Raw genomic sequence first — 72,089 nt, 5'->3', positions numbered from 1 at the left:
GGCGTGCCTCTTTTCACCTTTTCTTCCCGAGCTTTGGAGGGATCTCGGCGGCCTCCTTGCTCCGGTGGGCGGCCGCCTCCTCGGCGTCCGCATACTGGTTCGCCCGGGACAACAGCTCCGGGAAGCTCCGCGGCAGGCGTTTGTCCAGGGAGAAGGTGAATCTGCCCTTTCGGAAGCCACGCTTCAGGGCTGAAAGTGCCACCTCCTGGCTCAGGTTCCGGACTTCCAGCGTAGCCTTGTTGAAGCGGGTAAGATAATCCCGCAAGCTTTCTCCCTCGTTTTGCCGGACATCAAAGAGGGAGTCGGAGACCAGTCGCCGCCGGCTACTGACGGCAAAATGGGTGATGAAGAGGCGAGTAAACTGGTCGAAGGACTGGATTGAGTTAGCCTCCAAGCCGGCGAACCACGCCCTTGCCGGGCCACGGAGGGTCGCCGGGAAGGCCTTGCAGAGGAGAGGATCTGATGCTCCGTGGAGGAGCATAAGGGTCCTGAAACTCTCGACGTGATCCCGCGGGTCCGCCGCCCCGTCATAGGGCTCGATCGCCGGCATTTTAAACCCCGGCGGATTCGGGGTCCGCAGGATCCTCGAGGCAAGCGCCGGCTGGGAGGAGATCTCCAAGTCGGCGAAGGGATCTTTGGAGTGGCCCTTCAGGACCTGGAGTTGTCGGTGGAGATCGTCCACCCGCCGGTCCAGGGAGCGCGACCGATGGGTGGGAGACAAGGTGCACCGAGAGGGGGACCGACTGGAGCGCGGGTTCCTTGAGGACTGGGGGGTCTGGGAACGCGCCCGGGCCCGCCTCTCGTACCCCGCGCAGCTCCGATGGGAAGGTCCCGGCAGAATGGACCGTGCTCGAGAATCTTCCTCGCGCCGGCGCTCCTCCCCATGGGAGAGGAAGGAGCGCGGGTTGAGGAGGACAGGTGAGCGCTCAGGGAGCAGCGGCTCCTGGGCCCGCTGCGACGCCCGAGACATCACACCCTGCAGGTTCTGCACTGCCTCCGCGAGGGTGCAAACCTGCTAGGCTAACTGGTCGAACTGAGCGGCTTCGACCATCTGAATGGGGGGTGGAACGGTGGAGTGTTGCTGAGAATGTGTTGGAGACGCAGCGGCCTCCCGGCCGAAGGCGCGAGAGGCCCCGCGACCGGAGGCATTGGAAGCTCCACGACCACCTCGCCGTGCCATTACGATCGCTCTGAGATTCGGTGCCCTTCCTCTAGCGCCAACTGTTGCTGGTGGTCCAAACCGAGAACGATTGGTACAGCGGTGTGAACGGAATTCCGTCTGAGTTGCCTTGGTTGGTGTTGATTGCGCTCCACCTTCCACCGGAAAACCTGCAAGCAAGCCTCGCACCACCACTGGGGTAGTGGGGGCCCTCCGACGATCAAGTCAGAGGAGATTGGAGGAGAAGGAGAGATAATAGTAGCAAGTAGGAGAATGCTCTGGAAGTTCTTGCTTACCCCCCCTTCTCCCTCCAGCCGCATATATACCAGGCTGGGGGGTCTTTCAGGGGGGTTCGTCATCGTAGGGCACGATGGAGCTGCCACTGACACGGCCGTTACAGGGCGTCGTGGGGCAGCGCTGGGTACGGCCGTGACAGGGCGTAGTGGAGCTCCGCCTTGTACGGCTGTTACAGGGGATCGTGGAGCAGCGCCAGATACAACCGTTGCAGGAAGTAGTGGAGCAGGAGGCTGCGGCGTGCCTCTGGGGAATAGCCTGTCGTTGTTGAGAGATGTCCGACTCGGGGTCGGGCTGCGGAGACGAAGATGTCCGACTCGGGGTCGGATTGCTGGATCAAGGGGCAGCCGACTCGGGGTCGGGTTGCGGAGGCGAAGATGTCCGACTCGGGGTCGGATTCCTGGATCAAGGGGCAGCCGACTCGGGGTCGGGCTGCGGAGCCGAAGATGTCCGACTCAGGGTCGGATTGCTCGATCAAGGGGCTGCCGTAGTCTTCCTGGGCGCGCGTGCCGGTCACGTGGGGCATGGTGGCTAAGTTCCCCCGTAACAATTGGTATTGGTAAAGTTCAAATCACCCCTTCTACTTTTATAGATAATGTCAGATATGTTGATGGTCTTAAGCATAACTTGTTAAGCATCAGTCAATTATGTGATAAAGGATATGATGTTATGTTTAAACCATCACTATGTATTATAACAAATCCTAATGATAATAGCTTAGTTTTTAAAGGGATTAGACGTGGAAATGTATATGTTATAGACCTAGAAGATCTTGCAAAACATAACCAATGTCTAGTTGTAAGTGAAACTAAAGATAATGATGCTAGTTGGTTATGGCACCGTAAGTTAGGTCATGCAAGCATGGACACAATAACTAAATTAGTTAAAAGAGACTCCGTGATAGGTTTGCCAAAATTAAAATTTGAAAAGAACAAAATATGTGAAGCATGTCAATTTGGTAAACAATCTAGGAACTCCTTTAAATCCATAAAATGTGTCTCTACCTCTAGGTCTCTAGAATTATTACACATGGACCTATTTGGTCCAACTAAAACGACAAGTCTAGGTGGAAATAAATATGGTCTTGTTATAGTAGATGATTACTCTAGGTACACATGGGTCATGTTCCTAGCACATAAGGATCAAGCATTTTCTATGTTTAAAAAATTCCATAAGGAAGTAACAAATGCTAGAGAGTCTTCAGTCATAGCCATTAGAAGTGACCATGGTACCGAATTCGAAAATCAATTATTTGACGAATTTTGTAGTAAAAAGGGGATAACCCATAATTTTTCTGCACCTAGGACACCACAACAAAATGGAGTTGTGGAAAGGAAGAATAGAACTCTAGAGGAAATGGCTAGAACGATGTTATGTGAAAGTAACCTCTCTAAGTACTTTTGGGGAGAAGCCATTAATACTTCTTGCCATATATTAAATAGAGTTTTATTAAGACCCATTATAAAGAAAACACCTTATGAACTGTGGAAAAACAGAAAACCAAAAGTTAACTATTTTCATATTTTTGGATGTAGGTGTTTTGTACATAATAATGGGAAAGATAATCTATGGAAATTTTGTGGAGTGATTGATTAAAACCCCGTTTGATTTTGATGAGCTCAAAGCATTTGAGTATATCGTGTGATTACTAATGAATTCAATTGAGTGTTTCAGTGAAAATCCTGCTCAAGTGTTTCTAGACATGGTTTACAGTATTTTGGATAAGTTAAGAAGTCTGCTGAACCAATGTCTGAGACTCGAGTCGACTCCCGAGTTTCACGAGTCGACTCCAAGCGTATCAAGGTCACTGGCACGAGCTCGAGTCGACTCCTAATCAGTATGAGTCGACTCCGACTGAAAACAGACAGAAGGATAGAAGAGCAGTCTTTCAGATCTGAGATTCGAGTCGACTCCAGTGGAACGCGAGTCGACTCCCAGCGGTGCACAAAGAAAAAGTCAGAGAGTGTTTTATGGACTCTGAGATTCGAGTCGACTCCAGTGGAACGCGAGTCGACTCCCAGCGGTACACAAAGAAAGAGTCAGAGAGTATTTTATGGACTCTGAGATTCGAGTCGACTCCAGTGGAACGCGAGTCGACTCCCACCGGTGCACAAAGAAAAAGTCAGAGAGTGTTTTATGGACTCTGAGATTCGAGTCGACTCCCGCATTACGCGAGTCGACTCCAAGATTGTGCGACCATCAACAGAGAAAACCATGTTACTGCCACTGAGATTCGAGTCGACTCCCAGACAGCTCGAGTCGACACCAAGACAAGCTTCACGTCAAAAGGCAGAAGACCAACTTTCGGAAACTGAGAGCCGAGTCGACTCCAAGGAAGTTCGAGTCGACTCCAAGACTGGATGAGCCAAAAGACAGAGAATCGGGAGTTCGGGCTCTGAGATTCGAGTCGACTCCCAGGACAGTCGAGTCGACTCGAGAGGGCAAAATTCAAATTTGTATCCACGGTCTACAGAGGAAAAGCCGACTCCAAAATTGCCAGGTCAGCGCCAGAAGTTGGCGAGTCGACTCCGGGCCAAGACGAGTCGACTCCCAGTCGTGACGGCAACTTTAATTCAAACTTGGAACAGTTGCCGAGTCGACTCCTGAAAAGCTTGAGTCGACTCCCGCTACAGCCGAGTCGACTCCTGATCGCGCGAGTCGACTCCAACCCACCAACGGTCACATTGTCAGGCTGCGCAGAGTGTGCAGAACGGCCAGAAAAAGTGGAGTAACGGCTAGTTTCCGTGGGGGGTTGGCTTAAATAGCCACAGAAGACTGTAGCAAAATAGAGAACATACATTCCACTCCAAGCATTCAAGTCTTCAAGCTTTGCAAGTGCTCTTCAACGAGAAAAAGGGGAGATCAGCATTTACTGCGCCACCAACTTCTCCCCAGCATTCAAAGCTTCCTCCTCCTACATTCAAGTCGATCACTCATCCAAGAGGAGACCAGAGTCAAGAAGCCATTCCTCTACTTAAGCTTAAAAGCGTTTGAGGGCTTCTAAACTCATCCTTGAATATATTGTTTCATACCTGCTTTTGAGAAGCTTATTTTCTGTTTTCTTTCTACTACGTGTATTTACTTGGTTCAATCGGGGGATTGAATCAAAGGGAAAAAGGTTAGTTGGTGAGCCAGTTTTAAAACCAACGTGTGAAAGGGTTTGATTGTGAGCCCGGGAAAACAATCGGGGTTGGTTCTAGTCGGTGAGCCTGGGAAAACCGACCGAGTTCGTTGTTAGCTCGTAAAACAACAAGTTTGGTTGTGAGCTTGCAAAACAACCGGCTGTAATCCAAGGGGGTTATAGTGTATTCCCAAGAGAAACTTGGGGAGTGGACGTAGGAGCAAGGGATAGCTCCGAACCACTATAAAACTTGTGTTTGTGATTGATTGTCTCTTCCTCTTCTCATTTCATATTGCTCACAGCACATAGTAATTAATTAAATAACTTGGCATAGTTTTTAATTAATCATCCATAACGTTTTAAATTATCCAAATTGTTTTAAAACCCAATTCACCCCCCCCTCTTGGGTTGTCTATCTGGGCAACAGGTGGTATCAGAGCCAAAAACTCTTCCACTCAAGAGTTAAAAGATCAAAATGACAACCCCATTTGGATCTTCTCACATTGAGGGTCAGTCCACCCAAAGACCCCCTTTCTTCAATGGATCCGACTACTCATACTGGAAGGCTAGGATGAAAATATTCATCCAAGCCCAAGACTATGAGATGTGGACCATTGTTGTAAATGGCCCATACATCCCATCCATATATATAGATGGTGTCAAGGTACCCAAACTAGAAACGGATTGGGATGAACATGACATGAGGAAGGCACAATTAAACTCTAAAGCAATGAATGTCTTCTATTGTGCCTTAGACCGTAATGAATTCAATAGGATTTCAACTTGTAATTCAGCAAAAGAAATTTGGGACAGACTTGAAGTGACCCATGAGGGCACGAATCAAGTCAAGGAATCCAAAATAAACATCTTGGTTCATAAATATGAACTATTTAAAATGGATTCAAATGAAACTATCACATCCATGTTCACTAGGTTTACTGATATTGTCAATGGCCTAAAAAGCCTTGGCAAGAACTATACTAACAGTGAGCTTGTCAGGAAAATCCTTCGATGTCTACCGAGGTTGTGGGAAGCTAAAGTGACAGCGATCCAAGAAGCTAAAGACTTGAACAAGCTTCCACTTGAGGAGCTCCTTGGATCCCTGATGACTCACGAACTCACCATGAAACAACACGAGGAAGAGTCTTCCCATAAGAAAAAGGTAATAGCTTTAAAATCTACTTCTTCTAACAAGGACTTATCTTGCAGCAGCAGCAGTGAAGAAGAAGAAGATGAGGAAGATGGTGGTGAGGCTCTTCTTGTGCGCAAATTCAAGAAATTCATCAACCACAAGAAGTCCTATCATCAAAGGAGAGGGCCCTCAAATTTCTACCGGAAGGACAAAGGTAAGGAAAGAGAAAACGAGGGGATTGGATGTTACGAGTGCAAGAAGCCGGGTCACATAAGAGCTGAATGCCCCTTACTGAAGAAGGGGAGTAAGTACAAGAAGAAGAAAGCTCTTGTCACTACACTATCCGACTCCGACTCATCATCCTCCTCTTCTGACGAGGAACAAGAAGAAAAGGCCAATTTCTGCTTCATGGCCAACGAAGACGAGGTAACTTCCGATACGCATCCTGATTTTTCTTTTGATGAACTTTATGATGCGTTCAATGAATTAATGATTGAGTATAAGAATATAAATGTTAAAAACAGAGAACTAAAAGTAACTAATCAAACTTATATTCATAAGCATGATTCATTAATTAAGGATAAAGATAATCTTACCAAAGAAAATCTAGAACTTAAGACAAGCAATCAACTTTTAATTAAGAAGACTAACACCTTAACTAAAGATAATGAAAAACTAACTAAGGAACTTTCAAACCATAAACAAGTCTTAAACAAGGATCTAACAAAAGAACTAAATGATTTAAAAACAGAAAATCAAACATTAACTAAAGAACTTAACAAATACAAACCCTTAGTTGAAAAATTTACATATAGTTCAGAAAAGTTAAACATGATACTAAATAGTCAACGTGCAGTATTTAATAAAGCAGGCTTAGGGTACAAACCAAGGAATAAGCAAAAACTTCTTAGTAATTTCTTTGTTAAAGCTGGGGAAACAAAAACTAAGAAAATCACCTGTTTCTGTTGTGGAAATATAGGACATAAAGCAAATACATGTGACTATAGGAAAAGGAAAACTAAAAGAAAAATTAAAAGGGTATGGGTTCCAAAAGGAACCAACTTGACTAACCATGAAGGACCCAAGAAAACTTGGGTACCTAAGATGACATGATTTGCTTGTGTAGGAGTGTCTTGCAGCCAAGGTCAACAAAAATTGCTGGTATTTGGATAGTGGCTGCTCAAGGCACATGACGGGTGATAAAGACCAATTTTTCACCCTTGAAGCTAAGAAGGGAGGTGTTGTGACGTTTGGAGACAACAACCAAGGTCACATCATTGGCATTGGTAAAGTTCAAATCACCCCTTCTACTTTTATAGATAATGTTAGATATGTTGATGGTCTTAAACATAACTTGTTAAGCATTAGTCAATTATGTGATAAAGGATATGATGTTATGTTTAAACCATCACTATGTATTGTAACAAATCCTAATGATAATAGTTTGGTCTTTAAAGGGATTAGACGTGGAAATGTATATGTTGTAGACCTAGAAGATCTTGCAAAACATAACCAATGTCTAGTTGTAAATGAAACCAAAGAAAATGATGCTAGTTGGTTATGGCACCGTAAGTTAGGTCATGCAAGCATGGACACAATAACTAAACTAGTTAAAAGAGACTCCGTGATAGGTTTGCCAAAATTAAAATTTGAAAAGAACAAAATCTGTGAAGCATGTCAATTTGGCAAACAATCTAGGAATTCTTTTAAATCCATAAAATGTGTCTCTACCTCTAGGCCTCTAGAATTATTACATATGGACTTATTTGGTCCTACTAGAACAACAAGCCTAGGTGGAAATAAATATGGTCTAGTTATAGTAGATGATTACTCTAGGTACACATGGGTCATGTTTCTAGCGCATAAGGATCAAGCATTTTCTATGTTTAAGAAGTTCCACAAGGAAGTAACAAATGCTAGAGAATCCTCAGTTATAGCTATTAGAAGTGACCATGGTACCGAATTCGAAAATCAATTATTTGATGAATTTTGTAGCAAAAAGGGGATAACCCATAATTTCTCAGCACCTAGGACACCACAGCAAAATGGAGTTGTTGAAAGGAAAAATAGAACACTAGAGGAAATGGCTAGAACGATGTTATGTGAAAGTAACCTCCCTAAGTATTTTTGGGGAGAAGCCATTAATACTTCTTGCCATATATTAAATAGAGTTCTATTAAGACCCATCATAAAGAAAACACCATATGAACTGTGGAAAAACAGAAAACCAAAGGTTAACTATTTTCATGTTTTTGGATGTAGGTGTTTTGTACATAATAATGGGAAAGATAATCTAGGGAAATTTGACCCTAAATCTGATGAAGGAATATTCCTAGGTTATTCTACAACTAGTAAAGCCTATAGAATCTTTAATAAAAGAACTCTAGTTATAGAAGAATCCATACATGTTGTTTTTGATGACTCTAGTGACATCTCATCTAGTAAGAAGGTTAATTTTGATGATGATATTGAAATACTTGAAGAAAAGATAGATGAGATGGGATTACGAGATGATAATCAAAAGTTGATTGAAGGAGAATCATCAAACCAAGAGCCTATAGTGGATCATGGGCTAACTAAAGCTTGGAGGTATGCTCACGGGCATCCTAAGGAACTAATTCTAGATGATCCATCACAACCGGTTAGGACTAGAGCATCCCTTAGGAATATGAATAATCATCTAGCCTTTGTTTCACACTTTGAGCCCAAACATATAGAAGAAGCCGAAAATGATGTAAATTGGATAAATGCAATGCAAGAAGAACTAAACCAATTTACTAGAAACAAAGTGTGGGATCTAGTAGAGAGACCTTCTGAATATCCAATTATTGGTACAAAATGGATATATAAAAATAAGCTAGATGAAAATGGAATTGTTATACGGAATAAGGCTAGACTAGTAGCAAAGGGTTATAATCAAGAAGAAGGTATAGACTTTGATGAAACCTTTGCTCCCGTAGCTAGACTTGAGGCTATTAGACTATTATTAGCATATGCATGCTCTAAAGATTTCAAACTATTTCAAATGGATGTAAAGAGTGCATTTTTAAATGGGTATATTAATGAGGAGGTGTATGTAGAACAACCTCCTGGTTTCGAAAATCATCAATACCCTAATCATGTGTATAAACTAAACAAAGCACTTTATGGGTTAAAACAAGCACCTAGAGCATGGTATGAGAGACTTAGTAAATTCCTATTAGAACATGAATTCTCTAGGGGAAATGTAGACACAACATTATTTCTGAAAAGACAAAATAAGGATATGTTGTTAGTACAGATTTATGTTGATGATATCATTTTCGGTGCCACTAACAATCGCCTCTGCGAAGAATTTGCTGATTTGATGCAGAGTGAGTTTGAAATGAGCATGATGGGAGAACTGAACTACTTCCTCGGGCTTCAAATCAAACAATCTGAAGAAGGCATCTTCATCAATCAAGTAAAATATATCAAGGAGATGCTCAAGAAGTTTGATATGGAGGGAAACAAATCAATCAGCACCCCCATGAGCTCATCATGTAAGTTAGACCAAGATGAATCAGGTAAATCCGTCGATCAAAAACTTTATAGAGGTATGATAGGTTCTTTACTGTATCTTACTGCAAGTAGACCTGATATTATGTTTAGTGTGTGCATGTGTGCTAGATATCAGGCTAATCCTAAAGAATCACACCTAGCTGCAGTTAAAAGAATCTTTAAATACTTAATAGGAACTAAGAACATAGGACTGTGGTACTCTAAAGAATCTAGCCTAAACTTAATAGGGTACACAGATTCAGACTTCGCTGGATGTAAACTTGATAGAAAAAGTACCAGCGGGTCTTGTCAATTTCTAGGAGAAAACCTAATCTCATGGTTTAGCAAGAAACAAAACTCGGTTGCATTATCCACTGCAGAAGCTGAATATGTTGCAGCCGGGAGTTGTTGTGCTCAAATCTTATGGATTAAACAACAATTAGAAGATTATGGCATTAAACAAGATGAAATCCCCATTAATTGTGATAACACAAGTGCCATAAATCTAACTAAAAATCCAATTCAACACTCAAGAACTAAACACATTGAGATAAGACATCACTTCATAAGAGATCATGTATTGAATGGTGATGTGTCACTCCACTTTGTGTGTACTGATAATCAATTAGCAGATATTTTCACAAAACCCCTAAGTGAAGAGAGATTTAGTGTGCTTAGAAGGGGATTAGGAGTGATTGATCCATCCTAGTGGGAGTTACCACTAGATTAATTGATTTTGATGATGAGAATGAGGTTAAAAGAGAGTTTCTATTCAATGATCATCATATCAGTCCTTAATTAGGTGATTTTCCCTCATTTGGCGCGATTATAGCAAGAGTTTTAAGTGCGTGCCAAGGTTAGAGACGACTCGAGTAAGTTTCAGAGCCGGCTCCTAAGGGGGAGTCGACTCGCGCATTTGCGGGAGTCGACTCGCAAAGCTGGCAGCAAAAGGGGAGTCGACTCGCGCATATTCTGGAGTCGACTCGAGGTCGAGTCGACTCGCGACTCAGGGGAGTCGACTCGCAGTCGGGATCCGACTTTTTAACCCTAGGTTTGTCGTTTCGCAAACACTTTTCCTCAAGCCGCCACTGTTCACAAAGCCCTAGAGCCGACTCCTAGGTCATCCCCGATCGTCTCCAAGCCTTTTTCCCGTCGATTCTTCGCCGGACATTGAGTTTCCATCCGTTCCTAGGTCATTTCCGGTCCGTCCCGAGCTTCCTCTGTCCGTCCTTCATCGTCCTCAAGGTATTTTTATTCCCGTTTAGGTCAAGATGCCTCGTAAGGCCGTCGTTAGGAAGAGGTCCCGTCCCGCGGCCATTCCCGAGCGGCGCTCCAAGGCGCGGCATGATCCCGCGAGGCAACCACCTCCGGATCGTTCCCCGCCTAGGGAGGTTCATGTTAGGCCATTGGCCGGGAAGGCCGTCTCCACCGGGAGGTATGTCGATTTTGACTTCCTCTCCCGGGAAGGGTTCACCATAGGCGATAGGCTTAGAGCCCAGGGTCTAGAGTACTTCCTCACCTTGGACCTTCCCACCTATCCTGGCCTAGTTCAAGAGTTCTATAGTACCGTCCATCGGGGAGATGGAGGTATTGAGGGCACGGTATTAGGTGTCCCATTACGTGTCACGGAGGATCTCGTTGCCCATATCCTCCACCTCCCACTGGTAGGGGTAGCTCCTGCACATCCTGAGGATAGATTTGAGGCCCTTACGATCGTCTTAGGGCAGCCACCTCAGTCCCCCCTAGATGAGGTATCTGCTAGCTCACTTCCTATTGAAGTGAGAATCCTCTTGAGCATTCTATCCAGGTCCATCTTCCCTAAGACAGGAAGATTTGATTTTGTGAATGAGAGGGACCTAGCTATTATGTCTTACATTCTTCAGGACACCCCGGTCAACTTCCCCAAGCTGATTTATAGGTATATGTGTGAGCCTTTAGATAGACCTAGGCTCTCCCTCCCATACGGGATGATATTCACTCTCCTGTTTAGGCAGTACGAAATTTCCATTCCTGAGAGGGAACCCTCTCGTGCCTTGCGATGGACTGATCGCTTGGGTACGGGGACCATGCACAGGATGGAATTTCGGAAGAAAGACGGGATCTGGGTTAGGAAGTCCACTCTCACTGCTCAGACCACCAGACCATCACCCAGTCCTGAGCCAGACTCTGATTACCCAGACTCTCCACATCATCCAGACCTTCCATCCACTCCTCCTGCTCCTACCACCTCTGCCGGACCTTCCTCCTCAGCTCCACCATCTATGGAGGTCCGTATTGATCCAGAGCAGCTCCGAGAGCTGCGGCAGGAGATCGTCCGAGATTTGAGGGACGAGCTGCTCCGGGAGCTCCGAGGTTCCGTGCCAGCTGCCACTCCTGCACCCACTCCTGCACCCACTCCATCCTCCGCATTGGTGCCATCCTTGACAGCCGTGACAGACATGACGGCTAAAGTGCGGGAAGAGATATATAATATCAGGGATTTGATGCAGGCCCAGTTCCGCAACATGAGGGAGATCAAGAGCACCACTCGACAGTTTCGAGAGGAGATAGGCCGTGACATGCACACCACTACCGAGGGGGCCGAGCGCTTGTCGAATGTGATTGTCGGCAAGCTGGACGCACTTCAGACCTCAGTGACTGGGCTTCAGACGTCGGTGACTGAGCTCTCCACTATGCACAGCAGAGCCACCTCGTCTATCATCACACAGCTTAGCCATGTCACAGAGGCAGTCGCCCTCCTCATGGAGCGGAGCAGATTGGGAGGAGGAGCCACATCCTCCAGAGGAGGAGACGCATCCTCGAGAGGAGGAGCTACATCCTCGAGAGGAGGAGCTACATCCTCGAGAGGGGGAGCTACATCCTCGAGGAGGACATAGATGATTTTGAGTTGTGTTTTATCTTCTTTTGTATTGTTTTTGCCTTACTTATAGTATGCTCAAATGTATTCACCTTCATATCAATACAATGAGTAGACATCTTATCTTTATTTCTGTGCCAATTGACTGTGCCATTTGATGTTTGATTGTGCCATTTGTGCCATTGATTGTGTGTGTGATTACCTCCTTTTTGATATGATGACAAAAAGGGGGAGAAATATGTATAAAATATGTAATAAGGGGAGAAATATGGTTAAAATATGTAAAAGAACTCTTAAAAACACACACAAATTTGTTCTAAGTGGATTCGGTACCTCGAGGCTCATTATCTCTCTTTTGGGGCTCCTAATGGAGTAATCTCCAGAATCTATTCAAGGGATATTCGGAGATTAGCTTAATCGTACTCAAGAACAAATTGACAGATTTTCCCTCTAAAAACAAAAAATTCAGTTCAAAAATTTCAAAGCATTAAAAGGAAATTCAGAAAACTAAAACTAGTTGAATGCATATGTTGAGGGGGAGAATCTGAATTTTAATCAAGATAAATCATTGATAACATATAAGCCAAACAATTGATTGCATAATATGGAGGCTTATATAATTCCAAATGAAAGGGGGAGCTTTAACTCCGAAATTTAAATGTTTCACACCTTTCAAACTTGGATAAATTAAATTTTCAGACATTTGAATTCACTTGTGAATTTTATTTCATTATTTATTGAGCAATTCATTTTACGTATACTCAAAGTTTTGTCATCATCAAAAAGGGGGAGATTGTGGAGTGATTGATTAAAACCCCGTTTGATTTTGATGAGCTCAAAGCATTTGAGTATATCGTGTGATTACTAATGAATTCAATTGAGTGTTTCAGTGAAAATCCTGCTCAAGTATTTCTAGACATGGTTTACAGTATTTTGGATAAGTTAAGAAGTCTGCTGAACCAATGTCTGAGACTCGAGTCGACTCCCGAGTTTCACGAGTCGACTCCAAGCGTATCAAGGTCACTGGCACGAGCTCGAGTCGACTCCTAATCAGTATGAGTCGACTCCGACTGAAAACAGACAGAAGGATAGAAGAGCAGTCTTTCAGATCTGAGATTCGAGTCGACTCCAGTGGAACGCGAGTCGACTCCCAGCGGTGCACAAAGAAAAAGTCAGAGAGTGTTTTATGGACTCTGAGATTCGAGTCGACTCCAGTGGAACGCGAGTCGACTCCCAGCGGTACACAAAGAAAGAGTCAGAGAGTATTTTATGGACTCTGAGATTCGAGTCGACTCCAGTGGAACGCGAGTCGACTCCCACCGGTGCACAAAGAAAAAGTCAGAGAGTGTTTTATGGACTCTGAGATTCGAGTCGACTCCCGCATTACGCGAGTCGACTCCAAGATTGTGCGACCATCAACAGAGAAAACCATGTTACTGCCACTGAGATTCGAGTCGACTCCCAGACAGCTCGAGTCGACACCAAGACAAGCTTCACGTCAAAAGGCAGAAGACCAACTTTCGGAAACTGAGAGCCGAGTCGACTCCAAGGAAGTTCGAGTCGACTCCAAGACTGGATGAGCCAAAAGACAGAGAATCGGGAGTTCGGGCTCTGAGATTCGAGTCGACTCCCAGGACAGTCGAGTCGACTCGAGAGGGCAAAATTCAAATTTGTATCCACGGTCTACAGAGGAAAAGCCGACTCCAAAATTGCCAGGTCAGCGCCAGAAGTTGGCGAGTCGACTCCGGGCCAAGACGAGTCGACTCCCAGTCGTGACGGCAACTTTAATTCAAACTTGGAACAGTTGCCGAGTCGACTCCTGAAAAGCTTGAGTCGACTCCCGCTACAGCCGAGTCGACTCCTGATCGCGCGAGTCGACTCCAACCCACCAACGGTCACATTGTCAGGCTGCGCAGAGTGTGCAGAACGGCCAGAAAAAGTGGAGTAACGGCTAGTTTCCGTGGGGGGTTGGCTTAAATAGCCACAGAAGACTGTAGCAAAATAGAGAACATACATTCCACTCCAAGCATTCAAGTCTTCAAGCTTTGCAAGTGCTCTTCAACGAGAAAAAGGGGAGATCAGCATTTACTGCGCCACCAACTTCTCCCCAGCATTCAAAGCTTCCTCCTCCTACATTCAAGTCGATCACTCATCCAAGAGGAGACCAGAGTCAAGAAGCCATTCCTCTACTTAAGCTTAAAAGCGTTTGAGGGCTTCTAAACTCATCCTTGAATATATTGTTTCATACCTGCTTTTGAGAAGCTTATTTTCTGTTTTCTTTCTACTACGTGTATTTACTTGGTTCAATCGGGGGATTGAATCAAAGGGAAAAAGGTTAGTTGGTGAGCCAGTTTTAAAACCAACGTGTGAAAGGGTTTGATTGTGAGCCCGGGAAAACAATCGGGGTTGGTTCTAGTCGGTGAGCCTGGGAAAACCGACCGAGTTCGTTGTTAGCTCGTAAAACAACAAGTTTGGTTGTGAGCTTGCAAAACAACCGGCTGTAATCCAAGGGGGTTATAGTGTATTCCCAAGAGAAACTTGGGGAGTGGACGTAGGAGCAAGGGATAGCTCCGAACCACTATAAAACTTGTGTTTGTGATTGATTGTCTCTTCCTCTTCTCATTTCATATTGCTCACAGCACATAGTAATTAATTAAATAACTTGGCATAGTTTTTAATTAATCATCCATAACGTTTTAAATTATCCAAATTGTTTTAAAACCCAATTCACCCCCCCCTCTTGGGTTGTCTATCTGGGCAACAAATTTGATCCTAAATCTGATGAAGGAATATTCCTAGGTTATTCTACAACTAGTAAAGCCTATAGAATCTTTAATAAAAGAACCCTAGTTATAGAAGAATCTATACATGTTGTTTTTGATGACTCTAGTGACATCTCATCTAGTAAGAAGGTTAATTTTGATGATGATATTGAAATACTTGAAGAAAAGATAGATGAGATGGGATTACAAGATGATAATCAAAAGTTGATTGAAGGAGAATCGTCAAACCAAGAGCCTATAGTGGATCATGGGCTAGCTAAAGCTTGGAGGTATGCTCACGGGCATCCTAAGGAACTAATTCTAGATGATCCATCACAACCGGTTAGGACTAGAGCATCCCTTAGGAATTTGAATAATCATCTAGCTTTTGTTTCACACTTTGAGCCCAAACATATAGAAGAAGCCGAAAATGATGTAAATTGGATAAATGCAATGCAAGAAGAACTAAATCAATTTACTAGAAACAAGGTTTGGGATCTAGTGGAGAGACCTTCTGAATATCCAATTATAGGTACTAAATGGATATATAAAAATAAGCTAGATGAAAATGGAATTGTTATAAGGAATAAGGCTAGACTAGTAGCAAAGGGTTATAATCAAGAAGAAGGCATAGATTTTGATGAAACCTTTGCTCCCGTAGCTAGACTTGAGGCAATTAGACTTCTATTAGCATATGCATGCTCTAAGGACTTCAAACTATATCAAATGGATGTAAAGAGTGCTTTTCTAAATGGGTTTATTAATGAGGAGGTGTATGTAGAACAACCTCCTGGTTTTGAAAATCATCAATACCCTAATCATGTGTATAAACTGAACAAAGCACTTTATGGACTAAAACAAGCACCTAGAGCATGGTATGAGAGACTTAGTAAATTTCTATTAGAACATGAATTCTCTAGGGGAAATGTAGATACAACATTATTTCTGAAAAAGAAAAATAAGGATATGTTATTAGTACAGATTTATGTTGATGATATCATTTTCGGTGCTACTAACAATCGCCTCTGCGAGGAATTTGCTGATTTGATGCAGAGTGAGTTTGAGATGAGCATGATGGGAGAGCTGAACTACTTCCTCGGGCTTCAAATCAAACAATCTGAAGGAGGCATCTTCATCAATCAAGCAAAATATATCAAGGAGATGCTCAAGAAGTTTGATATGGAGGGAAACAAGTCAATCAGCACCCCCATGAGCTCATCATGCAAGTTAGACCAAGATGAATCAGGTAAATCTGTAGATCAAAAACTTTATAGAGGTATGATAGGTTCTTTACTGTATCTTACTGCAAGTAGGCCTGATATTATGTTTAGTGTGTGCATGTGTGCTAGATATCAGGCTAATCCTAAAGAATCACACCTAGCTGCAGTTAAGAGAATCTTTAAATACTTAATTGGAACTAAGAACATAGGGCTATGGTACTCTAAAGAATCTAGCCTAAACTTAATAGGGTACACAGATTCAGACTTCGCTGGATGTAAGCTGGATAGAAAAAGTACCAGCGGGTCCTGTCAATTTCTTGGAGAAAACCTAATCTCATGGTTTAGCAAGAAACAAAACTCGGTTGCATTATCCACTGCAGAAGCTGAATATGTTGCAGCCGGGAGTTGTTGTGCTCAAATCTTATGGATTAAACAACAATTAGAAGATTATGGCATTAAACAAGATAAAATCCCCATTAATTGTGATAACACAAGTGCCATAAATCTCACTAAAAATCCAATTCAACACTCAAGAACTAAACACATTGAGATAAGACATCACTTCATAAGAGATCATGTATTGAATGGTGATGTGTCACTCCAATTTGTGTGTACTGATAATCAATTAGCAGACATTTTTACAAAACCCCTAAGTGAAGAGAGGTTTAGTGTGCTTAGAAGGGGATTAGGAGTGATTGATCCATCCTAGTGGGAGTTTTTTACTAGATTAATTGATTTTGATGATTAGAATGAGGTTAAAATAGAGTTTCTATACAGTGATCATCAAATCAGTCCTTAATTAGCTAATTTTCCCTCATTTGGCACGATTATGGCATGGTTTTTAGGTGCGTGCCAAGGTTAGAGACGACTTGAGTAAGTTTCAGAGCCGGCTCCTAAGGGGGAGTCGACTCGCACATTTGCGGGAGTCGACTCGCAAAGTTGGCAGCTGAGGGGGAGTCGACTCGCACAATGTCGGGAGTCGACACGAAGTCTACATGCGCTAACAGAGAGTCGACTCGCGCATATTCTGGAGTCGACTCGAGGTCGAGTCGACTCGCGACTCAGGGGAGTCGACTCGCAGTCGGGATCCGACTTTTTAACCCTAGGGTTGTCGTTTCGCAAACACTTTTCCTCAAGCCGCCACTGTTCACAAAGCCCTAGAGCCGACTCCTAGGTCATCCCCGATCGTCTCCAACCCCTTTTCCCGTCGATTCTTCGCCGGACATTGAGTTTCCGTCCGTTCCTAGGTCATTTCGGGTCCGTCCCGAGCTTCCTCTGTCGGTCCTTCACCGTCCTCTAGGTATTTTTTCTTTCCGTTTAGGTCAAGATGCCTCGTAAGACCGTCGTTAGGAAGAGGTCCAGTCCCGAGGCCGGTCTCGAGCGGCGCTCCAAGGCGCGGCACGATCCCGCGAGGCAACCACCTCCGGATCGTTCCCCGCCTAGGGTGGTTCTCGTTAGGCCGTTGGCCGGGAAGGCCGTCACCTCCGGGAGGTTTGTCGATTTCGACTATCTCTCCCGGGAGGGGTTCACCATAGGCGATAGGCTTAGAGCCCAGGGCCTAGAGTACTTCCTCACCTTGGATCTTCCCACCTATCCTGGCCTAGTTCAAGAGTTTTATAGTACCGTCCATCGGGGAGATGGAGGTATCGAGGGCACGGTAGTAGGTGTCCCGTTGCGTGTCACAGAGGACCTCATTGCCCATATCCTTCACCTTCCATTAGTAGGGGTGGCTCCCGCACACCCTGAGGATAGAGTTGCGGCCCTTACGGTCGTCTTAGGGCATCCACCTCAGTCCCCCCTAGATGAGGTATCTGCTAGCTCACTTTCTATTGAAGTGAGAATCCTTTTGAGCATTCTGTCCAGGTCCATCTTCCCTAAGACAGGGAGATTTGATTTTGTGAATGAGAGGGACTTAGCTATTATGTCTTATATCCTTCAGGACACCCCGATCAACTTCCCAAAGCTCATTTATAGGTATATGTGTGAGCCCCTAGATAGACCTAGGCTCTCACTCCCATACGGGATGTTATTCACTCTTCTTTTTAGGCAGTACGAGATTTCCATTTCTGAGAGGGAACCCTCTCGTGCCTTGCGATGGACTGATCGCTTATGTACGGGGACTATGCACAGGATGGGGTTTCGGAAGAGAGAAGGGATCTGGGTTAGGAAGTCCACTCTTACTGCTCAGACCACCAGACCATCACCCAGTCCTGAGCCAGATTCAGACTACCCAGACCTTCCAGACCATCCAGACCTCCCATCCACTCCTCCTGCTCCTACCACCTCTGCCGGACCTTCCTCCTCAGTTCCACCATCTATGGAGGTCCGTATTGATACAGAGCAGCTCCGGGAGCTGCGGCAGGAGATCGTCCGAGATCTGAGGGATGAGCTGCTTCGGGAGCTCCGAGGTGCGGTGCCTGCCCCCACTCCTGCACCCGTATCTTCTCAGTTGGTCCCTTCCTTGACAGCCGTGACTGACATGACGGCTCATGTACGGGAAGAGATCTACAATGTCCGGAGTTTGGTCCAGGCCCAGTTCCACAGCATGAGTGAGGTCACGAGCTCCACTCGACAGATGCGAGAGGAGATAGGTCGTGACATGCACACCACCACCGAGGGGGCCGAGCGCTTGGCGAATGTACTCATCGACAAGCTGGACGCACTTCAGACATCGGTGACTGGGCTTCAGGCGTCGGTGACAGAGCTCTCCAATACACATAGCAGAGCCACCACGTCTATTATCACGCAGCTCGGACATGTGACAGATGCAGTCACCCTCCTCATGGAGCAGAGCCGATTGAGAGGAGGTGCCACATCCTCCAGAGGAGGAGATGCATCCTCGAGAGGGGGATCTTCATCCTCGAGAAGACCATAGATGTTCTTTTTGTTTTGTTTTGTTTTTGCTTTACTTATTGTATGCTCAAATGTATTCACATTCATATCAATACAATGAGTAGACATCTTATCTTCAGTTCTGTGCCATTTGATGATGGGTTGTGCCATTTGTGCCATTGATTGTGTGTGATTACCTCCTTTTTGGTATGATGACAAAAAGGGGGAGAAATACGTATAAAATGTGTAAAAGGGGAGAAATATGGAAAAATATGTAAAAGAAATCAATGGAAATAAATAAAAAGATAAACTCTTAAAAACACACTCAAATTTGTTCTAAGTGGATTCGGTACCTCGAGGCTCATTATCTCTCTTTTGGGGCTCCTAATGGAGTAATCTCCAGAATCTATTCAAGGGATATTCGGAGATTAGCTGAATCCTACTCAAGAACAAATTGACAGATTTTTCCTCTAAAAAGATAAAATTCAGTTCAAAAACTTCAAAGCATTAAAAGGAAATTCAGAGAATCAAAACATAGTTGAATGCATATGTTGAGGGGGAGAATCTGAATCTTAATCAAGCTAAATCATTAATGACATATAAGCCAAACAATTGATTGCATAATATGAAGGCTTATATAATTCCAAATGAAAGGGGGAGCTTTAACTCCGAAATTTAATGTTTCACTCCTTTCAAACTTGGATAAATTAAATTATCAGACATTTGAATTCATTTATGGATTTTACTTCATTGTTTTATGAGCAATTCATTTTACATATACTCAAAGTTTTGTCATCATCAAAAAGGGGGAGATTGTGGAGTGATTGATTAAAACTCCATTTGATTTTGATGAGCTCAAAGCATTTGAGTATATCTTGTGATTACTAATGAATTCAATTGAGTGTTTCAGTGAAAATCCTGTCCAAGTGTCTCTAGATTTGGTTCATAGTATTTTGGATAAGGTAAGAAGTCTGCTGAACCAAAGTCTGAGACTCGAGTCGACTCCCGAGTATCACGAGTCGACTCCAAGCGTATCAAGTTCACTGGCACGAGCTCGAGTCGACTCCAGATCAGTACGAGTCGACTCCGACTGAGAACAGACAGAAGGACAGAAAGCTTCAACTCAGAAACTGTCAACGAGTCGACTCCCGAAGTGCGCGAGTCGACTCCAATGTTCAACGAGTCGACTCCAGGGTAGTAAGAGTCGACTCCAAGAGAAACACAAAGAAAAGTCAGAGAGCAGTTTTCGGGTCTGAGATTCGAGTCGACTCCAGTGGAACGCGAGTCGACTCCAATGGTTGGCAGGTCGACTCCAAAGAAGGTAAGAGTCGACTCTCAGAGGAACACAAGGAAAAAGTCAGAGAACGATTTTCGGACTCTGAGATTCGAGTCGACTCCCGCAGTACACGAGTCGACTCCGAGACTGAGCGACCATCAACAGACAGAAGACCAACTTTCGGAAACTGAGAGCCGAGTCGACTCCAAGGAAGTTCGAGTCGACTCCAAGACTGGATGAGCCAAAAGACAGAGAATCGGGAGTTCGGGCTCTGAGATTCGAGTCGACTCCCAGGACAGTCGAGTCGACTCGAGTGGACAAAATTCAAAATTGGATCCACGGACTTCAGTGGATGAGCCGACTCCAAAATTGCCAGGTCAGCTCCAGAAGTTGGCGAGTCGACTCCAGGTCAAGACGAGTCGACTCCCAGTCTAGACGGCAACTTTAATTCAAATTTGGAACAGTTGCCGAGTCGACTCCGGAAAAGCGTGAGTCGACTCCTGCTACAGCCGAGTCGACTCCTGATCGCGCGAGTCGACTCCAACCCACCAACGGTCATATTGTCAGGTTGCGCAGAGTGTGCAGAGCGGCCAGAAAAAGCAGAGTAACGGCTAGTTTCCGTGGGGGTTGGCTTAAATAGCCACAGAGGACTGTAGCAAGGTAGAAGATAGACATTCCACTCCAAGCATTCAAGTTTTCAAGCTCTCCAAGTGCTCTTAAACGAAAAAGGGGAGATCTGCATTTACTGCTCCAACAACTTCTTCCCAACAATCAAAGCTTCCTCCTCCTGCATTCAAGTCGACCACTCTTTCAAGAGGAGACCGGAGTTCCAGAAGCCATACCTCTTCACCAGCTTAAAAGCGTTTGAGGGCTTCTAACTCCTTTACGATTATATTGTTTTAAATCTGCTTTTTGAGAAGCTATTTTCTGTTTTCTTCTATCTCTTGTATTTACTTGATTCAATCGGGGGATTGAATCAAGGGGTTTAAGGTTGGTTGGTGAGCCAAGTTAAAACCAACGTGTGTAAGGGTTTGATTGTGAGCCCGGGAAAACAATCGGGGTTTGGTTCTAGTCGGTGAGCTTGGGAAAACCGACCGAATTCGTTGTGAGCTCGTAAAACAACAAGTTTGGTTGTGAGCTTGCAAAACAACCGGCTGTAATCCAAGGGGGTTATAGTGAAATTCCCAAGAGACACTTGGGGAGTGGACGTAGGAGCAAGGGTTAGCTCCGAACCACTATAAAACTTTGTGTTTGTAGTGCATTGTCTCTCATCTTCTTCCCCGGACACTACTCACAGCACTTAGCTTTAATTAAACAACTTGCTATAGTTTTAAATTAATCATCCACAAAGTTTTAAATATTCAAGTTAATTTAAAAACCCAATTCACCCCCCCCCCCCTCTTGGGTTGTCTATCTGGGCAACAGGAACATTGTATTTGTTTTTGTTTTTGGGCATGAATGTACTAAAACGTTCCTATTTTGATCAATGAAGTTTGAATGTTTGTTATTTATTGTGTCTTTTCCCATGCATCTATTTGATGATAACAAAAAGGGGGAGAAGTAAAGAAAGAGTAATGTAATAGGGGGAGAAGTAAAGACAGAGTGATAAGAGAAGTAAAAAAAAAAAGGAGAAATAACGAAATAACTTGTAAAACAACTTGAAAATCATATAAGAAAGCATATGCATCCAAGGAGGAGCAATTTGCAACAATGAAAATGATCAAGTCAAAAATTTCTATCAAATTTCAGAATTTGGCACATAGAATTTCAGAATTTGGAACGCACCTTTCACACCTTGATACATAACCTAAAACCCATATTTTATCTCAAATTTTTAGAGTTTCATCTTTAATGAATTATAAATGAAAGGGGGAGTAATTCAAAAAGTCAAATTGGCAACATTTGAATGATATAGGGGGAGACTTCACTCTTATATATGAAAAGCTGAAATTCAGCAAGTTAAGCCCTTTCAAAAACTGATTTTAAAGACAAGTATCAATAGGCTCATACTCTTTATTTTGTAATCATCAAAAAGGGGGAGATTGAGGATGATAGTGTTATTTTGATGATTAACAAGCAATTATCTAGAGTATGTTATAAGTTAAATCGATACTACATTCTTAAGTCTGTTACTCTCAGTATATTTGTTTAAATTGATATAGATACATTTCATTGTTTATTTGAATGAATCTAACCTTGAGATGCAGCAAAGTGTGGATTGAGTCGACCCAAAGGATGATTGGGTCGACCCCGGCACATCAAGAAATCATTTGGCACACTTCTGCAAAAATGGCACAGATGAACAGTGTGTTGGGTCGACCCAAGGAAAGCATGAGTCGACCCAAACATCAAGATCCTCAAAACAACTCAGAAAATGGTTCTCTGGATTTACTGAGAGGGTCGACCCAAGATATAGTTGAGTCGACCCAAGCTTGAGTCGACCCAAACCCTGAGAGGGTCGACCCAAAGGCAAGACAGAACAGAAGACAGAAAAGGTTCTCTGGAAACCCTGTTAGAGTCGATCCAAGAAGAAGTTGAGTCGACCCAACTGAACCTTGAGTCGACCCAAAGAAAAGTTGGGTCGACCCAAGTGAAGGAAGGCTGAATTTCAAAGTTTCTGTGGATTCTGAGAGGGTCGACCCAAGAAATGTTTGAGTCGACCCAAGTGAAAGTTGGGTCGACCCAAGGATAGGTTTAGCCGACCCAAACACGGGCAGAAGCATAACGGCTAGTTCTGCAGATGTACTTTTTGTCCTTCCAACAGTGAGTAACGGCTAGTTTTTGAATTCTAACCATTGGGGCTTGTCCAATGGAGGTAGAAAACTATTTAAAGGGGCACTATTCATCAGATAGAACATCTTTTCCAAAGAATATCAAAGAGTACACAAGAAAGAGAAAGTGCCCTAATCTTCTTCATCCAAGTGCTTCATTCAAGAATCAAAGAAAGGGGTTGAGCAGATTCAAAGAGTCATCAAGAGCTCCATCCACCCTTAAAGAGAGAAGCATCCTTGAAAAAGAAGAGAGAAGTCACTTCAAGCGATAAGTACTTTCTAAACTCTTCTTTGTTGATTATATTGTTTCATATGCTCATCTAGGAGTTTAAATCTTCTTCCATTATTTGTTAAACTACTTGTAAAGGTTGGTTGGTTAGCCCGCAAAACCAACGGAATAGGTTGATTGGTGAACCCGGAAAACCAATTGTAAAGGTTCGTTGGTGAGCCCGAAAAACCAACATAGGTTCGTTGGTGAGCCCGTAAAACCAACATAGGTTTTTGGTGAACCCGGAAAACCAAGGTATAAAGGTTCTTGGATTGTGAGCCCGGAAAACAATCCAACTGTAATCCGCGGGATTATAGTGAATTCCCAAGGGGTCGCTTGGGGAGTGGGCGTAGGTGCTAAGGAGAGCACCGAACCACTATACTTCTTGTTGTTTGCATTGTGATTTGTTTAAGTTCACTAACACATCATTTAACACAAGTAAGATAGTTAAAATTAAAAGAAACCAATTCACCCCCCCTCTTGGCTTGTCACCTTAGGCAACAGAATAGGATTCCTACAATCCTAATGAGATTAGGAGTTTAGAATTAAAATCGGATTCCTACTTGGAGTAGGATTCCTAGAGTCCTAATCAGATTAGGACTTCGGATTCAAATAGAGTCCTAATTAGATTAGGACTAAAATTAAATATGTCCTAATTTGGATTAGGATTTCTTAAGTCACAATTAATTATTAATCTAATGAATCAATAAGACTCCTAATTGGATTAGGATTGAAGAGTTCAATTGAGTCAAAATTGATTTAAGTTCTAATTGGATTAGGACTTAACTAGATTGGATCCAAATTGGTTCACCCTTGGGCTAAGCCTAATTGGATTAGGGCTAAACCATATTAGGGCCTCCCAATCCTCATTAGATGAGGATTAGGGCAACATGAGAGGGAGGGGCTCACGCCCCTCCTCCTTTGATCCCTTGGTGCGGCAACAAGAGGGGCCGGCGCCCCTCTTGGTAATACATCAAGGGCTCCTAACTTGTAGGAGCCCTAGATGTTATAAAAAGAGGAGACTTGGGGGCTGACCTAATAGATGAGAAGCTCCTCCTCTTGCTGCCGTACGCCCTCCCCTCCTCCTCTCCTTGTTTCAGCCGAAAGCAAGAAGAAAGGAAGAAGAAGCCTTGGCGGCCTCCTCCCCTTCCCTTCCTTCATCCAACGCAGGGAAAAGAAAGGCTGCAGTGAAGGCTTTGGTTCTTCTTCAAGATCCCTTCTTCTTCTTCCTCCTCTCAAGCATAATCAAGGGTTGATTAATAGAGAGAAAATCAGCCATCCAAAGTTGTCTCTACAAGGGAGCTAGCACCTCGGGAAGACAAGGAAGCTTTGATCGGTCCTCTACTTCGTGTGGATACCCGTAGAGGCCGGGCACTTGAACGGCTTCAAGCGAACCTTCATCCTAAACCACGAACTTCAGTTTGCGGTGATCATCTACCCGCACAAGGTGAAGATCTGATCTTCCTAAAGTTATTAAAAGTTTTTAATCCTTACCTAACTACGAACGGTTATCAAACGATGTTCATGCGATGAACGTCGATCCCGCACATGCCCCTTCCGCTGCCATCTGATTTTGTTTTGAAATATCAGTGGCATGGGCGGGTTCTAACAGTGGTATCAGAGCCAGGTTTTATAGATTAAGGTAAGAATTAATTATCTAAAGGCTTATTAGATCTAAAAATTGAATAATCATGCATGCTGAAAATTTCTGCATGCAGATTTTTCAGGATTGCTGAATTTTTGCATGCTGATTTTTATGTGATAAGATGATGATTCTAATTACATTGTTAATGAGATTACAAAGTTTAGAATCATGATTAGCATGATCAGCAACCTATGTCATAACATAATCAATTAATTCTCAGATCTGAAAATTATAATTGTTGCATATGGTGATGATCATAGGATTCAAACCCTTTTGGTATCGAATGTAATGACCTGCGATGTGATCTGTAATGTCATGTAATTTTTCAGATGCTTGCATGCATCTTATTTAATGTTTTGAAAGGCCTGCGTGCCTCCTAAAAGGGAGATGTAATTTATTTTTGTTTTTATTTTATATCTGGTTGTATTTCTGTGATGTGATGTACGTCAACGATCAAGTCGCAGATGATGCATGAGATGAGCAGGGTTCTAAGCGGTTGATGGCGATTGGATCAAGAGTTGGTCATGGATCGAATCAAGGAGGCTTGAAACCAATTCAAGAGTTGAAGACCAGTTGATCGATTGACGTGCATGTGCTTGTAATACGACCTAACTAGAATCCATGATCATCACCTATTTAAAGTTTAGCTTTAATTATTGCTGCGATTATAACTGCCTGCAATGTGCCGTTTGCATGTGATGTGAATGAGAGTCGGATAGATAGGTTTACATGTGATGTAGCAAACCCAATTGAGACCTAAATTAAAACCTCCTCAATCAAGTCGAGAGTGAACCGATATGAGCAAGTCATATTAGATTAATTGATCCAATTGGTGTCTAGAAAAGCATGAAAGGTGGTCACTTAATTAGGACCTTACTCTCTGAGTAAGGGGAGCCTCCCACCTGCTTACCTGGCCAATTGTTCGATTACCTCTTATGAAGAGCTCAAGTTGCAAACACTAAGACCTGATTAACCAATATTAAGTCAATAGGTCTTCCACTATAGTAGAGCTGCTAAGGTCTTTCTGATGTTGATTTGTCTCGGCTGGACACAGTGGGCAAGTTGCATCGGGGGGCTGGACCTCTCTATAGACATGAGATGTTGTAGGGTAAAGGTGGGGTTGGGCACCAATAACTGTTAGGTGAGGACCCAATGACGACTTTATTCCTACGGCTATACGGTGGGTCTGACTTAACTAAGAAATGGGACTAATAACTGTTAGGTGAGGTATTTATGGCTTAGAGACCAAGTTACACTGCAACATGCTTGAGAAGCATTGTACAAGAGTTGTACATTCATCAATCTATGTGTCACCAATAACTGTTAGGTGAGGTGGCATGTAAATTGGTGGGACCGCAGTACCCACTAGAAACCCTAGTCGTATGGAATTTCCGTTTTCCTACTAGGGGAGTGTGAGGGATTCGAGAAAATAGTGGGAGTTACATTTGTTCTAAAAGACCTTAAAACAGATTAGGATCAAGTACAAAAGTCTAACTAGAATCTTTACTCTCTGCAGATCATAATGTCAGCCTCAAACCCTTTGACCCGTATTCTTGAGACCAACCAATTGACAGGTACCAATTACAGAGACTGGCTTAGGAATCTCAAAATTGTTCTGAGTTGCGAGAAAATAGGCTATGTGCTCGACAATGACATCCCCGCATTACCAGCACGTCTGACCACTGATCAGCGTACGACGCATGAGAAGTGGACAGACGATGACACTAGGATCAAGTGCTATATCATGGCATCCATGTCCAATGAACTACAATGCCAGCATGAAAATATGAAGACTGCTAGGGACATACTGGCACACCTGCAAGAGTTGTATGGTGAGCAGAGTCGCACAGCTCGTTTTGAAGTGTCCAAGAGGCTCTTCAAAGCAAAAATGCGCGAGGGGCAGTCCGTCCATGATCATGGTCTGACTATGATCAAGGACCTAGAGGAGCTTGAGAAGCTCGGTATGAACATGCACAAGGAATTGCAAGTTGATCTGATCCTTCAATCCCTTCCTAATTCATTTGGTCAGTTTATAGTAAACTACCATATGAATAAGATTGAATGCACTAAGACTGAACTGATAAATATGTTGGTAACTGCTGAGGGAGCCTTGAAAGGTTCAAGGGGTGATGTCCTTGCTGCTGAGTTGACTTCTGGTTCCAAGAGAAAGTCTACTTGGAAGAAAAAGAAGCCTGCTAAGAAGCAGAAGAAAGACAAGAAGCCAAAGAAGGAAGTTCAAAAGAAAAGGGCCAATGACAAAGAAAAATGTTTCCACTGCAATGTCGACGGCCACTGGAAGAGGAATTGTCCTTCATACCTCGAGAGCCTGAAGAACAAGAAAGGTGACACACCTTCAGAAGGTATAGACTTGCTCATAATTGAAACTAATCTAACGGTTTCTTCTACTTCTAGTTGGGTTATAGATTCTGGTTCTAGTGCTCATCTATGCACTACCATGCAGGGTCTAAAGGAAAGTAGAAGGCTGGCGGAAGGTGCAGTAACCCTTCGGGTTGGCAACGGGGCAAAAGTTGCTGCTGTGGCTGTGGGCACCTACCATCTGCGACTACCGTCTGGTTTTAGTTTATTACTTAGAGACTGCTATTATGTACCTGTTGCTAGCAGAAATTTGATTTCTGTTTCATGTCTAGCACAGGAAGGTCATGTTTTTACATTTGACAAAGACTGTTGTTCTATTTATTTAAGAAATAAAATAGTCGCACGTGGTTTTATGATTGACAGTCTCTATCATTTGCATATGCATGTATCTATAAATATGTCTGAGCAAGAAGTGAGTGCCAAAGGATCCAAAAGATCCAGAGATGAGATAAACCAAAAATATTTGAGGCACCTCAGGCTTGGCCATATTGGAGAGGACAGAATGAACAAAATGGATAAAGATGGACTTCTCGGCTCATTGACTTCCGAGTCATATCCAGTTTGCGAATCCTGTCTTCAAGAAAAAATGGCTAGATTGCCCTTTGTAGGATATGGGGAGAGGACCACTGAAATACTTATCCTAGTACATACAGATGTATGTGGCCCATTCGATGTTCTAGCCAGGGGACGTTATTCGTACTTCATTACCTTTACCGATGATTATTCACGGTATGGGTATGTGTATCTTATGAGACACAAATCTGAATCTTTTGAAAAGTTCAAAGAGTTCAGAAATGAAGTAGAAAAACAAACTGGAAAACCCCTTAAGGCTCTTCGATCAGATCGAGGAGGAGAATACCTTAGTGGAGAATTCCGGGACTATCTCAAGGACAATGGCATAGTCTCACATGGACACCTCCTGGTACACCTCAACTCAACGGGGTGTCAGAGAGGAGAAATCGGACCCTATTGGATATGGTCAGGTCCATGATGAGCTTCACTGATCTACCGATGTTTCTTTGGGGAGATGCCTTACTTACCACAGTATATCTACTTAATAGAGTTTCCTCTAAATCCGTTCCTACCACACCGTATGAGATATAGCATGGTAAGAAACCAAGTCTTGGTCATCTCAAGATTTGGGGATGTCCGGCCCACGTCAAGAGACTACAGGCGGACAAACTAGAGGCTAGGACCATAAGTGCTCGTTTTATAGGATATCCTAAAGAGTCATTAGGATACAATTTTTACGTCTCAGAGGATCACAATGTGTTTGTGAGCCGTCATGCCATCTTCTTGGAAAACCAGTTTATCCTTGATAGAGGCAGTGCGAGCAAAATTGAGCTTGAAGAGAAAGTCTCTGAAAAGCAACGAGTCATGGATCCTATCGAACCCATTAATACAGAGCCAGTACACGATGTCCCTCAACCACCTCGCAGATCAAGTAGGGTCTCCCATCCTCCCGATAGATACTTAGGTATACTAGAAGAGGATACCGAGGAAATGTTCCTAGTGGGAGATAGGGATCACATACAGGATCCCAAAACCTATAATGAGGTGATATCTGATGTCGATTCTGAGAAATGGTTGGAAGCTATGAAGTCAGAATTAGACTCCATGCATTCCAACCAAGTCTGGACCTTTGTAAATCCACCAGAAGTTATTGTACCTATTGGATGCAAATGGATCTACAAAAGGAAGATAGGTTCGGATGGAGAGATAGAGACCTATAAGGCAAGGCTTGTGGCGAAAGGGTATAGTCAACGCGAAGGCATTGACTATCAAGAGACCTTTTCACCTGTAGCCATGCTGAAATCCATCCGAACATTGCTTGCCATTGCAGCATTTCATGATTATGAAATCTGGCAGATGGATGTGAAAACTGCTTTCCTAAATGGATATCTTGAAGAAGATATCTATATGGAACAGCCTTTGGGTTTCACTTCCAGTGATAGAGATCACAAGGTCTGCAAGCTGCAAAGGTCCATTTATGGACTAAAGCAAGCATCTCGGAGTTGGAACGCTCGTTTCGATGACGCAATCAAAACGTTTGATTTCATCAAAAACGAGGAGAAACCGTGTGTTTACAAAAAGGTTAGTGGGAGCGCTGTCGTATTTCTCGTACTGTACGTGGACGACATCCTCCTGATAGGGAATGATATTCCCATGCTAACCTCGGTCAAGGTCTGGTTGTCAAAAGAGTTCTCCATGAAAGACCTTGGGGAAGCATCCTATATTTTGGGAATAAAGGTCTATAGAGATAGATCTAAAAGGATGCTTGGCCTATCACAAAAAATGTATATAGAGGAAGTGCTGAAAAGGTTCAGCATGAAAAACTCCAAAAGGGGTCTTTTACCCCTTAGGCATGGAATTCATCTCTCCAAGAAGATGTGCCCCAACACATCTGAAGAGATTCAACGCATGAGCAGGATTCTCTATGCATCAGCAATAGGGAGCCTCATGTATGCCATGCTATGTACACGACCTGATATAGCTCTTGCTGTGAGTGTCACAAGCAGATATCAGTCAAATTCAGGTGAAGAACACTGGACAGCTGTGAAGAATATTCTTAAGTACTTGAGAAGAACTAAAGATTTATTCTTGGTTTTTGGAGGATCATCAGAGTTGAAGGTAGAAGGATACACAGATTCAGACTTCATGACTGATGTCGATGATAGAAAGTCAACATCTGGATATGTGTTCTTGTGCAATGGTGGTACGGTAAATTGGAAGAGTTCCAAACAACCGATCATTGCTGATTCTACTATGGAAGCTGAATATATCGCCGCCTCCGAAGCTGCTAAGGAAGGCTTCTGGTTCAAGAAATTCATTGCGGAATTGGATGTAATGTCATCAGATGCCATAACACTCTACTGCGATAATAACGGCGCCATAGCCATGGTTTAGTCCTAATCTAATTAGGCTTGAATCAATTGGGTTCAATCAATGCTAGTCCTAATCCAATTAGGACTTGAATGAACCATGACTCAATTGAACCCTTCAATCCTAATCCAATTAGGAGTCATATTGATCCATTAGATTAATGATTAATTAGGACTTAAGAAATCCTAATCCAATTAGGACTTATTTAATTTTGGTCCTAATCCAATTAGAACTCTAATTTGAATCCGAAGTCCTAATCCAATTAGGACTTCTACGAATCCTATTCTAAGTAGGAATCCAAACTAAATTCAAAATCATAATCTAATTAGGATTATAGGAATCCCACTCTAAGTAGGACTCCGAGTCCTACTTTGTCAAATGTAAAAATATGACCTTCCTGTGCTAGACATGAAACAGAAATCAAATTTCTGCTAGCAGCAGGTACATAATAGCAGTCTCTAAGTAATAAACTAAAACCAGACGGTAGTCGCAGATGGTAGGTGCCCACAGCCACAGCAGCAACTTTTGCCCCGTTGCCAACCCGAAGGGTTACCGCACCTTCCGCCAGCCTTCTACTTTTCTTTAGACCCTGCATGGTAGTGCACAAATGAGCACTAGAACCAGAATCTATAACCCAACTAGAAGTAGAAGAAACCGTTAGATTAGTTTCAATTATGAGCAAGTCTATACCTTCTGAAGGTGTGTCACCTTTCTTGTTCTTCAGGCTCTCGAGGTATGAAGGACAGTTTTTCTTCCAGTGGCCGTCGACATTACAGTGGAAACATTTTCCTTTGTCATTAGCCTTTTTCTTTTGAACTTCCTTCTTTGGCTTTTTGTCTTTCTTCTGCTTCTTAGCAGGCTTCTTTTTCTTCCAAGTAGACTTTCTCTTGGAACCAGAAGTCAACTCAGCAGCAAGGACATTGCCCCTTGAACCTTTCAAGGCTCCCTCAGCAGTTACCAATATATTTATCTGTTCAGTCTTAGTGCATTCAATCTTATTCATGTGGTAGTTTACTATAAACTGACCAAATGAATCAGGAAGGGATTGAAGGATCAGATCTACTTACAATTCCTTGTGCATGTTCATACCGAGCTTCTCAAGCTCCTCTAGGTCCTTGATCATAGTCAGACCGTGATCATGGACAGACTGCCCCTCGCGCATCTTTGCTTTGAAGAGCCTCTTGGACACTTCAAAACGAGCTGTGCGACTCTGCTCACCATACAACTCTTGCAGCTGTGCTAGTATGTCCCTAGCAGTCTTCATATTCTCATGCTGGCATTGGAGTTCATTAGACATGGATGCCATCATATAGCACTTGACTCTAATGTCATCATCCATCCACTTTTGATGCATCTCACGCTGAACATCAGTAGCACGTGTTGGTAGTGTGGGGATATCTGAATCGAGTATGTAGCCTATTTTCTCACAGTTCAAAACAATTTTGAGGTTTCTAAGCCAGTCCTTGTAATTGGTTCTGGTCAGTCGGTTGGTCTCAAGAATACGGGTCAAAGAATTTGAAGCTAACATTGTATCTGCAGAGAGTAAAGATTCTAGTTAGACTTTTGTACTTGATCCTTAATCTGTTCTAAGGTCTTTTAGAACAAATGTACCTCCCACTATTTTCTCGAATCCCTTACACTCCCCGGGTAAGAAAATGAAAATCCTACGCGACTAGGATTTCTAGTAGGTACTACGGTCTCACCAATCTAAATGACACCTCACCTAACAGTTATTGGTGACACATAGATGGATGAGTGTACAACTCTTGTAATGCTTCTCAAGCATGTTGCTGTGCAACTTGGTCTCTAAGCCATGAAGACCTCACCTAACAGTTATTGGTCCCATTTCTTAGTTAAGTCAGACCCACCGTATAACCGTAGAAATAAAGTCATCATTGGGTCCTCACCTAATAGTTATTGGTGCCCAACCCCACCTTTACCCTACAACATCTCATGTCTATAGAGAGGTCCAGCCCCCCGATGCAACTTGCCCACTGTATCCAGCCGAGACAAATCAACATCAGAAAGACCTTAGCAGCTCTACTACAGTGGAAGACCTATTGACTTAATATTGGTTAATCAGTTCTTAGTGTTTGCAACTTGAGCTCTTTATAAGAGGTAATCGAACAATTGGCCAGGTAAGCAGGTGGGAGGCTCCCCTTACTCAGAGAGTAAGGTCCTAATTAAGTAACCACCTTTCATGCTTTCCTAGACACCAATTAGATCAATTAATCTAATATGACTTGCTCATGTTGGTTCACTCTCGACATGATTGAGAAGGTTTTAATTTAGGTCTCAATTGGGTTTGTTACATCACATGTAAACCTATCTACCCCGCTCTCATTCACATCACATGCAAACGGCACATCACAGGCAGTTATAATCGCAGCACCAAATAAAACCAAATTTTAAATAGTTGATGATCATGGATTCTAATTAGGTCGTATTACAAGCACATGCACGTCAATCGATCAATTGGTCTTCTACTCTTGAATTGGTTCCAAGCCTCCTTGATTCGATCCTTGATCAACTCTTGATCCCATCGCCATCAACCGCTTAGATCGCCATTCATCTCATGCCTTGTCTTCAACTTGATCGTTGACGTACATCACATCACAGAAATACAACCAGATGTAAAATAAAAATAATAATAAATTACATCTCCTTTTAGGAGGCACGCAGGCCTCTCAAAATATCAAATAAGATGCATGCAAGCATCTAAAAAATTACATGACATTACAGATCACATCGCAGGTCATTACATTTGATACCAAAAGGGTTTGAATCCTATGATCATCACCACATGCAGCAATTATAATTTTCAGATCTGAAATCTAATTGATTATCTCATGACATAGGTTGCTGATCATGCTAATCATGATTCTAAACTTTGTAATCCCATTAACAATGCGATTAAAATCATCTTTTTATCCCATAAAAATCAGCATGCAAAAATCAGCACCCTAGAAAAAATCTGCATGCAGAAAATTTTCAGCATGCATAATCATTTAAATTTTAGATCTAATAAGCCTATTAATAATTAATCCTTACCTTAATCTACGATTTCTAGGCTCTGATACCACTATTAGAACCCGCCCATACCGCAGAAAAATTTTAAAAATTTCAGATGCAGCGGAAGAGGCATGCCCCGCCAACCGTTCATCGCATGAATGTTGTTAAAAACCGTTCGTAGATAGATAAGGATTAAAAACTTTTTAAAACATTAGAAGATCAGATCTTCACCTTGTGCGGGTAGATGATCACCACAAACTAATGATCGTGGTTTTGGATGAAGGTTCGCTTGAAGCCGTTCAAGTGCCCGGCCTCTACGGTTATCCACACGAAGCAGGAACCGATCCAAACGCTCCAATCTCCCCGGGGTGCTAGCTCCCTTGCAGAGATATATTTTGATGGCTGATCTCCTCTCTTTCTTTCAACTCTTGAATGTACTTGAGAGGAGGAAGAAGAAGGATGAAGATGGATGAAGATCCAATGCTTGCTTGCAGCCTTTTCCCTTGCTCACGTTGGAAACCAAGAGAGGGAAGAAAGGATGCCGCCAAGCCTCTTCTTTTCTTTCACCTTGCTTGTGGCTGAAACAAAGGGAGGAGAGGGGGCTCACGGCTGGAGGAGGAAGAGGGCTTCACATGCTCTAGGGCGCCAGCCCTTACTCCCCTTTTAAAGCCATCTAGGGCTCCTACAATTTAGGAGCCCTAGACTAACTTCCTAAGAGGGGGCGCCGGCCCCTCTCTTCATGCCGCACCAAGAAAAGGAGAGGGGTTCATGCCCCTCTTATTTGGTTAACCTAATCCTCCTCCAAGGAGGATTAGGTGTCCCTTTCATGATTTAGTCCTAATCTAATTAGGCTTGAATCAATTGGGTTCAATCAATGCTAGTCCTAATCCAATTAGGACTTGAATGAACCATGACTCAATTGAACCCTTCAATCCTAATCCAATTTGGAGTCATGTTGATCCATTAGATTAATGATTAATTAGGACTTAAGAAGCCCTAATCCAATTAGGACTTATTTAATTTTGGTCCTAATCCAATTAGAACTCTAATTTGAATCCGAAGTCCTAATCCAATTAGGACTTCTAGGAATCCTATTCTAAGTAGGAATCCAAATTGAATTCAAAATACAAATCTAATTAGGATTATAGGAATCCCACTCTAAGTAGGACTCCCAGTCCTAGTCCAAGTAGGATTCCTAGTCCTAATCCAATTAGAACTCTAGAAATCCTTCTTCAAGTAGGATTCGTATTTTAAGTCCGACTAATCAATCCCCAGCGTTCCTTCTTCAACTGATTATCAATCGAATTGATTACTCGTGATTCATAATCACATTTCAATCATCGGATCGGTCAATACTTCTAGTGTGTGTGACCCCATAGGTTCTATTCTGACTGGTAGTGAGATATATTTCGATCTCTATCACAATATCATTGAAAACTCCTTTCAATGGGTTGGAACGATTCCAACTCAACTCATTAGGGCTTATCGATCATCGAGATATTCCCTATGAGTCTCACCATCCACCAGTGACACCTAGCAGCATGTAGTGGCTATCCAGCAGAATAGAATGATGAACATCTAGGTGCAGTTATTATGTGATACAGTCCTTCTATCGTGGATCCCTACAGGACGGAGGTCATGGATAACTCGTCAAACCCCTTCGTCTGTCATATGTCAAGATTTATTCGACTTAAGTTCGAGAGCGGAGAACTCTTTCTCCGCTGTGCAATCTGCCCCGGCCGAGGTCTTACGAACTCAGTCTTATAAATCACATAGGATCTCTCCTTATCTATCAAGGTCGATAGATTCCTTATAGGTGCATACCCTACTCCTACAGTGAACCTACTGCAGCCAATCTATACTGCATGGACCCATATGGCTAGAGACCATGTATATGTGCAGTCAAACTACAATAACCTCACTGTGAGTAGCCGAAGCATCGCAGGTCAAAGGACCAGTCACACTACTGCAACATCAAGCAAGTCACTGACGAGTGGATAGACATCCAAGTGACTTCTTGTCTTGATCACGCTCAGTACCCTTGTTCTTAACAAGCACCTGCACTATTACTTCAGTGTCGCCACACTATGGACTCGAGTGTGTGCACTGATCGGATCGATCACCATCCTTGTGATGATCCATTGATCAGGAGCATTCAGAAATTAATCACCAATGATGCATGGCTCAAATTCTTAACTCTTAAGAATACGCATCATCATCCTATTAATTCTTGGACGATTCATAGACACAAACAATATGAATAAAGATGCCTTTTATTTATTCAATAATAAATAGTCAAGTACAAAATTATGTCCCTAGAATTAACAATGTGTCAGCCAGATTGGCTTATAGGGCATACATCTAACAATCTCCCACTTGCACTAAAACCAATTGGTCATATATCTTAGGCCTATCTTCTCAAGGTGGGCTTCAGTCTTTTGCTGACTCAGCTGCTTCGTGAATGGGTCTGCCACGTTGTCCGCGGAGTCTACTCTTTGCACCTGGACATACTTCTTCTCAACATAGTCGCGTATGAGGTAGAAGCGCCGCTCTATGTGCTTGGACTTCTGATGAGACCTTGGCTCCTTAGCAAGAGCTATGGCGCCATTATTATCGCAGTAGAGTGTTATGGCATCTGATGTCATCACGTCCAACTCTGCAATGAATTTCTTGAACCAGAAGCCTTCTTTAGCAGCTTCAGAGGCGGCGAGATATTCAGCTTCCATAGTAGAATCAGCAATGATCGGTTGTTTAGATCTTTTCCAATTCACCGTACCACCATTGCACAAGAACACATATCCAGATGTTGACTTCCTATCATCGACATCAGTCATGAAGTCTGAATCTGTGTACCCTTCTACTTTTAACTCTGATGATCCTCTAAAGACCAAGAATAAATCTTTAGTTCTTCTCAAGTACTTAAGAATATTCTTCACAGCTGTCCAGTGTTCTTCACCTGGATTCGACTGATATCTGCTTGTGACACTCACAGCAAGGGCTATATCAGGTCGTGTACATATCATGGCATACATGAGGCTCCCTATTGCTGATGCATAGGGGATCTTGCTCATGTGTTGAATCTCTTCAGATATGTTGGGGCACATCTTCTTGGAGAGATGAATTCCATGCCTTAGGGGTAAAAGACCCCTTTTAGAGTTTTCCATGCTGAACCTTTTCAGCACTTCCTCTATGTACATCTTTTGTGATAGGCCAAGCATCCTTTTAGATCTATCTCTATAGACCTTTATTCCCAAAATATAGGATGCTTCCCCAAGATCTTTCATGGAGAACTCTTTTGACAACCAGACCTTGACCGAGGTTAGCATGGAAATATCATTTCCTATCAGGAGGATGTCGTCTACGTACAGTACGAAAAATACGACAGCACTCCCACTAACCTTTTTGTAAACATACGGTTCCTCTTCATTTTTGATGAAATTAAACGTTTTGATTACGTCATCGAAACGAGTGTTCCAACTCCGAGATGCTTGCTTTAGTCCATAGATGGACCTTTGCAGCTTGCAGACCTTGTGATCTCCATCACTGGAAGTGAAACCCAAAGACTGTTCCATATTGATATCTTCATCAAGATATCCATTCAGAAAAGCAGTTGATGCAAAAATAAAATTGTTCTCCCAAGTGCAGGAGAATCGCACAAGTAGTAAATTCTCGGGAGTCCGAGGTCGAATCCTCAGGGAACGAAATATATGTGAGATTATTTAGTATAATTTCAGATTAATCAATTCAATAAATTTGTGGATTAAAATGATGTTTTGATTTTCAGAAATTAAATGCAAAGAATAATAAACAAAATTCAATGAAATAAAGATGGTAGGGATCTGAAATCCCCCTTGATGATATTGCATCCAAGGAATAAACTCTATGGTTCTTGATTAAAGATTAAATGTAGGATAGATCTAATCATGGTATATGTTTCATATGTTAGATGTATGCCCTAGAAGCCAATCTGGCTGACACATTATTAATTCTAGGGACATAATTTTGTACTTGACTATTTATTATTAAATAAATAAAAGGCATCTTTTCATTCATATTGTTTATGTGTCTATGAATCGTCCAAAAAATTAATAAGATGATGATACATATTCTCAAGAGTTGAGAATTTGAGCCATGTATCATTGGTGATTAATTTCTAAATGCTCCTGATCAATGGATCATCACGAGGATGGTGATCGATCCGATCAGTGCACAGATCACTTTCCTTCTGGATGGATGAGACTTGAGTCCACAGTGTAGGGACACTGAAGTGATAGTGCAGGTGCTTGTTAGAGAACAAGGGTACTGAGCGTGACCAACACAAAAAGTCACTTGGATGTCTATCCACTCGTCAGTGACTTGCTTGATGTTGCAGTAGTGTGACTGGTCCTTTGACCTGCGGTGCTTCGGCTACTCACAGTGAGGTTATTGTAGTTTGACTGCACACATACATGGTCTCTAGCCATATGGGTCCATGCAGTGTAGATTGGCTGCAGTAAGTTCACTGTAGGAGTAGGGTATGCATCTACAAGGAATCTGTCGACCTTGATAGATAACGAGAGATCCTATGTGATTTATGAGACTGAGTTCGTAAGACCTCGGCCGGGGCGGATTGCATAGTGGAGAAAGAGTTTTCCACTCTCGAACTTAAGTCGAATAAATTTTGACATATGACAGACGAAGGGGTTTGACGTGTTATCCATGACCTCCGTCTTGTAGGGATCCACGATAGAAGGACTGTAACACATGACAACTGCACCTTGAGGTTCATCATTCTATTCTGCTGGGTAGCCACTACATGCTGCTAGGTGTCACTGGTGGATGGTGGGACTCATAGGGATTATCTTGATGATCGATAAACCCTAATGAGTTGAGTTGGAATCGTTCCAACCCATTGAAAGGAGTTTCAATGATACTGAGATGGAGATCTCAATATGTCTCATTACCAGTCAGATTAGAACCTATGAGGTCACACACATTAGAGGTTCTGATTATTAGGATTGTCGATTTGTGATTTGGAATCACAATGTCAATTGTCAATAAGATTGATGTACAAAATAACCCACTAAGAGTTAGTGAGTTAAATGGAAGAATTAAATAATTATAATTAGATTATAATTGAGTTTTTATTGCTGATTAATTGAGTCAAATTATGTTGGATCTGACCCAAAGAAATTTGACTCAAATCCTAGTCAAGAGTTGGCTAGATCGAGTCCCAAAAATTCTACCTAAATTCAGCCTTTTTCCTTATATGAAGCCTCCCTCTTAATGCCCTATTTTGAGGAGTCAAAATAGGTAAGAGGGGGCAGCCAAGAGGGCAAGGAAGAACGTGGCCCCCTCTCCTTCTTTGCTGGGAGCCAGCGCCCCTTGATTCAAGGAATCAAGGGGCCCGCCAATGCAAAAAAAAGGGGGAGGCGCCAAGGAATCCTAGTGGGACTAGGACCCTTGGCGCCTAGGGTTTTGAACCATATAAAAGGGAGCCCCACGTCCCAGATTTTAGAGTAGAACTTCTCCCAGCCGTGGGGCAGCAAGAGGGATTTTTGGGGATTTTTTAAATCAGCAAATAGGGAGAGAAAAGAATAAAAAGGTGAAGGGTTTTCTTCTTCCTTTTGAAGGCTGCACAAGGTGGGATCCTTGTGATTTCTTCTTCCTTCTTCTTCGACATCCAAGAGAGGCTTTTGCAAGGAGCTAGCACCCCGGTGAAGCCCCATCTCTGATCTTCAGCAACCTCGTGTGAATACTTGTAGAGGCCGGACGTTTGTGCGGCTACAAGGAACCAAACCACGATCATCGGTTGCGGTGTTCTTCTACCCGCACAAAGGTGAAGATGAGATCTTCATTTGAAATTTTATATTTCTGATTTTCTAGTAGTTTAACAATTCATAATTAATTATTAGATCTTAGTTTAGTCCCCATCTTAATTCAAAAGAATTCTGAATCGTTTTGATTCAGAAAAATTTTGAAATCTACCCGATCCTGTTCTGGCGTATGCGATGCACCGGGCCCGGCATGCGGATTCCGCCGCGAACGTCGCGCCGCTGTGGGGCAATCCAATAGTGGTATCAGAGCCATGGTTTTGGGGATCCAATTAAGATAATAGTTAATTAATTATGAATTAGTTCTGATTTTTTAATTATTATGCATGCTGAAAAATTCTGCGTGCTGAAATTTCGTGTTGCTGAAAATTTTCAGCATGCTGATTTTGTTAGATCGATCATGCGATGTTAGTTTTTAAAATTATGATATGATTATGATGTTTAAAATTAAGGTATTGCATGATCTGGATCTCAGATGGTTGCATAATAAAATTAAAATCAGATTAGATAAAATCATGCATGAGATGCATGTGGTGATGATCATAGGATTCAAACCCTTTTGGTATCGAATGTAATGACCTGCGATGTGATCTGTAATGTCATGTAATTTTGCAGATGCTTGCATGCATCTTATTTAATATTTTGAGAGGCCTGCGTGCCTCCTAAAAGGGAGATGTAATTTATTTTTATTTTTATTTTATATCTGGTTGTATTTCTGTGATGTGATGTACGTCAACGATCAAATCAAAGATGATGCATGAGATGAGCAGGGGTCTAAGCGGTTGATGGCGATTGGATCAAGAGTTGGTCAAGGATCGAATCAAGGAGGCTTGGAACCAATTCAAGAGTTGAAGACCAGTTGATCGATTGACGTGCATGTGCTTGTAATACGACCTAACTAGAATCCATGATCATCACCTATTTAAAGTTTAGCTTTAATTATTGCTGCGATCATAACTGCCTGCAATGTGCCGTTTGCATGTGATGTGAATGAGAGTCGGGTAGATAGGTTTACATGTGATGTAGCAAACCCAATTGAGACCTAAATTAAAACCTCCTCAATCAAGTCGAGAGTGAACCGACATGAGCAAGTCATATTAGATTAATTGATCTAATTGGTGTCTAGGAAAGCATTAAAGGTGGTTACTTAATTAGGACCTTACTCTCTGAGTAAGGGGAGCCTCCCACCTGCTTACCTGGCCAATTGTTCGATTACCTCTTATGAAGAGCTCAAGTTGCAAACACTAAAGACCTGATTAACCAATATTAAGTCAATAGGTCTTCCACTGTGGTAGAGCTGCTAAGGCCTTTCTGATGTTGATTTGTCTCGGCTGGACACAGTGGTCAAGTTGCATCGGGGGGCTGGACCTCTCTATAGACATGAGATGTTGTAGGGTAAAGGTGGGGTTGGGCACCAATAACTGTTAGGTGAGGACCCAATGACGACTTTATTCCTACGGTTATACGGTGGGTCTGACTTAACTAAGAAATGGGACCAATAACTGTTAGGTGAGGTTTTCATGGCTTAGAGACCAAGTTACACTGCAACATGCTTCAGAAGCATTGTACAAGAGTTGTACATTCATCAATCTATGTGTCACCAATAACTGTTAGGTGAGGTGGCATGTAAATTGATGGGACCGCAGTACCCCCTAGAAACCCTAGTCGTGTGGGATTTCCGTTTCCCTACCAGGGGAGTGTGAGGGATTCGAGAAAATAGTGGGAGTTACATTTGTTCTAAAAGACCTTAGAACAGATTAGGATCAAGTACAAAAGTCTAACTAGAATCTTTACTCTCTGCAGATACAATGTCAGCTTCAAACCCTTTGACCCGTATTCTTGAGACCAACCGACTGACCGGAACCAATTACAAGGACTGGCTTAGAAATCTCAAAATTGTTTTGGACTGTGAGAAAATAGGCTACATACTCGATTCAGATATCCCCACACTACCAACACGTCCTACTGATGTTCAGCGTGAGATGCATAAAAAGTGGTTGGATGATGACATTAGAGTAAAATGCTATATGATGGCATCCATGTCAAATGAACTCCAATGCCAGCATGAAAATATGAAGACTGCTAGAGACATACTGGCACACCTGCAAGAGTTGTATGGTGAGCAGAGTCGCACAGCTCGTTTTGAAGTGTCCAAGAGGCTTTTCAAAGCGAAGATGCGCGAGGGGCAGTCTGTCCATGATCACGGTCTGACTATGATCAAGGATCTAGAGGAGCTTGAGAAGCTCGGTATGGACATGCACAAGGAATTACAAGTGGATTTGATCCTACAGTCACTTCCTGATTCATTTGGTCAGTTTATAGTAAACTACCACATGAATAAGATTGAATGCACTAAGACTGAACTGATAAACATGTTGGTAACTGCTGAGGGAGCCTTGAAAGGTTCAAGGGGCAATGTCCTTGCTGCTGAGTTGACTTCTGGTTCCAGAGAAAGTCTACTTGGAAGAAAAGAAGCCTGCTAAGAAGCAGAAGAAAGACAAGAAGCCAAAGAAGGAAGTTCAAAAGAAAAAGGCTAATGACAAAGGAAAATGTTTCCACTGCAATGTCGACGGCCACTGGAAAAGGAACTGTCCTTCATACCTCGAGAGCCTGAAGAACAAGAAGGCTGACACACCTTCAGAAGGTATAGACTTGCTTATAATTGAAACTAATCTAACGGTTTCTTCTACTTCCAGTTGGGTTATAGATTCTGGTTCTAGTGCTCATTTGTGCACTACCATGCAGGGTCTAAAAGAAAGTAGAAGGCTGGCGGAAGGTGCGGTAACCCTTCGGGTTGGCAACGGGGCAAAAGTTGCTGCTGTGGCTGTGGGCACCTACCATCTGCGACTACCGTCTGGTTTTAGTTTATTACTTAGAGACTGCTATTATGTACCTGTTGCTAGCAGAAATTTGATTTCTGTTTCATGTCTAGCACAGGAAGGTCATGTTTTTATATTTGACAAAGACTGCTGTTCTATTTATTTAAGAAATAAAATAGTCGCACGTGGTTTCATGATCGACAGTCTCTATCATTTACATATGGATGTATCTGTGAATGTTACCGAGCAAGAAGTGAGTGCCAAAGGATCCAAGAGATCCAGGGATGAGATAAACCAAAGATATTTGTGGCACCTCAGGCTTGGCCATATTGGAGAAGACAGAATGAACAAAATGGATAAAGATGGGCTTTTAGGCTCATTGACTTCCGAGTCATATCCAGTTTGCAAGTCCTGTCTTCAAGAAAAAATGGCTAGACTGCCCTTTGTAGGACATGGGGAGAGGACCACTGAAATACTTACCCTAGTACATACAGATGTATGTGGCCCATTCGATGTGCTAGCCAGGGAACGTTATTCTTACTTCATTACCTTTACCGATGATTATTCACGGTATGGGTATGTGTATCTTATGAGACACAAGTCTGAATCTTTTAAAAAGTTCAAAGAGTTCAAGAATGAAGTAGAAAAACAAACTGGAAAACCTCTTAAGGCTCTTCGATCAGATCGAGGGAGGAGAATACCTTAGTGGGGAATTCCGGGGACTATCTCAAAGAAAACGGCATAGTCTCACAATGGACACCTCCGGGAACACCTCAACTCAACGGGGTGTCAGAGAGGAGGAATTGGACCCTATTAGATATGGTCAGGTCCATGATGAGCTTCACTGATTTACCTATGTTCCTTTGGGGAGATGCCTTACTCACAGCGATTTATTTATTGAATAAAGTTCCCTCTAAATCCGTTCCTACCACACCATATGAGATATGGCATGGTAAGAAACCAAGTCTTGGTCATCTCAAGATTTGGGGATGTCCGGCCCACGTCAAAAGACTACAGGCAGACAAGCTAGAGGCTAGGACCATAAGTGCTCGTTTTATAGGATATCCTAAAGAGTCATTAGGATACAATTTTTACGTCTCAGAGGATCACAATGTGATTGTGAGCCGTCATGCCCATCTTCTTGGAAAACCAGTTTATCCTTGATAGAGGCAGTGGGAGGAAAATTGAGCTTGAAGAGAAAGTCTCTGAAAAGCAACGAGTCATGAATCCTATTGAACCCATTCATACAGAGCCAGTACACGATGTCCCTCGACTACCTCGTAGATCTAGTAGGGTCTTCCATCCTCCCGATAGATACTTAGGTATACTAGAAGAGGATACCGAGGAAATGTTCCTAGTGGGAGATAGGGATCACATACAGGATCCCAAAACCTACAACGAGGCGATATCTGATGTTGATTCTGAGAAATGGTTGGAAAGCTATGAAGTCAGAGTTAGACTCCATGCATTCCAACCAAGTCTGGACCTTAGTAGACCCACCAGAAGGTATTGTACCTATTGGATGCAAATGGATCTACAAAAGGAAGATAGGTTCGAATGGAGAGGTAGAGACCTATAAGGCAAGGCTTGTGGCGAAAGGCTATAGTCAGCGCGAAGGCATTGACTATCAGGAGACCTTTTCACCTGTAGCCATGTTAAAATCCATCCGAACATTGCTTGCCATTGCAGCATTTCATGATTATGAAATCTGGCAGATGGATGTGAAAACTGCTTTCCTGAATGGATATCTTGATGAAGATATCTATATGGAACAGCCTTTGGGTTTCACTTCCAGTGATGGGAGATCACAAGGTCTGCAAGCTGCAAAGGTCCATCTATGGACTAAAGCAAGCATCTCGGAGTTGGAACACTCGTTTCGATGACGCAATCAAAACGTTTGATTTCATCAAAAACGAAGAGGAACCGTGTGTTTACAAAAATGTTAGTGGGAGCGCTGTCGTATTTCTCGTACTGTACGGTGGACGACATCCTTACTGATAGGGAATGATATTTCCATGCTAACCTCGGTCAAGGTCTGGTTGTCAAAAGAATTCTCCATGAAAGACCTTGGGGAAGCATCCTATATTTTGGGAATAAAGGTCTATAGAGATAGATCTAAAAGGATGCTTGGCCTTTCACAGAAGATGTACATTGAGGAGGTGCTGAAGAGGTTCAGCATGGAAAACTCCAAGAGGGGTCTCTTACCCCTTAGGCATGGAATTCATCTCTCCAAAAAGATGTGCCCCAACACATCTGAAGAGATTCAACGCATGAGCAAGATTCCCTATGCATCGGGCAATAGGAAGCCTCATGCATGCCATGCTGTGTACACGACCTGATATAGCTCTTGCTGTGAGTGTCACAAGCAGATATCAGTCGAATCCAGGTGAAGAACACTGGACAGCTGTGAAGAATATTCTTAAGTACTTGAGAAGAACTAAAGATTTATTCTTGGTTTTTGGAGGATCATCAGAGTTAAAGATAGAAGGGTACACAGATTCAGACTTCATGACTGATGTCGATGACAGGAAGTCAACATCTGGATATGTGTTCTTGTGCAATGGTGGTACGGTAAATTGGAAGAGTTCTAAAACAACCGATCATTGCTGATTCTACTATGGAAGCTGAATACATCGCCGCCTCTGAAGCTGCTAAGGAAGGCTTCTGGTTCAAGAAATTCATTGCAGAGTTGGACGTGATGACATCAGATGCCATAACACTCTACTGCGATAATAATGCGCCATAGCCCTTGCTAAGGAGCCAAGGTCTCATCAGAAGTCTAAGCATATAGAGCGGCGCTTCCATCTCATACGCGACTATGTTGAGAAGAAATAAGTAGAGGTGCATAGAGTAGACTCCGCGGATAACGTGGCAGACCCGTTCACTAAGCAGCTAAGTCAGCAAAAGACTGAAGCCCATCTTGAGAAGATGGGGCTTAGATATATGACTGATTGGCTTTAGTGCAAGTGGGAGATTGTTAGATGTATGCCCTAGAAGCCAATCTGGCTGACACATTATTAATGTCTAGGGACATAATTTTGTACTTGACTATTTATTATTAAATAAATAAAAGGCATCTTTTCATTCATATTGTTTATGTGTCTATGAATCGTCCAATAAATTAATAAGATGATGATACATATTCTCAAGAGTTGAGAATTTGAGCCATATATCATTGGTTGATTCAATTTCTAAATGCTCCTGATCAATGGATCATCACGAGGTGGTTGATCGAATGCCGATCAGTGCACGAGATCACTTTTCGCTTCTGGAATGGATGAGACTTGAGTCCTAACAGTGTAGGGACACTGAAGTGAGCCTAGTGCCAGGTGGCTTGTTAGAGAACACAAGGTACTGAGCGTGGACCAACACAAGAAGTCACTTGATGGTCTATCCCACTCGTCAGGGACTTGCTTGATGTTCCCAGTAGTGTGACTGGGTCCTTTTGATCCTGCGGCGTGCTTCGGGGCTACTCACAGTGAGGTTATTGTAGTTGACTGCACACATACATTGGTCTCTAGCCCATATGGGTCCATGACCAGTGTAGATTGGCTGCAGTAAGTTTCACTGTAGGAGTTAGGGTATGCCATCTACAAGGAATCTATAACGACCTTGATAGATAAGGAGAGATCCTATGTGATTTATTGGACTTTGAGTTCGTAAGGACCTCGGCCGGGCGCCGTATTGCATTAGTGGGAGAAAAGAGTTTTCCACTCTCGAACTAAGTCGAATAATTTTGACATATGACAGACGAAGGGGTTTGACGTGTTATCCATGACCTCCGTCTTGTAGAGATCCACGATAGAAGGACTGTAACACATGACAACTGCACCTAGAGGTTCATCATTCTATTCTGCTGGGTAGCCACTACATGCTGCTAGGTGTCACTGGTGGATGGTGGGACTCATAGGGATTATCTTGATGATCGATAAACCCTAATGAGTTGAGTTGGAATCATTCCAACCCATTGAAAGGAGTTTCAATGATACTGAGATGGAGATTCAATATGTCTCATTACCAGTCAGATTAGAACCTATGAGGTCACACACATTAGAGGTTCTGATTATTAGGATTGTCGATTTGTGATTTGGAATCACAATGTCAATTGTCAATAAGATTGATGTACAAAATAACCCACTAAGAGTTAGTGAGTTAAATGGAAGAATTAAATAATTATAATTAGATTATAATTGAGTCTTTTATTGCTGATTAATTGAGTTAAATTATGTTGGATCTGACCCAAAGAAATTTGACTCAAATCCTAGTCAAGAGTTGGCTAGATCGAGTCCCAAAAATTCTACCTAAATTCAGCCTTTTTCCTTATATGAAGCCTCCCTCTTAATGCCCTATTTTGAGGAGTCAAAATAGGTAAGAGGGGGCAGCCAAGAGGGCAAGGAAGAACGTGGCCCCCTCTCCTTCTTTGCTGGGAGCCAGCGCCCCTTGATTCAAGGAATCAAGGGGCCCGCCAATGCAAAAAAAGGGGGAGGCGCCAAGGAATCCTAGTGGACTAGGACCCTTGGCGCCTAGGGTTTTGAACCATATAAAAGGGAGCCCCACGTCCCAGATTTTAGAGTAGAACTTCTCCCAGCCGTGGGGCAGCAAGAGGGATTTTTGGGGATTTTTTAAATCAGCAAATAGGGAGAGAAAAGAATAAAAGGTGAAGGGTTTTCTTCTTCCTTTTGAAGGCTGCACAAGGTGGGATCCTTGTGATTTCTTCTTCCTTCTTCTTCGACATCCAAGAGAGGCTTTTGCAAGGAGCTAGCACCCCGGTGAAGCCCCATCTCTGATCTTCAGCAACCTCGTGTGAATACTTGTAGAGGCTGGACGTTTGTGCGGCTACAAGGAACCAAACCACGATCATCGGTTGCGGTGTTCTTCTACCCGCACAAAGGTGAGATGAGATCTTCATTTGAAATTTTATATTTCTGATTTTCTAGTAGTTTAACAATTCATAATTAATTATTAGATCTTAGTTTAGTCCCCATCTTAATTCAAAAGAATTCTGAATCGTTTTGATTCAGAAAAATTTTGAAATCTACCCGATCCTGTTCCGGCGTATGCGATGCACCGGGCCCGGCATGCGGATTCCGCCGCGAACGTCGCGCCGCTGTGGGGCAATCCAATATCATAAACATATGAACTCAATTTCTAAGCATTCATCGTGCTTTCTACGTCTACGACGAATCAAATACTAAAGCAATCCATATATCAATAATCATAATCCATTAAAGATCTATCTACGAAATAACTACGCATGGATCAAGAACAGTCAATAAATATAAATCATTGAAAGCAAAGTTTTAGAGTTTTACTTCAAAGAGCAATACATCAAAGGTTCCTCCATCACCCTTCCTAGGACTTTAGCCACTCATTGAAAACTTTAATCCCTTTTTCATTTTCTTTCTTTCCCCTTTTTTTTTCTTTTCTTTTCGGAAACAGGGCCTCCCTTGTTTCCTTTTTCTTTTTCGGATGGCAGAGGCCCTCCTCTATTTTTTTTTCAATGGGAAAGAATGAGCCCCCCTCCCCCACCGAGAGAGACCTTATATATCCCCCTTGATGGATCTCTCATGCCAGCTGCAGGATACCTGGATGCGGAAGAGGAAGCTCGGACGTGGACGGCTGGATGAGGGGATCGACGCATCGGATGAAGAGCTGATCGCGGAAATCCCGGGATGCTGATCATCTTCGGACGCAGAGGACGGCTGGAAATGCGGAGATGCTCACGCGGGAAGCTTGGTCGTCGATGCTGAAATCACGGGATGCCGACCTACACGTGGACGGATGAGGGAGCTCTCGAACGGAAGGAGGTTTGGAGCTGGGATCACGGACGCCTACGGGATCTGGGAAGGGCTGAAGCGTGGGAGATGCTGGCGAACGGAAGAGCTGGGAGCTGAACGCGGGAGATTCGCAAACGGACGCGATGGAGAGATTCGCGGATGACTGCTGAATCATATGCAGAGAAGATTGCACGCGGGAGAAGCGGAAGGAAGCTGAGATCTTTGCTGGAATCTTGGATGCGGACGGCTGGTCGCAGGAGGATCGGACTGTTGGCGCTTGGATGGACGGGATGCGGACGTGGAAGCTTCACGGGTGGATCACGATTACGGAGCTGGGAGGCAGACGTGTGGACGGGAGGTTGCTTGGGAGATATGATCGCACGAACACGGGATGGGAGCTGGAGCTCGGGAGAAACTGGAGGAAGCTTGACTGATCTCGGATGCTGGATGGGGGATTCGCGGATGAGGCAAAACTGGGATGAAGTCGGGACTTGGATGGTGTGCTGGAGCTTGAAGCTTGGATGTGGCTGCACCTAGTCGGCTAATGCTCCTTCTAGTGGTGCAACTGGGACCGACCCCATGTGGTTGACTAATCACCTACTATGATGCATCTTTTTGAACCCAATGTGCATTTTAACTTTGATTTCCGATCATCTGCACCCCACAAAAATATAATATTAATACAGCACTTCTATCATTATTATTAGCAATAATACTAATTTAAGTGATGTGTAGATCGCATTTTTGCGCTCTCATCACACCCCCCAACTAGCTTATTGCTAGTCTCTAGCAATTAATGAGCAAATAATAAAATGGGAGTACAAAAGGTGTGGTTTAACCTTTGACTTTTTATTGAAGCTAAAGACATAAAACTAAGATATGTACTCACTTTCGTAGGAATCACGATTGCACTTAGCACGTGCAACAAGCCGTTAAACCCTAGGTTACCCTAGTGGACGAGTGTTGTCTCGTGAGGGTTTTCAGGGATGTTACCCACAAACATCATGAATTATATAACATGATATTTTAATAAAAATAAACCCCTAAGCTAATACACATGTAATTAATTGACAAATATTTTCAAGTATGGCAACTGTCAAAACAAGAAATATAAAAGTGTAGTGTGCATCAAATCATATGACTTTCTCAGAGTACTAATACCTCCACCACAACAGAGCACCGCCTGAGTTTTAGGTGCACTACTCAAGTCCACAAATGTTTTCTACACTTTATTAGAACCTGATCCATCAAATTTTCAGAATATCACTTGTTGTCTAAATTGTCAAGAATGGTTCGCATATAAAGAAAGAGCTATCAATCCCAAATAAACAACCCGGGTACACAGAGGTCCAATACAATAGAGTCAAGCCAGCCATTACCACATGTCACTAGGTTCAGTCCAACCAACCTTTTCATGCTTATTGTTATTTTTATTTTTAAAACACATATGACGATTACAATAGTCCAACCCCATTAGGCTCTAGTAAGATCCGTGTAGCGAGCTTTCAGCCAATGACCCCCGATCCAGTTGGCTCAAGACATTAGGTGAAACACCCCTCGGGCTTAATTACTCGAATCAGACTACGCCACGAGGCCAGACTTGTCATTATAAGGATTTTTTTTTTTTATCAGTTTTTATCATGCAAGAAAAGAAAAGGTAGACTGAACCATATAGATATTTTTATTATATATGTAACTGCATCGTGACTATAGGTCAACCAAGGTCGGATCATAAGGTACCTAAGTAATCTAGTCGGGATATTCAACCTCTATCTTTATGTGAAAACCAAATTCTGAACCTTATGGTACGAACAAGGATACTCATACTTCTTTTACGGATAAGGATAACAAAAATGCCAGTTAACAAATATAACTCCTGAGGCCTTCCTATTATCATTAAGTACACGTGTGGGGATCTAATAATAGGTCCCTGATCAATCATAGTATGCATGTGTTCCTTGCCTTAATAGTTGCACAAACTCAATATGAAAATACATGTGCATTTGCTCAGAAAAGAAAATACTAGAATAAATCAAATGCAAAAACATTTTTTTTTTTTTTGATCAAAATATTTCCCTCCCTCCAACTTAAATATTGCATTGTCCTCAATGTAAAAGATGCAAGAAAACTATATGTGAGAAACAATAGAGAAAAGAATATTGGAGAGAAGAAGAATACCTTGAGCTGTTGATTTTCGGAAAAGAAGACCTGCAAAATAAGAAGAAAAATAAAAGAAAAAAATAATTCTAACTAATATACACATACCTTGGCCGTCATGCTCAGTCATAAGAAGGCTCCCCCAAGGAAAGGAGTCCTCTTCATCTGCAAAATTTTCAAGAAAAGGTTTTAATCTGTGTCCATTTACCTTAAAAATTTGACCATCCTGTGGATTCTCAATTTCAACTGCCCCGTGTGGAAAAACAGTTTTTACAATGAAAGGACCTGTCCATCTTGATCGTAACTTTTCAGGAAACAGATGTAAGCGAGAGTCATACAAAAGAACTTTTTGTGCAGGTTCAAAAGATTTTCTTAGAATTGATTTATCATGCCTAATTTTCATTCGGTTCTTTGCAAAGTCTAGCATTGTCATACGCATCCCGACGAATTTCATTCAACTCACTTAATTGTAATTTTCGAATTAAACCAGCATCTGACAATTCAAAGTTCATTTTCTAATGGCCCAATATGATTTATGCTCTAATTCAACAGGTAGATGACATGCTTTTCCATAGACTAGCCGATACGGGGACATACCAAGAATAGTTTTATAAGCAGTACGGTAAGCCCACAATGCGTCAGAAAGTTTTAAAGACCAGTCTTTGCGTGATGGCTTCACCGTTTTCTCTAAAATTCTTTTAATCTCCCGATTGGCTAGCTCTACTTGGCCACTAGTCTGTGGGTGATAAGGAGTTGCAATTCTATGAGTGATACCGTACTTTTCGTAATAGGATCTCAAAAGGCTTATTACAGAAATGTTTTCTCCCATCACTAATTATAACCTTGGGCATCCCAAATCGTGAAAAAATATTTTCTTTTAGAAATTTCAAAACAGGTTTGTGATCATTAGTTCTACAGGCAACAGCTTCTACCCATTTTGACACATACTCAACACCAACTAAAATATACTCATGGCCAAAAGATGGTGGAAACGGACCCATGAAATCAATACCCCACATGTCAAAAATTTCAATAGCAGTAATGGGCTGAAGAGGCATCATTTGCCTACGAGTTAGACTTCCAACACGCTGACATGGGTCACATGTCCTACAGAACTCGTGGGCATCTTTAAATAGTGTAGGCCAATAAAAACTACATTGTAACATCTTAGCTGCTGTTTTCTTAGATGCAAAGTGTCCTCCGCAAGCACTGGCATGACAAAAAGAGAGTACACTTTGTATCTCATGATCCGAAATGCATCTTCTAAAGATTTGATCATTGCAATACTTGAACAAATAGGGGGCATCATAATAATAACTTCTTACTTCACGTAAGAAATTATTCTTATCATTCGATCCCCAATGCTCCGGCATCCGGTTCGTGACAAGAAAGTTTACAATATCAGCAAACCATGGCATAGTAGAAAGTGCAAACAATTGCTCTTCAGAGAACGAGTCCTTGATGGGCAACTGTGGCACCGAATCATTAAAAACTAGCCGTGATAAATGGTCAGCAACTACATTTTCTACTCCCTTTTTATCTTTGATAGTGATGTCAAATTCTTGGAGTAGAAGTATCCATCGTATTAAGCGTGGTTTGACATCTTTCTTATCCAATAAATATTTTAGCGCTGCATGATCTGTAAAGATAACAATAGGAGCACCAAGGATATAAGAACGAAATTTGTCTAATGCAAATACTACTGCAAGCAATTCCTTTTCGGTGGTGGTGTAATTCATTTGAGCAACATTTAAGGTTTTGCTTGCATAGTAGATGACATATGGCTTATTATCCTTGCGTTGTCCTAGGACAGCTCCTATCGCATAGTCACTAGCTTCGCACATGATCTCAAAAGGTAATGACCAATCAGGTGGTCGCACGATGGGTGCAGCGCTAAGCATAGACTTCAACTTTTCGAATGCCTCTTGACATATTTCAGTCCAATTGAACGGTGTATCAAGGGATAGGAGGTTACATAATGGTCGAGCTATGACACTAAAGTCTTTGATGAACCTCCTATAAAATCCAGCATGACCCAAAAATGATCTAACATCTCTAACCGTTTTGGGTGCAGGTAGCTTGGCGATTAAGTCAATCTTGGCTCTATCAACTTCCATGCCCTTCGATGAAACAATATGTCCTAGGACAATTCCCTTTGGCACCATGAAGTGGCATTTCTCCCAATTCAGTATCAGGTTCTTTTCTATACACCGAGCTAAGACAGCTTGTAAATGTAGTAAACAATCATCAAAAGAATCGCCAAAAATAGAAAAATCATCCATGAACACTTCCAAAAACTTCTCGTTCATGTCTTCAAAAATACTGAGCATGCATCTTTGAAATGTTGCAGGTGCATTACATAACCCGAACGGCATCCGACGGAAAGCAAATGTACCAAAAGGACAAGTGAAAGTAGTCTTCTCTTGATCTTCTGGTGAAATCTTGATTTGGTAGTATCCGGAATAGCCATCAAGAAAACAATAAAAATTATGTCCTGCAACTCTTTCCAAAACTTGGTTTAGGAAGGGTAAGGGAAAGTGATCTTTTCTAGTGACCAAATTCAATTTTCGATAGTCAACACACATGCGCCAACTCGTGGGGACACGAGTCGGGACTAACTCACCCTGCTCATTTTTGACTACCGTCAGACCTGCTTTTTTGGGCACGACTTGAGTAGGACTTACCCACTTGCTATCGGAAATTGGGTAAATAATACCCACGTCAAGCAACTTGAGGACTTCTGCATTAACCACATCTCTCATCGTAGGATTCAACCTGCGTTGCATTTGCCTTGTGGTTTTGGCATTATCCTCCAAATATATCCGGTGCGTGCAAATTAAAGGGCTAATCCCCTTCAAGTCTGCAATAGACCACTCTAAAGCTCCTCTATGATTCTTTAGAACACCAAGTAATTTTCTTTCTTGGGCATGATCAAGATCAGATGAGATGATTATAGGAAAAGTGTCATCGGATCCAAGAAAGGCATACTTGAGTTCCTTCGGTAAAGGTTTCAACTCGAGCTTAGGTGCTTGTTCATGGGATGGTACTATCTTTGCTCCTCGAGATGGCAAATGTTCAAATTCCTCTATTCTCGGTCTCCACCCATTGACCATCATGACATCCGAGTTATCTAAAATAGGTGGGACCGTATCATCAGCAGTACCTTCAGAACACCAATCTATCAAACCATTGTCGGCCGATTCAGTAAATGTTTCTTTTAACAGATATTCTTCCGCAATGGTTTCAACCCATTCAACTTCTTTACTTTCTTCATGATCACTGGGTTGTTTGCTTATACTAAAAACGTTCAGTTCCAAAAGTCATATTGCCAAAAGAAAGCTTCATGACACCATTCCTACAATTGATCAATGCATTAGAAGTTGCAAGGAATGGGCGTCCTAAGATGACTGGAATCTGAGATGGTGAATTGGAAGCCGAATGTGTGTCCAGTACGATAAAGTCAACAGGAAAATAGAACTTGTCTACTTGGACCAACACATCTTCGATAATTCCTCTAGGGACCTTCACTGACCTGTCAGCTAATTGTAAGGTCACAGTTGTTGGCTTCAACTCGCCCAAACCGAGTTGCTCATATACCGTATATGGCAACAAGTTCACACTTGCTCCTAAATCTAGTAATGCTCGCTCAATCCTAAAATTGCCAATGATGCACGAGATAGTTGGGCAACCTGGATCCTTATATTTAGGAAGAATGTTATGCTGTAAAATTGCACTAACATTTTCAGCCAGAAATGCCTTCTTCTTGACATTTAAACGACGCTTGACAGTGCACAAATCTTTTAAAAATTTTGCATATGAAGGCACTTGTTTGATTGCATCAAGAAGAGGTACATTTATTTTTACTTGCTTAAAAAGCTCAAGAATTTCAGAGTTTGGTTCAAGCTTTTGCAAGGGCTTTAATCTTTGTGGAAATGGTGCAGGAAAAGGACATTCAATTTTTTCAGTAGATGTTGGTGCTTCAGTTTCTTCATTATCCTTTTCTTTTGTCTTGGGAGGGTCAGAATCAGGTATGACTTGTGTTTGTTCTGGGACTGGTCGGTCAATAATCTTTCCACTTCGCAAAGTTATTATACTCTTTGCTTGCTCTTTATGCGAAGTTGAAGATGATGCATTACTACCGCCATAGACTTGAGGATTAGGTTGTGGTTGAGCTGGTAGCTTACCTTTCTCTTGAGCACTTAAAACAGTGGTCAGCGTTGTCAGTTGATTTCTTAATTCATCATTGATTTTGGCTTGACCTTGCATGAAAGATTGCAAAGTTTCTTCGAGACTGGACTTTTGAGGGGGTGGGTGTGCATAATGAGGTTGCGGAGGTGGAGGAGTTGGGTTATATACTTGTTGAGGTTGGTCATTCCTCCACCTGAAATTTGGATGGTTCTTCCATCCAGGGTTGTAAGTACCCAAAAAGGATTATTGAAAGATTTTTGATAGGTATTCATAACATTGGCCTGATCGTGCAAGACTTCCTTGAATGCGGGTATTGTGGGGCAATCAGTGATGAGATGGCCAGGCATCTCGCAAATCCTACAACACTCGTTGTTATGTTCTACGGTCTTGACAGGTTCAATCCTTCTAAGTTCAATTTCCTCTACCTTCCTAGTAAGGGTTGCCATTTTAGCCTGAATATCATCCTGAGTATTAAGGTTGTAAAGGCCCCCATGTCCAATGTTAGTAGGCTTAGGCAAAGGTTTATTCATTCTATCCCCTGTATCCCATAATTGTGCAGTCTCTGCGAGAGAGTCTAAATAGTCCCATGCCTCATCGGGTTGCTTTTCCAAAAATAGACCATTGCACATAGTCTCTATAAATTGTTTCAACTGTGGGGACAACCCTTCGTAAAAGAAACTAATGGTTCTCCATGTTTCAAACCCATGATGAGGACAAGAGAGAAGCAAATCTTTAAATCTCTCCCAGCATTCATAAAAGTCTTTTTGCTGGAAATTACTAATGTGCCTTTTCAAAAAGTTAGTCCTTTGTGCGGAAAAGAATTTTTTCAAGAATTCTCTTTGCATATCATGCCATGTTCCTAACGATCTTGGTCTCAAGGAGTTCAGCCATGTTTTGGCTTTATCCTTCAAGGAAAAAGGAAACAAGGTTAATTTAAGGACATCTTCTGATACATTTGGCACTCTAAATGTGATACTAATTTCCTCAAAATCCTTAAGATGAAGATAAGAGTTCTCGGATTCCATTCCATGATACTTTGGCAGCAATTGAATTACTCCTGGTTTGATTTCAAAGTGTCCTACATTTTCAGGAATAATCATGCATGAAGGTTGACTAGTCCTAGTGGGATGTAAATATTGTCGAAGTGTCATAACTGGGGGTCTACCTTCATCACCATGGTGACTTCCTACATCATCAGGAAAATTTGCCATCTCACAAGGTGTGAGATACTGCAAAGGAATTTCAAGGATGTGTCCTAAGGGATGATCTAAAGTTGTACGACTTAATCGACCGGTGTTGTCCCTATCCCAACCTAGCATACAAAATTTAATTAATTTTTTTTTAATATTTTTTTTTGAAATAAATATAAATATAAGTACCAACTAAAGATACCCTAAAACTACACCCCAAAACAAAAATCTATTCACAATCAAACATGCAACTAAACATTACACCTCAATTTCTAATGTTTTTCCTAAATTTCTAGACAGCTCCTAACTGGTTTGAAGAGGGCACCTAAGCCTCCCAATCCGGTCTAATGAACCGAGTTGACCAGGTAAGCTCCCAGGTAAGTGGAGGGGTCACGATGCGTTCGCAAAGGTCCCACTTAAAATCCACTTGCCTCGAACAGATGAACTGTCTCCCTTATAGGGACAAAGCTTGCCTAGACATCAACTAAGCCATAGAGCGAAATTGGTGCAACTTTCGGTGGTCTTCATCCTATTGAGCTCGAATATCCTTAGGGGCCAACGTCTAGTTGATTTTACTTAAGCTTAGGATATTTATGCAATGGGGTGATTTTTGGGCTAAGGACGAGTGATGAAATCCCGACCTTATCTTTTTAAATGGGTTCAGCCCTTAGAGTATTTTATGCTGATGCCATATACTATATGCAACAATCAAGAGATTTTTTTTAAATATTTTATGACATGACATTAATTTCATTGAATAGGTGATCAAGCAAATTATTTATTTTTTTTTTTAAAATTTCAATTAGAAACAAGGGTTAATGAGATATGATAACAATAAAATTCTGATCTAAAACAATTAAATACAGAAAATTCAAAACAGACCAGCAGCAGATTTTCGTATTAATCTGATAGTCTTAAAAGTTTCAGAATGTCAATCAGACCGTTCAGATGAAAGAAACACAGGTCCTGCACCTGACGACCAAATTTGAGTTCAATCAGACGGTTAATTTCTTTGATATCAGAGTTTGATGCAGACTGTGCAGGGAATAAAAAAAACAGCAATAAAGATTTTTTTTTTTGAAAGAAAAAGACTAAATACTAAGATACTGATTAAATCTAAAATTATACTAATAAATCAGCCGTTCCCCGGCAACGGCGCCAAAAACTTGATGCAAAAATAAAATTGTTCTCCCAAGTGCAGGAGAATCGCACAAGTAGTAAATTCTCGGGAGTCCGAGGTCGAATCCTCAGGGAACGAAATATATGTGAGATTATTTAGTATAATTTCAGATTAATCAATTCAATAATTTATGGATTAAAATGATGTTTTGATTTTCAGAAATTAAATGCAAAGAATAATAAACAAAATTCAATGAAATAAAGATGGTAGGGATCTGGAATCCCCCTTGATGATATTGCATCCAAGGAATAAACTCTATGGTTCTTGATTAAAGATTAAATGTAGGATAGATCTAATCATGGTATATGTTTCATAAACATATGAACTCAATTTCTAAGCATGTCATCGTGCTTTCCTACGTCTACGACGAATCAAATACTAAAGCAATCCCATATATCAATAATCATAATCCATTAAAGATCTATCTACGAAATAACTACGCATGGATCAAGAACATGTCAATAAATATAAATCATTGAAAGCAAAAGTTTAGAGTTTACTTCAAAGAGCAATACATCAAAGGTTCCTCCATCACCCTTCCTAGGACTTTAGCCACTCATTGAAAACTTTAATCCCTCTTTCATTTTCTTTCTTTCCCCTTTTTTTTTTCTTTTCTTTTCGAAAACAGGGCCTCCCCTGTTTCCTTTTTCTTTTCAGATGGCAGAGGCCCTCCTCTGTTTTTTTTTTTCAATGGGAAAGAATGAGCCCCCTCCCCCACCGAGAGAGACCCTTATATATCCCCCTTGATGGATCTCTCATGCCAGCTGCAGGATACCTGGATGCGGAAGAGGAAGCCTCGGACGTGGACGGCTGATGAGGGATCGACGCTCGGATGAGAGCTGATCGCGGAAATCCCGGGATGCTGATCATCTTCGGACGCGAGGGACGGCTGGAATGCGGAGATGCTCGCGCGGAAGCTTGGTCGCCGATGCTGAAATCACGGGATGCCGACCTACACGCGGACGGATGAGGGAGCTCTCGAACGGAAGGAGGTTTGGAGCTGGGATCACGGACGCCTGCGGGATCTGGGAAGGGCTGAAGCGTGGAGATGCTGGCGAACGGAAGAGCTGGGAGCTGAACGCGGGAGATTCGCAAACGGACGCGATGGAGAGATTCGCGGATGACTGCTGAATCATATGCAGAGAAGATTGCACGCGGGAGAAGCGGAAGGAAGCTGAGATCTTTGCTGGAATCTTGGATGCGGACGGCTGTCGCAGGAGGATCGGACTGCTGGCGCTTGGATGGACGGGATGCGGACGTGGAAGCTTCACGAGTGGATCACGATTACGGAGCTGGGAGGGCAGACGTGTGGACGGGAGGTTGCTTGGGAGATATGATCGCACGAACACGGGATGGGAGCTGGAGCTCGGGAGAAACTGGAGGAGCTTGGACTGATCTCAGATGCTGGATGGGGGATTCGCGGATGAGGCAAACTGGGATGAAGTCGGGACTTGGATGGTGTGCTGGAGCTTGAAGCTTGGATGTGGCTGCACCTAGTCGGGCTAATGCTCCTTCTAGTGTGCAACTGGGACCGACCCCATGTGGTTGACTAATCACCTACTATGATGCATCTTTTTGAACCCAATGTGCATTTTAACTTTGATTTCCGATCACCTGCACCCCACAAAAATATAATATTAATACAGCACTTCTATCATTATTTGTTAGCAATAATATTGTAATTAAGTGATGTGTAGATCGCACTTTTGTGCTCTCATCAGCAGTTTTCACATCCCATCCTGCCAGAATTTCATAATCATGAAATGCTGCAATGGCAAGCAATGTTTGGATAGATTTTAGCATGCTACAAGGTGAAAAGGTCTCCTGATAGTCAATGCCTTCGCGTTGACTATACTCCTTTCGCACTAGCCTTGCTTTATAGGTTTCTACCTTTCCATCCGAACCTATCTTCCTTTTGTAAGATCCATTTGTATCCAATAGGTACAATACCCTTTTGGTGGATCTACTAGGGTCCAGACTTGGTTGGAATGCATGAAGTCTAACTCTGATTTCATAGCTTCCAACCATTTTTTCGGATCGATATCTAATATCGCCTCGTTGTAGGTTTGGGATCCTGTATGTGATCCCTATCCCACTAGGGAACATTTCCTCAATATCCTGTTCTAGTATACCTAAGTATCTATCGGGAGGATGGGAGACCCCTATAGATCTGCGAGGTGGTTGAGGGACATCGTGTATGGCTCACTATATGAATGGGTTCGATAGGATCCATGCTCGTTGCTTTTTAGAGACTTTCTCTTCAAGCTCAATTTTCCTCCCACTGCCTCTATCAAGGATAAACTGGTTTTCCAAGAAGATGGCGTGTCGGCTCCACAAACATATTTTGTGATCCTCTGAGACGTAAAATTGTATCCCTAATGACTCTTTAGGATTCCTATAAAACGAGCACTTATGGTCCTAGCCCTCTAGCTTGTCCGCTTATAGTCTTTTGACGTGGGCCGGACATCCCCCAAATCTTGAGATGACCAAGACTTGGTTCTTACCATGCCATATCTCATACGGTGTGGTAGGAACGGATTTAGAGGGAACTCTATTCAGTAGATATACTGCGGTAAGTTAAGGCATCTCCCCAAAGAAACATAGGTAAATCAGTGAAGCTCATCATGGACCGGACCATATCCATAGAGTTCGATTTCTTATCTCTGACACCCCCGTTGAGTTGAGGTGTACCCGGAGGAGTCCCATTGTGAGACTATGCCATTGTCCTTGAGATAGTCCCCGGAATTCTCTACTAAGGTATTCTCCTCCTCGATCTGATCGAAGAGCCTTAAGAGTTTTCCAGTTTGTTTTTCTACTTCATTTTTGAACTCTTTGAACTTTTCAAAAGATTCAGATTTGTGACTCCATAAGATACACATACCCATACCGTAAATAATTCATCGTAAAGGTAATGAAGTATGAATAACGTCCCCTGGCTTGCACATCGAATGGGCCACACACATCTGTGTGTATCCGGGTAAGTATTTCAGTTGGTCCTCTCTCCATGTCCTACAAAGGGGCAATCTAGCCCATTTTTCCTTGAAGACAGGACTCGCAAACTGGATATGACTCGAAAGTCAATAAGCCGAGAAGCCCATCTTTATCCATTTTGTTCTTTTCTGTCTCTCCAATATGGCCAAGCATGAGGTGCCACAAATATTTTTGGTTTATCTCATCCCTATTTCTTTTGGATCCTTTGGCATTCACTTCTTGCTTAGACACATTTATAGATACATCCCATATGCAAATGATAGAGACTGTCAATTCATAAAACCACGTGCGACTATTTTACTTCTGAAATAGAAATAGAACAGCAGTTCTTTGTCAAATGTAAAAACATGACCTTCCTGTGCTAGACATGAAACAGAAATCAAATTTGCTGCTAGCAGTAGTACATAATAGAAGTCTCTAAGTAATAAACTAAAACCAGACAGTAGTCGCAGATGGTAGGCGCCCATAGCCCATAGCAGCAACTTTTGCCCCGTTGCCCAACCGGAAGGGTTTACCCGCACCTTCCGCCAGCCTTCTACTTTCCTTTAGACCCTGCATGGTAGTGCACAAATGAGCACTAGAACCAGAATCTATAACCCAACTAGAAGTAGAAGAAACCGTTAGATTAGTTTCAATTATGAGCAAGTCTATACCTTCTGAAGGTGTGTCACCTTTTCTTGTTCTTCAGGCTCTCGAGGTATGAAGGACAGTTTTTCTTCCAGTGGCCGCGTCGACATTGCAGTGGAAACATTTTCCTTTGTCATTAGCCTTTTCTTTTGAACTTCCTTCTTTGGCTTCTTGTCTTTCTTCTGCTTCTTAGCAGACTTCTTTTTCTTCCAAGTAGACTTTTTCTTGGAACCCAGAAGTCAACTCAGCAGCAAGAGGACATTGCCCCTTGAACCCTTTCAAGGCTCCCTCAGCAGTTACCAATATATTTATCAGTTCAGTCTTAGTGCATTCAATCTTATTCATGTGGTATTTACTATAAACTGACCAAATGAATCAGGAAGGGATTGAAGGATCAGATCTACTTGCAATTCCTTGTGCATGTTCATACCGAGCTTCTCAAGCTCCTCTAGGTCATGATCATAGTCAGACCGTGATCGCCATGGACAGACTGCCCCTCGTGCATCTTTGCTTTGAAGAGCCTCTTGGACACTTCAAAACGAGCTGTGCGATGCTCTGCTTCACCATATCCAACTCTTGCAGGTGTGCTAGTATGTCCCTAGGCCGTCTTCACACTTCTCATGCTCGGCATTGGAAGTTCATCTGGAGCATGGATGCCATATATAGCACTTGACTCTGAATGTCATCAATCCCATCACCTCTTTGATGCATCTCACGCTGAAGCATTAATGAGGGCACGTGTTGGTAAGTGGTGCGGGGTATCTGAATCGAGTATGTAGCCTATTTTTCTCATAGTTCAAAACAATTTTGAGGTTTCTAAGCCCAGTCCTTGTAATTGGGTTCCGGTCAGTCGGTTGGTCTCAAGACATACGGGTCAAAGGATTGAAGCTGACATTGTATCTGCAGAGAGTAAAGATTCTAGTTAGACTTTTGTACTTGATCTTAATCTGTTCTAAGATCTTTTAGAACAAATGTACCTCCCACTATTTTTTTCGAATCTCCTACACTCCCCTGGTAAGAAAATGAAAATCCTACGCGCTAGAATTTCTAGTAGGTACTACGGTCCCACCAATCTACATGACACCTCACCCTAACGTTATTGGTGTCACATAGATGGATGAGTGTAACAACTCTTGTACCATGCTTCTCAAGCATGTTGCCTGTGCAATCTTGGTCTCTAAGCCCATGAAGACCTCACCTAACAGTTATTGGTCCCATTTCTTAGTTAAATCAGACCCACCGTATAACCGTAGAAATAAAGTCGTCATTGGGTCCTCAACTTAACATTTATATGTGCCCAACCCCCACCTTTACCCTACAACATCTCATGTCTATAGAGAGGTCAGCCCCCGATGCAACTTGCGCACTGTATCCAGCCGAGACAAATTAACAATCAGAAAGACCTTAGCAGCTCTAACTACAGTGGAAGACCTATTGACTTAATATGGTTTAATCAGGTCTTAGTGTTTGCACTTGAGCTCTTCATAAGAGGTAATCGAACAATTGGCCAGGTAAGCAGGTGGGGAGCTCCCCTTACTTCAGAGAGTAAGGTCCTAATTAAGTAACCACCTTTCATGCTTTCCTAGACACCCAATTTATCAATTAATCTATATTGACTTGCTCATGTTGTTCACTCTCCGGGACCTTGATTGAGGAGGTTTTAATTTAGGTCTCAATTGGGTTTGTTACATCACATGGTAAACCTTATCTATCCAGCTCTCATCACATACATGCAAACTCGCACATCACACATGGCAGTTATAATCGCAGCATCAAATAAACTCAAATTTTAATAGTTGATGATCATTGGATTCTAATTAGTCGTGTTACAAGCACATGCACGTTAATCGATCAATTGGTCTTCAACTCTTGAATTTGGTTCCAAGCCTCCTTTGATTCGATCCTTGATCAACCTCTTGATCCCATCGCCATCAACGCCGCTTAGATGCCGTTCATCTCATGCCTTGGTCTTCAACTTTGATCGTTGACGTACATCACATCACAGAAATACAACCAGATGTTAAAATAAAAATAATAATAAATTACATCCCCTTTCAGGAGGCACGCAGGCCTCTCAAAACATCAAATAAGATGCATGCAAGCATCTGAAAAATTACATGACATTACAGATCACATCGCAGGTCATTACATTTGATAACCAAAAGGGTTTGAATCCTATGATCATCACCACATGCAGCAATTATAAATTTTCAGATCTGAATCTAATTGATTATCTCATGACATAGGTTGCTGATCATGCTAATCATGATTCTAAATTTGTAATCCCATTAACAATCGCGATTAGAATCATCTTTTTATCACATAAAAATCAGCATGCAAAAATTAGCACCCCTAGAAAAAAATCTGCATGCCAGAAAATTTTCAGCATGCATAATCATTTAAATTTCAGATCTAATAAGCCTATTAATAATTAATCCTTAACGCTTAATCTACGATGCTGGGCTCTGATACACTTGTTCAGAACCCCGCCCATGCCGCAGGAAAAATTTCAAAAATTTCAGATGCAGGCGGAAGAGGCATGCGCGGGATCAACCCATTCATCGCATGAAGTTGTTAAAAACCGTTCGTAGATAGATAAAGGATTAAAACTTTTTAAATATTAGAATATCAGATATTCCACCTTGTGCGGGTTAGATGATCACCATAAACTGATGATCGTGGTTTCTGGATTGAAGGTTCGCTTGAAGCCGTTCTAGAGTGCCCGGCTCTCCTACGGGTATCCACACGAAGCAGGAACCTGATCCAAACGCTCCAATCTCCCCGGGGTGCTAGCTTCCCTTGCAGAGATATGTTTTGATGGCTGATCCTCCTCTCTTTCTTTCAACCTCTTGAATGTACTTGAAGAGGAGGAATACAAGAAGGATGCATAGATGGATGAAAGAATCCAAATGCTTGCTTGCAGCCTTTTCCCTTGCTCACCGTTGGAAACCAAGGACGAGGGGAAAGGACAAGGAATGCCGCCAAGCCTCTTCTTTTCTTTCACCTTGCTTGCGGCTGAAACAAAGGGAGGAAGAGGGGGCTCACGGCTGGGAGGAGGAAGAGGGCTTCACATGCTCTAAGGGCACCGGGCCCTTGCTCCCCTTTTAAGCCCATCTAGGGCTCCTACAATTTAGGAGCCCTAAGACTAACTTCCTAAGAGGGGGCGCCGGCCCCCCTCTCTTCATGCGCACCAAAGAAAGGAGAGGGGTTCATGCCCCTCTTATTTGGTTAACCCTAATCCTCCTCCAAGGAGGATTAGCTGTCCCTTTCATGGTTTAGTCCTAATCTAATTAGGCTTGAATCAATTGGGTTTCAATCGATGCTAGTCCTAATCCAATTAGGACTTGAATGAACATGACCTCAATTGAAACCTTCAATCCTCATTCCAATTAGGAGTCATGTTGATCCCATTAGATTAATGATAATTAGGACTTTAAGAAACCCTAATCCAATTAGGACTTATTTAATTTTGGTCTATAATCCAATTAGAACTCTAATTTGAATCCGAAGTCCTAATCCAATTAGGACTTCTAGAATCCTATTCTAAGTAGGAATCCAAACTGAATTCAAAATCCTAATCTAATTAGGATTATAGGAATCCCACTCTAAGTAGGACCTCCCAGTCCTAGTCCAAGTAGGATTCCTAGTCCTAATCCAATTAGGACTCTAGGAATCCTTCTTCAAGAAGGATTCGTATTTTAAGTCCCGACTAATCAATCCCCAGTGTTCCTTCTTCAACTGATTATTCAATCGAATTGATTACTCGTGATTCATAATCACATTTCAACCATCGATCGGTCAATACTTCTAGTGTTTGTGACCCCATAGGTTCTATTCTGACTGGTAGTGAGATATATTTCGATCTCTATCACAATATCATTGAAAACTCCTTTCAATGGGTTGGAACGATTCAACTCAACTCATTAGGCGCTTATCGATCATCGAGATATTCCCCTGTGAGTCTCACATCCACCAGTGACACCTAGCAGCATGTAGTAGCTACCTCAGCAGAATAGAATGATGAACCCTCTAGGTGCAGTTATTACGTGATACAGTCCTTCCTATTGTGGATCCCACAGGACGGAGGTCATGGGATAAACGTCGTCAAACCCCTTCGTTGTCATATGTCACAGATTTATTCGACTTAAGTTCGAGAGCGAGAACTCTTTCTCCGCTGTGCAATCTGCCTCGGCGAGGTCTTACGAACTCAGTCTTATAAATCACATAGGATCTCTCCTCATCTATCAGGTCGATAGATTCCCTTATTAGGTGCCATACCCTATCCTACAGTGAACCTACTGCAGCCAATCTACACTACATGGACCCATATGGCTAGAGACCATGTAATATGTGCAGTCCAACTACAATAACTCACTGTGAGTAGCCGAAGCATCGCAGGTTAAAGGACCAGTTCACACTACTGCAACATGCAAGCAAGTCACTGACGAGTGGATAGACATCCAAAGTGACTTCTTGTCTGGTCACGCTCAATACCCTTGTTCTTAACAGGCACCTGCACTATTACTTCAGTGTCGCCACACTGTGGACTCGAGTCTCGTCCATCCATAAGGAAAGCAATGTGTGCACTGATCGGATCGATTACCATCCTTGTGATGATCCATTGATCAGGAGCATTCAGAAATTAATCACCAAATGATGCATGGCTCAAATTCTTAACTCTTAAGAATATGCATCATCATCTTATTAAATCTTGGACGATTCATAGACACATAAACAATATGAATAAAAAGATGCCTTTTATTTATTCAATAATAAATAGTGCAAGTATAAAATTATGTCTCTAGAATTAACAATGTGTCAGCCAGATTGGCTTCTAGGGCATACATCTAACACGTAGGTGGGGCTTCCTCACGCCGCAGGCCTTGGACAGCGGCAGCCAAAGCCTGGACTTGCTGCACCAGGACGTTGAACTGTTCCGGCTGAACTTGAGGAACCGGATCAGCCGAAGAAGGTGAGTTCTGGGCAGAGTGTCCAGGACTTGGCGGAAGATGCCCGGGGAGGCATTGGAGGCTCCCTTACTTCTCAACTTCACGGCCGCGACTCGGGCCCTTCCTCTAGCACCAACTGTTGCTGGAAACGGGACCCGAGGGCGACCGGTCCGCTAGGAAGGAGGAGCTTCGGCGGGAACTGGCGGGCGGCGATTCGTCGGCGGGCGGCGTCCTCCGGAAGATCTGCAAAAAAGCCGGTGGCCGGGGTTTCCGGCGCCGGCCCTTCGATGCTTAAGTCAGAGGGGGATCATGTGTGGAGGAGGAGAGAGGAGGAAGATATATTTTTTTCGGGTTTCAGAGTCCAACCCCCTCTAGGATGGAGGGGTCCCCTTTTTATAGGGAGGGTTGGATTACCTGTAATGTGATGGGGCGAGGTTGCCGTACGACTTAGCACGTCGCTTGAGTTGATGCATGATCAGGTAAATTAATATCTTGATGTCGGAGGGTGAGGCCGGGATCAGAGAGTTGTCACGGCTGACTGAACGCTGCCCGAGCTGATTTGCCATGGAGGACTGAAGATCCGTAGGTAATAGGAGCCACTGCGCATTAATTGTGGAGTAAGCCGAAGATATGCATTAATTGTTGAGTGAGCCGGAGATATGCATTAATTATTGAGTGAGCCAGAGATATGCATTAATTATTGAGTGAGCCGGGGGTTTGCAGAGACCATGCGCATTAAACGCTAGGGGCGGTAGCAGGGTATTGCCCCTGACCGAACTTCAGAAGGATGCGACCGCGGTAGGTAAGCGGCGAGGTCGAACTTCCGAGGTCAAGAGCTCTGGAGTTAGACGCCTGGTGGGGCGCCAGGTCGGGCGTCCGGGGTCGGACGATTCCGAGGTCAAGAGCTCTGAAGTTAGACCGCCTGGTGGGGCGCCAGGTCGGGCGTCCGGGTCGGGCGATTCCGAGGTCGTGGGCCGTTGGTGCGCTCGTGTGCTTAGGGGGCGACTTACATTCCCCCAACACATACTTATATATATAAGTATGTTTATTATATTCATATATGTATGCATGTATATGCATATATATAAATATATAAATACTTATTTCTATACCATATATATGTATATACATACATACATACATACATACATACATACATACATATATATATATATACATCACACACATATGCAACGCATATATATATATATATATATATACCACCACACACATGCATACATATATATGCATATGTATGTATGTATGTATGTATGTATGTACACATATATGTACTGTATCTAGAAAAACGATCTACAAAGTATAGTAGGCTATCAAAACAACAAAGTTCATACTCATAGTTTCAACTTTTACAAGTTCATCATTTAGCTATCATTCAAATTTATAAGTCCCAATCTATACTTCAAATTTTAAGTATTAACAAAATAGACTCTAAAATTGGACCATGCACCGTCAAAAGATTAATATTATGAAAAAGGAAAAAAATGGTTTCACTCATTAGTGGAGGTATTGGAGAAGTATCCGAGTGTATCAGGAAGTATCCAGAATATTTTTAATTCAGAAAAAATAGGACATATGACACAAGTATCAGACATGTATTTGAAATGTTTATATATGTATGTATATTTAAAAGGGGCAAAAAAAAAAAAAAGGCAACAAAACTAGAGGAGGGGGAAAGCACTAGGGATGGAAATTTATGGCAACAAATGCCCTAAAATTCATATATGTTTAATCAACCTGATATCATTCCTCCACCTTTATACAAGGTCAGTTATGGCGGTGCTCTATAGAATATTTCACCGAAGTATTAAATTACTCTGAAACTTGTCATGATAGGAGCTTGATCTATCTGCATAAAGAGAACGAACCAAACGTGCAAGTGAACAATATAGGAGTATTGAAACTAGCTCAACAGTTCTCGTTATGAAATCAACCCATTATTCTCAATCATAAAAGATCGGAAATGCCAAAGGGAGACATAACAACCAAAGAACAAAATCGCCAAAGATCCAAATGAATGTAATGGCTTATCTTACTTCTATCATCAGCTGCTATATGTTAGTCATTAGTTGATGTTCAGCCGACAGACTGTAATATTTCAACAGAATATCAAAATATTTTGATAAAATTGAGTTCATTTCCCAGACTTCATTCTGCTCCAATTACTAGGAGCATTGGAAGCATAATAATGCCCGAGAAAAGGTGCAAAGCCAATTTCAGACCAGAAGAAATAAACAATACCCAGTAGATTTAGCCACTCAAGTCATATTATGGCCTGTCTGGACCACCGTTGTTAAAGTAATACTTCAAGAAAAGCTACACTACAAATTAAGCGATAATAGTTGACTTACTAAAATGTTCACTTTCTATATTTGGAGAAGAGTTCATGAAAAGAGAGCTATTTTTTGACAAACATTCCATCAAAATACCTTACGAGCAATACCAAGTCCTAAGCACTCAATGTACATGGAGATAAGGATCTTTAAAAAAAAGAGATCTGCATTGAAGCCACCGGTGGTAAGGGCCTAGGTATGAAATTGCGTGCCTATAGGCAGAGGAACGAGCCACAGTGCAGGCCTTCAGGAGGGAGAAGGTGAAGAAGAGGGCCAACGAGTGGGCAACTAAGGACAAGGAGAAAGTGGAGCGGACAAGGAGGGTGACACGATGAAGTCTAAGGCAGAGGAGGCGGCTGTGGACCTCTCGAAGTTGAAGAAGGCCAGAGGCGACATTGGAGGCGACGATGAGGAGGGACTCGAGAGCAGAGAGAGGGGAGGAGAGGAGAAAGGAAGGAGGAGGAAGAGGAGAGGCTTGTAGTGAAGTTCAAGGAGGTGGCAGCCTTGGCCTCCCAAAGGTGGTGAAGAGGGACTCGAGAGCAAAGCCCTAGAGGAGAGGGGAAGAGGAGGAGGAGAGGAAAGAATTTTTTTGTTATTAAGATGACTCAAGCAGCTGCAACATGTCTTATGACTATTTTGACTGCAAAACTACCGTAAGATAAAATTAAGTTACAACTCGACTTACTTTTGAGTTTCAAGCATCCAAACAAGTAAGGTAGCCCACACTATAACTTAACCTAAAAGCGGCTCCACTTAAAGAACTCTAAAATAGTCCCCTTATTATAAATAAGGGTGAAAATTTCTGAGTAGACTCGCCAGCCCTCCTAGCAGATTAGTTTAAGTAGGTTCAAATTTGAGATGAACAGATTGGGAATATAAACAAGTTTATTAAATGGGACAGATTTAGTTATAGAAACCTAATTTTTTTAACCCGTTTGGACCCATTTCATAGTTTGCTCGAGTCCTGAAATAACCTGATTAAGATACATTAAACTTGTTCAAAACCTTTTTAATCTATTTAAAACAAGTTAATCATGTTTGACCCATTTATTAAATGGATTATGCAAATTGGCTCGAATTTCGATTGATAGATATCCAACCCAACCCGTATGTGACCCAAGTCAATCGCTACCTCTAGTTATGGACCGCCATTTTTGGAAGACATTTTAAGGATTTTATTATCATCTGTATCCGATTCAAGTTGCGGTAAGGAACAGCATGCCGTGGTTATATAAACCAAATCCTTTGCTGTTTTGTGAAAAATTCAAAAACCTGAGATTTCTGCTGCATTGATATCTTGTTCATTGAGTGTATTACCGGTTGATTATTTATTTAGCAACCAGAATTCTCCTGAAACGTTTCAATCCTAAATTCTAGCGTCCTAAAACAAAGAAAAGCAAAGAAACAAGTGTTGGGAAGAAAAGGCATCCTTATGCAGGCTTTGAGTTTCAAAGACTGATACAGGGTTTAAACCTTTATAACAGATTTTTTCAAACCCTAAAAACAAGTATTAACATGTAGAGATATAATCCTGCATAGGTTAAATGCATATTTTACGATATTATTGGTGTATCCAGCATGTTTCACTCTAACCACACTAGCAAATGTACAGATTACCGTCTGCAGGAATGAAGGAATCATCTCAACAAACAATGAGTCACAATTTAAATTACACCTACCATCTTGGTGCTGATTCTAAAATTTAGATATTTAACTTGCACCTGTCATCTTCATAATGATTCTAAAATTGAAAAGTCGGAAGATTTCTCACATACTAAAGATTGGTTAATTCGTGCACTTGTCTTAACTTTTTCTTGAAGTCCTCTGCAGCTAACCCTCAACAAGACATGGACCTTTATTCAACTCCAGATAGATGTTCAAGCACCCTTTTAGGAGTTGCTTCACTCTGATATCAGTCTCACCTATGGGGCCACGATTCCCCGGAAAACAATTTAACAAAGTTTCTCTGCAATATATATTCAGAAAAATACCAATTTGGAAACTTAGTTGGCACCAAGCATTGATCAAACCAATGACCATTTACCAGATCAAAAGAATCATTTGCCTAACTATTTGTCAGATATTGACTTGTCATAGATGTCCCCAATGCCTCACATTGTTCCAATGTGAAACTACCAACTTCCTGAGATCTGAATATCCTTCACTAATTTAGATGATGATCAATATCTCAGAGTTATGCATTCAAACATTAACCTACTTGATACTCACAAATATGAGAATGCTTTTTTCAACGCAAGAAAGTCTTAATTCCAATAATAAGATAGTGGCCACCTGAATTACAGAAGAACTCTAATATTTACTAAAACATGACACAACACTTCCATACTTCATCAGTAAGGCACCATCATGCACACACCACAAACACGCATATGCCACTTGTTAATACATCGTTACAATTTACGACTTTTCCCAGCCACTATAATTCAATAGAGCACATCACTCATAGTCAAGGAATCAATTCTCATCTTCCAACCACTGAAAAAAAAAAAATTTCTTCTCCATCCAAAAATTTGTAGTCATATTTACCTTCTAGCAGTTGAGCATGTGACAGTACAAACCCTCTAAATACAGTTTGTTCAAAGGCTTGAAATATTTTGTTCAGACAAGTGGAATTTCAGTTTTGCCAGTTTTTGGAAGGTTCAATGGTCTCCATCCAAGATCCAAAATACAACAGAAAATTTTAAAAGCAATGATGAGAAGAAAAACTCAGCGGATAAAAAAAAGATAGCAAAAAATAGAGAAAGTTATCAAAAAATTTAGAGTATTTTGTATAGTCTGAAAAACACAGGTCATATGGTCTTGGTGTTATGGACTGAAAATTGAATTAATAAAAATATTTTAAATAACTTCAGAAATCCATGAAGATGCAAAAGAATTAGATTACCCATCGAATTACAATATAATGCAGTATCCAAATGTATGATAACAATAACATTATTATTAAATGTGTAAATATCAAAACATAGAATATTCAAATGTGAAATTGGATGCACATATGAACTTGATATGACAACAACCATTGTATACATGAACATTATTAATTATAATTTACACAGTTTGAAAAGAAGATCTTCTGTAGACACATTTAATTGCAGTAATTTGAGCCAAAATCATATCCACTTTGGCAGGTTTGCTCTACTCTATAACTGCATCTTGCACGTGGGATGCACATGGCCAGTGGGAGAGAAGGAACATTTAGAAATTATGGTAAAAGTGGAGTCCACATCAAGGATAGAGTCATGCCTCCGCGTGTTGGCATTACAATAGTAGAAGGTAGGCTCTTTTCTGTTCTCTGTCCTCAGAAAAAATCACTTAAAAAACCTAAAAAAGTCTCTTGCATCTAAAAGAAATGAAAACCCTCTCAACATTATTGGACTGGAAATCACATATTGCTGACAAAGATTCAACATCCAACCTAATAAAACAACTCCAGCCAAAGCATTCCTCTATCCAGAATACCTCCATATATATATATATTAGTTAACAAACTTTTTGGAACCTATGCTATATTATCCACTTGAAAATAAACAAGAACTTAGTTTTCCACAGCTTCTCAAGTGTTCATGTTAAATATGAAAGGCATAATCCAACTCACAAAAATATTATTCCGATGCTAACCATGAATTAGATATCTAAATAATGCATCTTCTTTTAGAATTTAATGTAGAATAAAATGAATCCATATTTTACAGTCATTTGAATCATGCCAAAATATTTTAATCTGATAAATAAAGGTTTCACATGCATATATTGACCACTTACTCTTTCATATGTAGGGTCAATCCATTAACCTCTCAGAATAAATCAATTATTTCTTGATTCCACCATCCCGCCCAATGGATTATTAGAATTCCTTTTTAATGAATTACTACTGTTCTCTTTTAAAAGAACCCTAGCAAGTATAAGCACCAGTTTCAGGCTGTTTCATCCAGTCAGCCCAAGGTTGAAGCAAAAAAAAAAATAAATAAATGAATAAAAAAGCCAAATTCCATGAAACAAAATATGTTTCAGATCGTAAAATGTTATTAAAAAGATTTAAAATTAAAAATGTATATAGAAATTTAACATCATGTGAAAATTGTAGTAAGTAGTGTAAATAAATACTACATGTGCACATATTTCGTGTGCAAAGCATATTACTTTATAGCAAGGTCCGCCATACCGATACCGGTCGGCAAACCGATGGTGGCCCGGACCGGTCCGTACCGGTTCCGGACCGGTCCGGACCGATGGTGGCCCGAACCGGTCCGTACCGGTCCCGGACCGGTCCGAACTAGTTCTCCAACAATAAACTACTGGTACCAAATTACACGCTGATCCGGTACCGGTCCCAGGCCGGATCGGTACGTACCGGCCCTTACCGGCCGATATGGACCGGTACAGTAGACCATGCTTTCTAGGAAAAAAAATGTGTACTCTCATTAACATAAGTTATATACGAAAAGACTAGCCCTTTTTTAATGCTTACAGTGAGGATTCCCTGATGTCAAACTATGAATTACTTGTAGTCTATGATTTATAGCTTTAGATCTTCGAAAAATTGTATGCTTCAAAGCATTTGCCTTTCCACTTACAGAAATCGACAAGCTAAAACACCAATATTCTTTGATATCAGGAACAAAAACAGAGAAAAAGCACCAACATTCTTAGTTTCTCCTTAAAGGTCATGATGGATTTTTAACAACCCAATCTTCTTTCCATTTTGCATTCTGGATCAATTCGTCATAGAAGTTCTCCACATCAAATATTGTAACATAAGGCCACGTTTGGAGGAACTTTTGTGCCCTCCAAGGAAGGATTCCCTTTCAACCATTTCAGACATGTTGCTGAACACCTATATTACAGTTGTAGACAAAGGGTGAAGATAGAATCCCTTTGCATAAACAACCGTTCTTTAAC

Source organism: Phoenix dactylifera, unplaced genomic scaffold (genome assembly GCF_009389715.1).
Source record: "Phoenix dactylifera cultivar Barhee BC4 unplaced genomic scaffold, palm_55x_up_171113_PBpolish2nd_filt_p 000668F, whole genome shotgun sequence".
NCBI classification, from domain to species: Eukaryota; Viridiplantae; Streptophyta; class Magnoliopsida; order Arecales; family Arecaceae; genus Phoenix; species Phoenix dactylifera.
Note: the sequence above shows the minus strand (reverse complement) of the source record.